Source organism: Lactuca serriola, chromosome 7 (genome assembly GCF_051521515.1).
Source record: "Lactuca serriola cultivar US96UC23 chromosome 7, Lser_US96UC23_V15, whole genome shotgun sequence".
NCBI lineage: Eukaryota > Viridiplantae > Streptophyta > Magnoliopsida > Asterales > Asteraceae > Lactuca > Lactuca serriola.
In genome coordinates, this window is record NC_136414.1 from 21,499,200 (window position 1) to 21,571,288 (window position 72,089).

Below are 72,089 nucleotides of genomic sequence, written 5' to 3' on the forward strand. Positions count from 1 at the left end.
GGTCTCATCTTGCAGACAACAACTCCATTGTCAGAAATTCATTTGAATATATTTATATTTTTTCTTTTTAACGTAATTAATTACTTTCGTTCTTCCAAAATTTTCAATGTTTGTGATTCTATTATTGTAGACAAGAGAAGAAAGTAGCATCAACACGGATGAGTGGGATAGACGACATGCATGTAGAATTGAGATCCAAGTTTTCAATGTTGGAAATTTCAACAGTTCTATCAAATCAGAAGGAGAGATCAATGTATGATGCTGGATTTTATGATCCCCGAGATGAAGAAAACGAGGTAATTCCTCTGTTCATGATTGTATTCTGTTTACATTTTTGCGTAACTTTATCTCCCAATTTCTCAAATATTTCATCAAAGTTTCGTTATGTAAATAGTCAATGTGTCAAACGAATGTTACAAGCTGATCAGGTCAACACCTCTAAATAATATATATTTTTTTCACTTATTATGTTTCTGTATGATATTTTATTTATTAGTTTACTTTTTTCGTATTTTTCATAGGTTCCACTTACAGAAAAGACATTTTTCCTAAATTTATTTTTTTGCTATTAAAGTTTTGTTATTTCTACAAACTTGTTGACAAAATATGGTCTCAATTTACTTGCAGTCCTTTCCAAAACTCATATGCTTTAGATAACAATTCGACACCCACACATCACAAATGTTCTCTGGTTCAAACCTCCAGCTACTTCAGCGATTTCATCCACCACTCCATGGAATTCCTCTGTTAGATCCACCAATTCATCGCCTTCCTCATTAGGTAAGCTTCTCTTCTCCATCTCTGAACTAATTTTATTTCTTCCCTAAATTGATTTGTTAAGTTATTTCTTCTATAAAATCGATTTTGAATCTAATTTTTAACACAAATTTTTTATTCTCTTCTCAATTCTAGATTGTCTGTTGTTAGGGTTTTGGATAAGGATGGGATTTCAGTTGCTGTACCCAAGGAAATATTCGATACTTGTGTGTAAGCAAACAGAAAATTAAAAAGTGAAAGACTTGCAATTTGCTATCTGCAGGCTATGTCCAAAATCATACCTCAGGAAATGCTTACCAAGGTAGTCTTTCTGTTTCTGTTCCATTTCATGCATCCTCTTCTTTCATAGTTACTTTCATATTTGATTTTACTTGTTTTTTTTTTTTTGTTTGTTGCTTTTATAGGGATATTATGTTTGAGTCTCAAGTTGGTGAGGATGACACATGCAATTTCATCAAGAGTGGACAAATCCATCATCTTTTTTAGTTTTATAATTAAACAAAACTTATTATTATTATTTGTTTTTATCATTTTTCTTTTTTGATATCATACTAATGTAGCTCCATTTTTTCATGATGATTAGACAAGGAGACATGATTTGGCTGGTGTTTTGTTGAATAGAGGCATCAACTTGGATCCATTAAGCAAGTGGTCAAAGGTAAGGATCATTCATCATCTTTGTTTATAAAAATATGTAATTTTTCCATAATTTCCCCTTGAACAATCACAACAGTTTTATTTGTTTATTTATTTTAAATTATAAATTTTGCTTATTCTTTACAGGTGCAAAGTGCAAGCTCTTTTCTACCTGTAATGGTTGTTGCTCCTCAAGAGGAAGAACGAATTGTTGACATGGCGTAAGTATTCATCATAATTTTACATTTTATCTCCAAATAATGATTTAAAAATTTTTAGTTTGTATAAAGTTTTTAAAGGAATTGTAATCTCTCAATTTTATATACTTTCTTTGTTTTACTACATTTAAAAAAATAAATTTTACTTGTTGTAGGGCTTCTTCTGGTGGTAAAACTTTATACATTGCAGCTCTTATGAAAAACAATGGGCATTTTTGTAGTTTGCTTTTGTTTTATTTGATTTTAGCTCCCAAAAGTATTAGGACATAACACAGCAGACTGGGTTTTGTTGGATCCCCAAAAGTATTAAATGACAAAATCAACCTCGATAAAGAGTCTGAAATTAAATCACGCCCTACTAAAAGGTAATTTACAAACAAAGTTGCATTTGTACCCTTCACCCTTTGTTTATTCTTCTTTCTTTATCCGTTTATTAAAAATTTGGAAAATGTTTTTTTTTATTTTACTTCTTTAGTTAACTCATATTTTGGTCTTTGCATATTTTGGGCTTAACTCATTAAGTCACTATGCCCAGATTAAGTGAAAAAGAAACAGCCATGTGTAGCTGTCCAGATTAAGTGCATAACCCATTAAGACCATTAAGTAAAATCGACAAAGCTTTATTAATAACCCTTTGGTCAACTTTTACCGATCTGTTAAATTGTTCTTTAGATTACTATATTTTTCCAAAAATAAAATCAACAAATATTATTCGATGTTTAATGCAGGGCTAGCAGATGAAGCAACATGATTGCAGATTGGTGTAGTTTATATATTGGATATGTTATAAATTTACAAAACTACATGATTGCAGATTGTTGTTATTTATATATTGTAAAATTAAGTATGAACTATTAGATGAATTATTTGAAATGTAGACTCAACTTTTGTCGTATTGTATGACTATGCACCTAGCAAGAAACTATATGTTGAAATGAACTATTCGACACAAAATAGTCTACCAAATGGCCGCATCTCATTGTTGGAGAGCCATCCATGCCCAGCTGGACTTTGTTTTCTCCCACGCCTTCCAACTATCGCAATTCAATCATAGGGCTATCTAATAATCTATAATTCTCCTTGGGCACATAACCATAAGTCAAACGATAGAAATGGATACTCATCACATTAAAACTATCTTCCAAAAGAAACTTTTTGTCGCCCGGCGCTTAGCGTGGGTAAACGGCTAGTATAAAATTATATATATTTTCCTTTTGGTTTAATAAAGATTGCACCTTTAGTCCAATTTTGCATTTTGTTACATCTACTTGTTGTTTTAATTTCTTGCAACAGTTTGTTTTATAATTAACTAGTAAAGGATCCCCCGCTTTGCGGGGTTGGTAAGTTTTTGATGATTTTCTTTGGATTATCAATTATCTCTGCTGTGGTTTTGAAATATATTGATAATATTTGTTAAGAGTTAACGAAAAATTAGAGGAATTTTTCATGTTTTCACTTGCCATTTCTGTAATGGGTTAGGTTAGAAGACGTGCATTCATATTTTTTTTTAATCGGGAGTATGCAGAAAGTGATGTCAAGTCTTATTTATTTAACGTGAAGACGGAGTTCATTACATTCGTTTAAACCTACTGGATAAAAACATTGATAGAAAGTAGGTCTAGTGTTAGCTTCTACTTATCCGGCGCGCTCCTTCATTACGTGTTTGTATTTTCCAATCCTTTTGTGGATTGATCCAAGCATAAAGGAGATATTGTCTTGCATGGAGAGGTCCTCAACTTTGGCTTCTTCAAGTATGTTTTTCAAAATTTCATAACTATCGTCACTGTTCTGTGGTAAATCCTTCTTCAATTCTGGTTTGGACTGCTTCCATGAAATCTCCTACCTCGCGGAGGTAGGCGATAAGCGCCTGCAGGACGTTTTCGACTTCTTTGTTTTTCATTTTCTTGGTTTTTTGGCTGGGATTGGTATTTTCTTGTGTACATGTGTTGGGGGATTGGGTATTTTCTTATAAAGTATTTTAAGTTGGGAGGTGGGTTTTGATAATTGACGTGGAGGTATGTATCAGTTTGTGAGTGTCATTAAATTGTTGTAGGATAAATTAGCTATGTTGTGTAAGTCTATTTGGATGATGGCGTGGCTCTTTCTGATGGTTGTAGCAATAGTTTGTATGGTAGGCTATGATGGTGGGTGTATTAGTTTGGGGGTAAAATATATTTATTTGACCTTTTATAATTTTACCGTAATTTTGTAAGAATCGTGTGAGTGTTTTGGGTGCAATTTTTTTTTACAACAAATACTCACACAGAAAAATGCTAGTTTCTAAAATAAAGAGGAAAAATAACCTTTTCTTTTTATTTTTAACCCACCATTTGCTATAACATATACATTCCTACAAAGCCGCAGGTTATAAAAACATAAATCGCCACATACCTGTATTGAACAGATGAAAACATTTACAATAATATTTTGTAACATTAGAATTTAAAAACAATAATCAACTTCCTTCTCCATGAAATGAAACATTATATAATGGCATGAAATGGGTACACATCTGTCATCCACAAATAAAAAATGGGAATAATATGAAAATAATAGCAGGCATGTAAGGTTGTACCGTATAGCCGATTTGATAAAAAAATGTAAAATATACAGACAAAGCAGAAGAACTGTGATAAAAGGTCAGTACAGTGTTCGTCTTCGTTTTTGTCCTCAATCTGATTCTATGCCCCATCCATTTTTCCGTCTTCGTTGATGTCGTTTTCTTTGAATGGGCAAAACTGCAACAATAGTCTTCATCACCACATCATCTATAAATCAATCAACATCAAAGTAACTAAAAAAAGAAATTGATATAACTAAAACATCATAAACCCGCATAAATCAAAGCAGCTAAAAAAAAGTAAAAAAGATAATTATTCTTTGGAGCAATATGTCGAGCAGTTGGTGTGTGCAACAACTGCAAACATAACTTGCGACAAAAATAAAAACCCAATGAAAAGTTGGGTTTGATGGTGCCGACGACCAGATATAGAAAATCGACGATGGTAGTAAGCGGTTCTAACTTTGGCTACTAGGTTTGAAGCTGTGTTACTTCCTTACCTTACCGATGAGGCCTGAGATTGGACTTGGAATAGTAGGGCACAAAGAAAACGACAGGAGTGGAAGAAAATCGATTGTCGAGAGAGAGGGGGATACGGTGGAGATGAAGTCATAAGAGGCAGAGAGTGAAAATGAAGTGGTAAAAGTCAAAAAAGGGAAAAGTTTGGTGGCCAGTCGGTGGTTATGAAAAGGTTAGAGAAGTATCAGGACTGAGTCGTTGATAAAGAAGAAATGGCGGCGGAAGAATATATGCAAGGGAAAGGAGAAAAATAGGAGCACCAAAACTTATGTGGTCAAAATCTAAAAGGCAGAAAGTTTTGTGGTCAAATTCGAAAATCCAAAAGAGTCATGTTCTCAAGTGTCCTCTCAATTTATTATATATATAATATGAAAAACTATTGTACCTATAATTTACTTTTTTAAATAAAGTTTGTTTTTATTTTACCAACTTATCCCCTCAACTTCCCTTCCTTTATTTCCTCTTTGGTAGCCACCATAGTCGTGCCCAAACCATCGACACCCACCCCACTACGTTGTCTGCTTTGACGTCGCCACCCTTCATTGGTCATTCATCCCACTACGTTGTCTGCTTTGACGTCGCCACCCTTCATTGGTCATTCATTCCCATCGCCTCCTTACCAACTTACCTTCCCTTTTATTCCATTACTCCTTCTAAAATAACCATCATTAGTTGTCTAACTTACCACTACCACTTTTACTAGTTCCTATTTGAGGCTTGCAGCTTCTTTAATCCTTGAGGAATCATGATCGCCGTTACTGGAGTTCACTATTCTTTCATTGATCTTTAAGCCAAGAAATCATGTAATTCCATGGAGTTTTTGAAGATCTTCATATGGGTCGTGTTATTAAAACAATTGAATTCTTAATATGGAGTTCATCTTTAAGAAATCGTTCATTCCATATTCCTAGTGCACCTGGTTTTTGGAGATCTTCATTTGGTTTTTCAAGTTGGCGTAATGTTCTTGAATGTTTGCATGTTTAATATTCTAATGTTGTTGGTTACAATCTCGATATAAAGAAGTTTAATTGTTCTTGAAATTGCTATAATTTGGATTTTATTATGAACTACGAAGTTAAGTTAAAGAATAAAGTAAGAAATGAGATTTTAATGAAGTTTATTCCTTTACATGTGGTAATAACAACAACCTTTTTCAATACATATTACTCAATATTTGTACTAGCAAAAGGAAAGATGAAAGGCGAGTTATGTTATGAAGGTTCTTTATAGTGACGCATACATGCCTTCACTTGATTGAGGTGGAAGAGTCGTGGGAAAGTTAGCTCCTCGACTAGCACTTAAATTTTCCCTTTTTAAATGATCCAAATACGAATATTACTTATACGTTTTAGCATTCGTTTGTATTTATAAGGTTATATTAACAATTTATGGATTCTTTAATAATCTCAAAGAATATCGAGTTCTACCAAATAGGGAATAACTATGTAAGATCTTATTGGAGGTAGGTTATGATTCATAAAAGATATACTGTTTGGAACATCCACATTAAACACCTCACCAGATCTTGCCTATACATCACTCTCGTAAGTAGATAAATTAATATAACAACTAGTATTACTGATAAACTTATTTATAGGTACGTAATAACGACGATGAACAATAGTATAAGTTACACAAACATAACTTCGACTCCGAATACTTCTTTTTATTGGGCTTTATGTTGTCGCAACACTTCGCTAAAGTCTCGAAAACTCAGAAATCTGATCTTTGAGGTGGGGGAAATAGTTGGAGAGAAAGTGGTGTGAAAATGGATAAGAGAAATGAGCTATTTGTAGGGATTCTCAATAGGCATGTCGCATTATGGTATGAGGCGTGTTGTGTCGTGGTAACGAGTCTATCTCCTGGTGGTGCCATATGTTACTCTCTCGATAGGTCATGTCATCGAGGTTGGTATGGAGGTTAGTCTCCTGCTCTGCCATGTGGCACCCTCTGGGTGGTGTCACGTCGCCCTCCTCGCAGGTATTTCTCGCAATCTTTGAAAAATCGTAACTCTCGCATACGAGCTCCATTTTCGACGTTCTTTATATCCACAGATTTATATCTATGACGAAAACTTTCATGTAGATTTTATTGACTAATTCACGATCCATTTTCACTTTATAGTCTATAAAGATTACACTATAAAAGACTTTGCAAAATTTATATCTTCATCATACGAGATGTGTTGTAGCACCTGGTTCTTGGTACGTATTTCTTTTATTTTTATCCAAGTATTTTGAATTTTTGGTCATGGACTCGGCGAGTTGAAGGACCAACTCGCCGAGTAGAAGTGGGACGGGACGCGTGATTTAAGCAATGGACTCGGCGAGTCGTGTCCCGGACTCGACGAGTAGACCCTGTCTGGACAAAAACCCTAATCTGGGGGTTTGCACCCTATTTAAGCAATGTTATGTCGACCACAACATCTCTTATGCTCCCAGAACACTTCTCATTGAAACCCTAGCCGTTATTGAAGCAATCTAAGCCTTGTTGGTGGGTTTTAGTGCTTATGGTCTTAAGAAGGAAGGAGAAAAGCTTGAGGAAGCGAGTAAAGACCAAGGGAACCCGAGTTTGTTCACCTTCTACAGTTCATTGAAGGTAAAAAGTTGTAACCTTGATCTTTCATTTGTTATATTCCTTTTTGGGGAGATTTAGGGCTTTTATAAGCCATTTTGATGACCAACCATGATTGCAAACATGGTTGGGGGTTGGGGCTTCTGAATCAAGTCATTAAGGGAGTCACAAGGCAGTTGGGGGCTGCTTTTGCACCCATGAAAGGTCCCATGCATCATAAGAGCTTATTTTATGTCTTTTTGAGCTCAAAGTCCCATGCATGAATGTAAACTTTGTAACTTTACGTGCTAGAATGATTGTAGGAGCTTGGATCTATATTTTGATCAAAGGTTGTACATAGAAATCGAGGATTTAGAGTGTGGACGTTACCGACTCGGTGAGTCCGTTCCTGGGATTTGACGAGTCCAAGGCTATGAGTCCCATGTCTGTTGAGGGTCAAAAGAACTCAGTTGGGTGTTAGAAGGGTTGTAGCAGGTCAGAAAGAGTGACCCAACGCTTTGGACTTAGTTTTAGACCTGGAGTTCATGGGACTCGACGAGTGCTAGAACAGACTCGGCGAGTCCAAGGCAATCTCCTTAAGATTGAAGATGAACTCGATGAGTTGTTCATACAACTCAGCGAGTCGAGGTCAGACTTGTTTATCAGATGAAGGTGAACTCGACGAGTTGTTCATACAACTCGGCGAGTCGGATGAAGGATCATTCGATGTTCTTATAGAAGAGGAACTCGTCGAGTCATCACCAAACTCGACGAGTCGAGTCATGGATGAGGACGTATAAAGGGTTAGGGACTCGACGAGTTGACGGCCCAACTCGGCGAGTCGGGTCAACTTGAAGTTGACTTTGACTTGGACTGGATTGGGAGTAAAATAGTCATTTTACCCTAAGAGTAGATGTCAGTTTCTGACTAAGTGTTTTGTGGGGATTGTAGCCGGAGGATTTCCGGAGCAGCAGCATACAGAGACTTCCCATACGAATTATCAACAGCTACTTGTTCGAGGTGAGTTACCTTCTAGTAGCGGTGGGTCTACGGCCACAATGCCGGCCCACCAGTAGGAGTTGTATGTTAGATGATTGTCTTTGTGATATCATCTAGGCTTGCTACTACCTGATATGTTTATATGCTGGCATGATATGTTATATGTGATAGTGGTAATAGGAGGGGAACAGTCCCCAAGTTCGGTTGTTAGGACCGAAGGGCAATTCGGTCAACCCAGATATGTCTGATAGTATGTTATGTTATGATATATGTGATAGTAGCAGTAGGGGTAGAATAGTCCCCGAGGGTCGGTTGTTAGGACCGACGGGTAGGTCAGCACCCCATAATGGCTTGCCACGGGTAGGACGACACCCCAGAATGGTCGTACGGGTAGGTCGACGCCCCAAAATGATCGTACCGGGCAGGTCGGGCACCCCAGAATTGCCCGGCAGTATATATGCTATGTGATTGTATGGTATGTGGTACGATGGGGAACTCACTAAGCTTCATGCTTACAGTTTATAGTTTTGGTTTCAGGTACCTCTTTAGCAAAGGGGAAGGAGTTGGCGCGGTAGTGGCACATCATACACACACATGTTGGTTTTTCGCACTAGAGTTTCTTGGGATTGTACTCTGACATTATTCCTGCTTTTGTAAATGGATTTCAGACACGAGTTGTGGTTTTTATGAAAAATTATGATTTGATGGTGTTTTCTTATGAATGTTTTTACAAGTCAATTAATTAGAAACGAAATTTTTAGACTTGAAATTTGGGTTGTTGCATGCGTTTTCGACATTCATAATATTTACAGATTCATATTTACGAGGACATTGACTCTCCTTTACATCACTTTGGCTAAGGAGCAACCTATATTTGTTTCTAATTTTATCGTACATACTGATGTACTAAAAAACCGTAACTTTTTCATACGAAATCAGATTTTGGTGTTCTTTATACTTATGGGATCGTAATCATGACTACTCTGAATTTTGTCAAGATTATTTATCCTAAATAATCTTTTATTTATAAATGTTTATTTAACATAAATTGTTTAGTTTATAACAGTATTTTATACAAATATTATATCAACATAATATATATCATATAACAGGAAAATAGTGTATACACACAAATAATACTAATATAAACAAGCATAACTTATGAAGAATCTTTTATTTATTTATTTATATTAATATTTACATTAATTTTACTAATGTAAATAACGATTCTTCTACAATAAGCTTTAACGAAAAACACGGGTGTTACAACCGACGACGGATTCGAGTATATACCGGTTACGAAAGCGAACATAATTGGCAACGGTTTGTGCTCCTCCTCTCTCCTTTCTCTTGTTCTTTCTCTTCTGACTAAGATAACCAATTTAATTGCAATGGTTTGTGATTTTAATGCATACCACCAACGCCACTGCCTTCTCCATATGCTGCTATTCTCAGGCAAAAACAACCACCACAACACCATCATTCTATTTTCTATGTACCACAACTTCAGTTTACTGGTAATTTTTGGCCAGATGAAATGTGTATCAGTCTAGGTGTATTTGGTATATATGTGTTATTTGGTATATGGTATATATGTGTGTATTTGGTTTATGCTCACACCGATAAGAACATTGTATTTGAAAATTCTTTATCCGATGAGAATAACATAAGTACTTAAGTATAATTTTATCATAAAAGCGTTTATCTATATTATAATGTTAATCAATTTAAAAAAATACATCATAAGTTAGTATCTGATCTCCAAGAACAAGCTTAAGGGTTAAATGAAGAAAAAGCTCTAACGTCATATGAACAAAGAGCTTATTTTGAGAAAGTATTAGGCGCTTGATACGACCATATTAAATGCATCAGACGTAAACCTTCTGCTTGTGTCGACTGAGTATGAGGGACAATCATTATAGCCACCATCACAAGTAAAACACGAATATTTAATTTCAAATTCTTTATATATATATATATATATATATATATATATATATATATATATATATATATATATATATATATATATATACTAGGCGAATGCCCGCGCGTTGCGCAGAAACACCTATATAGTTGAAGTCTTTACAAATATATGATTTTTTTTAAATATAACAATAACGTCGTTGTTAAATTTGATATAATAATTTGTATATACTAAATTGATATAATATATTGATTATTTTGAATTATATGATAATATATACATTTATTATACCTTCATAATCTCAATCGTTCGAATGACTTCTACCCGCGAGTTACACATGAATAAAATTAAATATAATATATGATTTGATGTTATTTATAGTTGTTTTTATTGTTAATTAATTTTTTAAAATTTATTTGTTTAATGTTTTAATTTCTATCATTATACTTATTTAAAACATCAAACATTGTTTTTTTTTTTATTTTAAAGCTAACAATATAATCATTTATATAGAGTTGTTTTTAACTATTGTAATTGTAAGTTATTTTAAGCTACTTATTTGGAAAATTTAAACGATTATAAAAATATATTTAAGAAATATTTTAGTTAAATTGAGATTAAAATTTAGTTTTTGCTTTTATCACTACAATTCATCACTTTTAACTATTTACAAAATACTCTTTTGTTTTTTTAAATGGAACTGAAATTTATATTTGAGTTGACATTGTAATGCGCAGAAACACCTATATAGTTGAAGTCTTTACAAATATATATTTTTTCAAATATAACGCTGACGTTGTTGTTAAATTTGATATAATAATTCGTATATTAATTTGATATAATATATTGATTATTTTAAATTATATGATAATATATAAATCTATTATAACGTCATAATCTCAATTGTTTGAATGACTTCTACTCGCGAGTTACACATCAATAAAATTAAATATTATATATGGTCTAATACTATTTATAGTTGTTATTTTTAACTAATTTTTTAAAATTTATTTGCTTAATGTTTTAATTTCTATCATTATAATTATTTAAAACATCAAACATTATTTATTTTATTTTAAAGGTAACAATATAATCATTTATTAGAGTTATTTTTAACTATTGTTATTATAAGTTATTTTAAGCTACTTATTTGAAAATTTTTAACGATTATATAAATATATTTAGGAAATATTTTAGTTAAACTGATATTACAATTTAGTTTTTGCATTTATCACTATAATTTATCACTTTTAACTATTTACAAAATATTACTTGGTTTTTTTAGTGGAACTAAAATTTATATTTAAGTTGACACTGTAATGTTATATTTAAATTAACAATTTAAGTATTTTGTCCAAACTGTTCAAAAATTATAGTTTTAAACTGATAATGGTTACATGCAACAACATTTTAAATCTAATAAATTAAGTATAATATGTTAAAATTTAAAGACATTACTTTATAAATAGAAGTAAAGATATTATTTTAAAATTGAAATTTAGTCTATTTTTTATTACACTTTAGGTTTGATATTTATTTAACCTTATTAACCAACTTATAATCATTATTAGAAAGACACTACAATTTATCACTTTTAACTATTTATAAAATAATCTTTGGGTTGTTTAAGTTAAATAAAATTTATATTTAAGTTGAGCCTATATTGTTATATTTTAATTAATAATTTAAGTATTTTATACAAATTGTTCAAAAATTATACCTTTAAAATGATAATGGTTTACATCCAACAATATATTAAAACTAATAAATTAAGTATAATATGTTAAAAGTTCAAAATCATAATTTTATAAGTATAATTAAAGATATTATTTTAATATTGTAATTTAGTTTATATATGAATACACTTTAGATTTGATATTTATTTAACCTAATTACCAATTTATAATTATTATTATAAAGAAATTTAAAAGTCATGGGAGTTTCAAATGAATATGGTGAAAGGAAAAAAGAATGGGGGTTTCAAATGCATGAGATTCAAGAAAAATTGCTAGTTTTATAAGTATGTATGATAATGACTAGGCGAATGTCCGCGCATTGCGCAGAAACACCTATATAGTTAAAGTCTTTACAAATATATGTTTTTTTTAAATATTGTAATTACGTTGTTAAATTTGATATAATAATTCATATATACTAAATTTATGTAATATATTGGTTATTTTGAATTATATGATAATATATACATCTATTATAACCACATAATCTCAATCGATTGAATGATTTTTATCCGCGAGTCACACATGAATAAAATTAAATATAATATATAGTTTAATGTTATTTATAGTTGTTGTAATTGTTAATTAATTTTTTAAAATTTGTTTGCTTAATGTTTTAATTTTTATCATGGTAATTATTTAAAATATCAAACATTGTTTTTTGATTTTAAAGGTAATAATATAATCATTTATATAGAGTCTTTTAAGTATTGTTATTGTAATTTATTTTAAGCTACTTATTTGAAAACTTTTAACGATTGTAAAAATATATTTAGGAAATATTTTACTTAAATTGAGATTACAATTTAGTTTTTGCATTTATCACTACAATTTATCATTTTTAACTATTTACAAAATATTCTTTGGTTTTTTTTAAGTGAAACTGAAATTTATATTTACGTTGACATTGTAATGTTATATTTAAATTAAAATTTTAAAGATTTTGTCCAAACATTTCAAAAGTTATAGCTTTAAATTGATAATGGTTTACATACAACATGTAACACCCAAAGTTTGAAAAGCCAAGAAAAGAAAGAAAACCCCAATTTTAAGGGGAGACTCGGCGAGTCCAAGGAGGGACTCGGCGAGTCCGAGCGGGATCCGGGTTGAGGTGTAAGCGACCAACTCGGCGAGTCGGCCAAGGTGACTCAGCGAGTCTGGTCTGAGCAAGGAAAACCCTAAATCCAGGACTTGGAGCTTATTTAAACGTCTCATTCTCTCCCCTAGGGTTCCTTTACTGCCTCTCTAGCACATATCACTAAACCCTAGCCGCCATAATCGTTTTGGAGCAAGATTTTCCCTTAGTGAAGCTTTTGAAGCTTGGAGAAGGAAGAAAGGCCTTGGAGGTGCAAGAAGGGACTGTAGATCCGGGATTGAGAAGACATTTCAGACCAATTGGAGGTAATAAGTTGTTGCCTGGACTCCTATTCTTATGTGTGAGTTTTGGTCATTTTGGTATGATATGTAACCATTTCAAGTTAGAGGTCCAGATCTGAGGTTGCTACCTCAGATCCATGTTTGTTTTGGTCTAGAATCCCCTAAAGTATCAGCCCTTGGTATGTTGAAGATGTATGTTTGCCATAAACCCTAGTTTAATGTGTTTTGAGCCTAGATCTCTTAATCTACACGTAAAGTTTGCCACTTTACGTAGGGGATAGGCCTTAGAAGTATGGATCTATAAGTTGGAAGCCCTGTTTGGCTCGAAAAGTCACTGCATGGATTAAGGACTGAACAGACTCGGCGAGTCCTTCGAGTGGACTCGGCGAGTAGCTTGAAGATGAGGAGGAACTCGACGAGTGGGATGAACAGCTCGACGAGTCGGATGAAGTTAGGCATGGACTCGGCGAGTTGGAAGAACAACTCGATGAGTTGGTTGAAGATTGTCTTGGACTCGGCGAGTCAGGTCGCGAAACCCCAAACCCTTCGAGTTGAAACTCGAATCAGTGAGTCGGGTGGAGACTCAGCGAGTTGGACAGGTTAGGACTCGGGAATAGTTGGACTCGGCGAGTCATGGACTGACTCGGCGAGTCGAGTCGCGAATAGAAAGACCCTGAGCATATGAACTCGGCGAGTCATTAGGAGGACTCGGCGAGTATGGTTGACCTGGAAGGTTGACTTTGACCAGGATTTTGACCTTGACTACAGTTGACCTAGTAGACCCTTGGAGGTCAGTTGGACTAAGTGTGATATGGTCGTTGGTAGATCGAGGAGCTAGTGGAGCAGCAGTTCGGAGTCAGAGGTCAAGTAGCAGTCAGAAGGATTAGCAACATCAGTTCAGCAGACTCAGGTGAGTTTCCTTCCAGTAGGAACGGGTCTAAGGCCACAATGCCGGCCCGTTTAGCTAGTAGTAGTTTCCGGATTTTTATATGATGCAGTAGTTAGTATGTTTGATGCCTTCGTGGCTCAGACAAGATTTATGTGTTATGTGTTCCGGGCTACGGCCCGATGTAGTATGTAGTATATGTGAGTTTATGCCAGGTGATATGTTATGATATGCTGTGTTCAGTTAGCTTCGGACTTCGGTCCGATGTAGGGGACAAGGTCCCAGTCAGTTAGCTTCGGACTTCGGTTCGATGGAGGGGACAAGGTCCCAGTCAGTTAGCTTCGGACTTCGGTCCGATGGAGGGGACAAGGTCCCAATCAGTAGCTTCGGACTTCAATCCGATGTAGGGGACAAGGTCCTAGTCAGTTAGCTTCGGACTTCGGTCCGATGGAGGGGACAAGGTCCCAGACAGTCAGCTTCGGACTTCGGTCCAATGTAGGGGACAAGGTCCTAGTCAGTCAGCTTCGGACTTCGGTCTGATGGAGGGGGCAAGGCCCCAGTATGTTCTTTATATGTTATTGCATGGTATGTGGTAGTTTGGGGGAGCTCACTAAGCTTCGTGCTTACGGTTATCAGTTTTGGTTTCAGGTACCCAGTTTTCAAAAGAGGAGCTCGGGGAGATTGGAGTGCACACACCATAGTCAGTTAGCCTGGGAATGTTTGACTCTGATAATGATATTATGTTTTGAATTAATACTCGAGAAATTATGTTATGACTTATGATACAGTTTTATAAATATGATTTTAGTAATGTTTTTAAAGAAATTTTTTGGGTCGTTACAAGTTGGTATCAGAGCCTTGGTTTGAGGGATTCGGATACACTTCCGGGTGTATCTGAACTCAAACTAAGGGGAAAATAAAAAGATTTTTTTTTTAAAAAGGGAAAATGTTTTCTAAAGAATTTTGAAAGCACTTAGAAAGAAAGAAATTTTTAAACGAGATAAGGGTGTGGTGCATGCGATCAGCCGAGCTCAAGTAAGTACTCCTAAATTACCCATACAAGTTTAGTAGTTCAGTTTCAGTTTCAGTAGAGTAGCATGCTAGTATAGGACTAAGGATCTAGGAGGATGCCTTATGTGCCTGCTATATGTGTTTTAGCTTTATGAGAATTTCATGCTAGTATTGAGTAGACAGCAGTAGGATAGCCTGTGTAGGTTATGCCTGATAGTATGAGCTTAGCATTGTATGCTAGTACAGTTTCTTGTTATGAGAATAGTTTTGCCTGAGTATGTTTCCTTTATCCGAATGCTGCTTGCTTTGTGCTTTGTGGGATTCTGAGTGATGGGAGTTAGCCATTAGGTGAATACGTCACATTACATGTGATCAGGGTTGAATAATCTCAGAGTGCTGGATTTGACCCTACTACGCAGCTCTCGTCTGAGTCTAACCGTTGTAGGGACGAGTCTTTTACTCGAAGGCTTATATGAGCCTCGTCACATATGATGGTATCCAGGTGATGGCTAGTTGGCATCGCAAGGAGACCTTCAGCAGTTGAGGACTGGTTTGAGTGAGTTAGAGATTTCCCTAGGGCAAGCCTAGGATGAGAGTAGTAGAGATCAGTAGAAGAGTAAAGGGGACTTGGTGGAGTTGAGGTAACTCTTGAGGAAAGTACGGATAGATGTGGAAGGTAGTATGGGCCCACACTACTGAAAGCAGAGGATCCGTACTCGATTCAAGAGGGGCCAAGGCAAAACCAGGGAACTAGTAGAGTGTGTGAGAGATCCCTCAGCAGAAGTGTATAGATTGATCAAGAATTGTTATATTTTCAGCATGGTGACATTGCGCGAGCTACCAGTTAGCAGTTCAGGCGCCGAGGAGGGATCTGGCTCGAGCTTTGGAGCCGGACAGCTTGATGATCAGATGAGGGGTTTCATTTCCGCAGAGATCATGTGCAACATCATTGATCAGACTCCAGTAATTTTCGGTTCGGTCAGAGAGGCCATTGTGGAGCTCATGGACAGTCATCTTGAGGCCTTTGAGGCCGGGATAGTTTCAGGACAGATTGGGACTGGTCTTGGTCCTGATTCTTATGGAGAGCAGGGATCCACCAGGCAAGGAGATCCCATTTCTAGTTTTTCCATCAGGGGACAGGAGTGAGTGGGACATCCTGTCTCCAAGAGAGACCTTTGCATGATTGGATAGTTGAGGAGGTTACGCGAGCCATTCGCGAGGATCTGCCTGACATGGTTGTGAGGATCACTGATAGATTGATAGCGAGGCTCCAGGATCAGACAGCTGTTGTTCAGTCGTCAGGCGTTGCCGATGGGGTAACGCAGGAGCAAGAGTCGGGCAAGGAGTCGGAAAGAAAGAGGAAAATGAATGAGACTCAGGTAGCCATGGGTCGGGTGACCGCTAAGTTCCAGGGACAACCAACTGCTATTCATATGGTTGATGGAGTAGTCGGGGTCACACGAGAGCAGGAGATTGGTTTGGATGGGCAACTCGGAAAAAGGAAGCGGGCACGTGTTGCAGGGAGACTGGGAAGTAGTGTGGAGACCTACTCAGCTGACTCGGACGCTGGAGGTCCGGAGGACCTAGAGGTGTGTGGTAAGTGTGGAGGGACTCATGGGTTTGCTTGTCACAAGTTTAGGTGTTTCAAGTGCGGGGAAAGGAGGCATGTGTATCGGGATTGTAAGCAGGATCAAAGATGTTTTCATTGTCACCAGCCGGGTCATTTCAAGTCTCGTTGTCCCGTCTTGGGGGTGGAGAGAATTCAGGGCCAGGCGCCCACCGTTCCGCAAAAAGTCAAAATCGAGCCGCACTAGATCGCAGGTATGTAGTTTGAATCCTTCCCTTTGTAGTAACTCTACTATTATGGTTCTGCATCGATTTTGGTATAAGTGTTGTGTTATGGTGTGGCTTGCTTGTGATTATTTTATATGCCATTTGCATACCTCGGATCATTGTTTGGTAGTTAGGGGATGTGCTCTTATGGATAAGGTTTAGGAGAATGCAGTAACTGTAGCATGCTTGGAAGGGATTTGGTATGTTTCGCTAGTTCGGAGCGGTTAATAATTGAGATGGATTGGTTAAATTCCTATCTGGCGGGCTTGGGTTCCCCAGTAGATGGGTTATGGAATGGTAGTAAAGATCAGGATCTCTTTTAAGTATGAAGCGGCAAAGGGGTAAGCAGGATCGAAGTGGGGGAGAACCCTACGAGTACACTAGGATAAGAGCCACGTAGACCCAGAATGAGTGCGCGGCCTCTGAGAAGAAATGATGGTAGCACAGTGATTGATGGATTGAGAAGTTCAGAATGGGGAGTTCGAGGAACTTCCCAGCGGTTAGTTCATGAAAATCGAGATGGTTAGAAGTTGGTTGGGAATCCAGGATTGGAGGACCACCGTAGGGCTCAAGTGAGTCGGAATGGGGATCCTGAGAGCGGTTAGCAAGAAATGCCTTCGTATTAGTAGCCAGTGGCAGAGATAGCATGCAGGATTGTGTAGATTCAGGAGTTGGGAGTTTGGAAACTTCCCAACAATAGCTTCTTGTATCCGGATTAGTAGACGGTTGGTTTGGGAACCAAGCCGAAGAGTTCCTCGACGAAACGTTAAGTATATCAAGGATATAAGATGTCGAGGATGATTCAGTATTCGAAGATTGAGGGCTGATTTTGAGAAATCAGGATGAGGAATCACTAGCGGGACTAGGGATAGTCAGGATGTTCTCGGGATGATAGTAGTAGTGGTGATGTAAGTCTGCGGGGGTAGCCGTAGCATTCAATAGCATTCAGATAGTAGTAGAGTGTTGTAAGTCTGCGAGGGTAGCCGTAGCATTCACTAGCAGTCAGATAGTAGTAGAGCGATGTAAGTCTGCGGGGGTAGCCATAGCATTCACTAGTAGTCAGATAGTAGTAGTGGTGATGTAAGTCTGCGGGGGTAGCCGTAGCATTCACTAGCAGTCAGATAGTAGTAGAGTGTTGTAAGTCTGCGGGGGTAGCCGTAGCATTCACTAGTAGTCAGATAGTAGTAGTGGTGATGTAAGTCTGTGGGGGTAGCCGTAGCATTCACTAGCAGTCAGATAGTAGTAGTAGTGTTGTAAGCCTACGGGGGTAGCCGTAGCATTCATTAGCAGCCAAATAGTATTGGAGAGTTGTAAGTCCGCGGGTGTAGCCGTGGCTTTTATCGGATTGGTAGGCAGCATGAGCGCATCGTTGGACGCGGGAAAGCAGTAGTACCCACCAGTTCGGGTGCAGTAGAGAGGATATGGGAATCCACGGGTTAGATTCTGGATTTCCCAAATGGTTCAGTTATGGTTAAGTCGGCGATTTGTCAGTAGATCGCCATCACAGTTATGAGATCAGAGTAGCAGTGGACCGTTGGGGTTCGGGTATGTTAAGGGCTACCGTTAGTCGGGGAAATCATATTGTTAGTCGTGGAATTGTTGATGTCAGGAGGTGACGTAAGGACCTGATAGGTGGATCGGGAGGTTGTTAGAGCCACAGTGACAAGATAGCTAGTGGAAACTAGTTCCAGAGAAGAATTCGTTCAGAAGTCGTGGGAGCGACTAAGTAAGGAGTCCTTTGACTCCACAGTTGAGTTGGAACTCAGTGTTTCAGGCAGCTCAGTGTTTCAGGCAGTTTAGTGTTTCAGGCAGTTCAGTGTTCCAGGCAGTTCAGTGTTTCAGTTAGTTTCAGTATCTTAGGCAGTATTAATTTTGCGTCGGACTACAAGTTCAGCCTTATTAGTTGGACCTGGGTGGTCTCAGTTCGTCCGGAAGCCAGATTTGGAATAGCAGAATTTTCAGTCAGTTGTTCGTGGGGTGCTCGACACCCAATGGTAGTAGAAAGAATGCCCAGTGGATACTGGCGATGATGACCTGTACTGGGAGTAGCAGGAGTAATAGATTTGGTGGAGACAGGGTCTTCATAGTGAAGGAAGAGGTAGGTAGTTATGGACAATCTCCTTGGGAAGACAAGGGAATCGTGCAAGGAAAGAAGGGGTGAACCCCTACGGGGTCAATGTAGTGTTGTAGAGTATCAGAAAGATTGTCGGTTGAGTGAGTTGCGTTTCCAGAATGTTCAGGGTCAGGATGGACCCGAGATTATTGTCTGTAAGGATTGGCATTGGTCTGAATGACTGAGCGGAAGGCCAGCGAAGGTAGACAGCTGGTGTTGGAATGAGCGGTGGGGTATTGGAGACAAATCGCAGTCGGTGGATCGTAGCAAACTTCGAGGACGAAGTTTAGTTTAAGTGAGGGAGAGTTGTAACACCCAAAGTTTGAAAAGCCAAGAAAAGAAAGAAAACCCCAATTTTAAGGGGAGACTCGGCGAGTCCAAGGAGGGACTCGGCGAGTCCGAGCGGGATCCGGGTTGAGGTGTAAGCGACCAACTCGGCGAGTCGGCCAAGGTGACTCGGCGAGTCTGGTCTGAGCAAGGAAAACCCTAAATCCAGGACTTGGAGCTTATTTAAACGTCTCATTCTCTCCCCTAGGGTTCCTTTACTGCCTCTCTAGCACATATCACTAAACCCTAGCCGCCATAATCGTTTTGGAGCAAGATTTTCCCTTAGTGAAGCTTTTGAAGCTTGGAGAAGGAAGAAAGGCCTTGGAGGTGCAAGAAGGGACTGTAGATCCGGGATTGAGAAGACATTTCAGACCAATTGGAGGTAATAAGTTGTTGCCTGGACTCCTATTCTTATGTGTGAGTTTTGGTCATTTTGGTATGATATGTAACCATTTCAAGTTAGAGGTCCAGATCTGAGGTTGCTACCTCAGATCCATGTTTGTTTTGGTCTAGAATCCCCTAAAGTATCAGCCCTTGGTATGTTGAAGATGTATGTTTGCCATAAACCCTAGTTTAATGTGTTTTGAGCCTAGATCTCTTAATCTACACATAAAGTTTGCCACTTTACGTAGGGGATAGGCCTTAGAAGTATGGATCTATAAGTTGGAAGCCCTGTTTGGCTCGAAAAGTCACTGCATGGATTAAGGACTGAACAGACTCGGCGAGTCCTTCGAGTGGACTCGGCGAGTAGCTTGAAGATGAGGAGGAACTCGACGAGTGGGATGAACAGCTCGACGAGTCGGATGAAGTTAGGCATGGACTCGGCGAGTTGGAAGAACAACTCGATGAGTTGGTTGAAGATTGTCTTGGACTCGGCGAGTCAGGTCGCGAAACCCCAAACCCTTCGAGTTGAAACTCGAATCAGTGAGTCGGGTGGAGACTCAGCGAGTTGGACAGGTTAGGACTCGGGAATAGTTGGACTCGGCGAGTCATTAGGAGGACTCGGCGAGTATGGTTGACCTGGAAGGTTGACTTTGACCAGGATTTTGACCTTGACTACAGTTGACCTAGTAGACCCTTGGAGGTCAGTTGGACTAAGTGTGATATGGTCGTTGGTAGATCGAGGAGCTAGTGGAGCAGCAGTTCGGAGTCAGAGGTCAAGTAGCAGTCAGAAGGATTAGCAACATCAGTTCAGCAGACTCAGGTGAGTTTCCTTCCAGTAGGAACGGGTCTAAGGCCACAATGCCGGCCCATTTAGCTAGTAGTAGTTTCCGGATTTTGATATGATGCAGTAGTTAGTATGTTTGATGCCTTCGTGGCTCAGACAAGATTTATGTGTTATGTGTTCCGGGCTACGGCCCGATGTAGTATGCAGTATATGTGAGTTTATGCCAGGTGATATGTTATGATATGCTGTGTTCAGTTAGCTTCGGACTTCGGTCCGATGTAGGGGACAAGGTCCCAATCAGTTAGCTTCGGACTTTGGTTCGATGGAGGGGACAAGGTCCCAGTCAGTTAGCTTCGGACTTCGGTCCGATGGAGGGGACAAGGTCCCAGTCAGTTAGCTTCGGACTTCAGTCCGATGGAGGGGACAAGGTCCCAGTCAGTAGCTTCGGACTTCAATCCGATGTAGGGGACAAGGTCCCAGTCAGTTAGCTTCGGACTTCGGTCCGATGGAGGGGACAAGGTCCCAGACAGTCAGCTTCGGACTTCGGTCCGATGTAGGGGACAAGGTCCCAGTCAGTCAGCTTCGGACTTCGGTCTGATGGAGGGGGCAAGGCCCCAGTATGTGTTTTATATGTTATTGCATGGTATGTGGTAGTTTGGGGGAGCTCACTAAGCTTCGTGCTTACGGTTATCAGTTTTGGTTTCAGGTACCCAGTTTTCAAAAGAGGAGCTCGAGGAGATTGCAGTGCACACACCATAGTCAGTTAGCCTGGGAATGTTTGACTCTGATAATGATATTATGTTTTGAATTAATACTCAAGAAATTATGTTATGACTTATGATACAGTTTTATAAATATGATTTTAGTAATGTTTTTAAAGAAATTTTTTGGGTCGTTACACAACAACATATTAAATCTAATAAATTAAGTATAATATCTTAAAAGTTAAAGACATAACTTTATAAGTAGAAGTAAAGATATTATTTTAAAATTGAAATTTAGTATATTTATGATTATACTTTAGGTTTGATATTTATTTTACCTTATTAACCGACTTATAATCATTATTAGAAACACACTATAATTTATCACTTTTAGCTATTTACAAAATATTCTTTGGGTTGTTTAAGTTAAACTAAAATTTATATATATAAGGTGGCCTTGTAATGTTATATTCAAATTAATAATTTAAATATTTTATACAAATTGTTCCAAAATTGGGTCTTTAAAATGGTAATGGTTTACATCCAACAATATATTAAAACTAATTAATTAAATATAATATGTTAAAAGTTCACAAAACATAACTTTATAAGTACAAGTAAAGATATTAATTTAATATTGAGATTTAGTTTATATATGATTACACTTTAGGTTTGATATTTATTTAGCCCTATTAACCAACTTATAATTATTATTAGAAAGAAGTTGAAAAATCATAAGAGTTTCAAATAAATGTGGTGAAAGGAAAAATGTTTCCTTTATATATATATATATATATATATATATATATATATATATATATATATATATATATATATATATATATATATATATATATATATATATATATATATATGGATCGATGAATGAATGTTAGTTTGGTAATTTTGGTTTATGATTATTATTTGTAAAAACTTTGGTAATTGCTTTTTTTGTACATTGGTACTTGATACTTGGTAATTTGATAGTTTGATAGTTGGGTTTATCTTGATAGTTCGGTAAATGGTAATGATTAGTTTGTTAGTTTGTTATGTTGGTTGTTAGTTTAACTTATAATGTAATTATATAGTTTGTTAGTTTGGTAATTAGTAATTTGATACTTTACTTATATTTTGGTAATCATTAGGTTGATTATACTTTGGTAATTAGTAGTTTACTTACATTTTGGTAATTATTTGTTCTATCATAGTTTGGTTCATGTTGGTAATTTCTAGTTTGCTTTTATTTTGGTAATTGTTAGTTTGTTAGTTTGGTAGTTTTGATTAATGTTGATTGTTTAACTTATAAGTTTATGTTGTTAATTATTATGTAGTTAGAGAAACTTCGAACAATGTTTAACGACCCAACATGTATTGTTGAACTTCAAGCGGTTTTTAAATCGATGCAACCACCAAGTGATACCGGAGAAAACGAGGGGAACCAAGATGAATCGTTATAACACTTTTGGTACTTAATTAACATGTCGTATTGTAACAATTTTTTCTATAATTAATGTTTTATGTTTTTGATATTTTCTTATTGGCTTTTTTGCTTCAGAAAAAAGGGTTGTTTAAAAATAATTATTAGCGGCGACACATCGTATTAGCAATGTCGTTAGTATATATGAGCTGTGTTAGATAGCATTAGCGGCGATTTTTGAGCAATAACGACGTCACAATAGCGGCGACTTATCATTGTTTTTACCTTTAGCGGTGATTTTCGCACTCTTTAGCGGCGATATTTGTCGCCGGTAATAACGGTATTTTTTTTGTAGTGATTAGCATTAGTTTTTGTCTTCACGAGTGAATTCTACGCTGGCTACCTGTACTAATATCTCATTTTTATAAAATTTACCGGGGCTTGTCCTCTTAACCAAAAAAAAATAGTATACATGTCGAATTAAGATATTGATGTTCCAAATTCCGCAATTGGTGACCATATGAAATAGTTGTGCATGTCAAATGATGTTTAAAGGTCAAAACAAACCCATAAATGACCCGAGAAAACGAGTTTTTGGATCCTTGCAAATTCAAACTTCAAAGGTTTGAAAAGTTTGACTGACTCTGTATTTCTGCATATATATAAACCACTATAATAAACTTCTATATTACAACAAACCCGGCCAACTCTTTCATTCAGTAACACCTACTTCATTGTTCGTGCACTCTTTTTAACATTCCTAAAAACCATCAAGAAGATTGCAAGTTGAAATCTAATTACACCATGGCAGCCATTAATCAATTTTTGTGTTCCTCTTATTCTTCTTCATCATCATATTCTTCTTCTTCTCGAAGAGATGTATCAAGATCTTCAATTCACATCCCGAAGATTGGAACGAATAATCTAAGTAGCCTTATCCCAAAGATCCATTCAAGCAAGGGTTTGGTTGAAGAAATAGATTTTTCATCATTCTCACACAAGAATACGAGCAAAAACCCTAGAGCGTGTCCTGATCCTGAGGTGATGGAGAAGCTCTACGTGATATTGGAGGCTGTTTCAGATCGGTTGGAGATGCATAAGAACATTGGAGAACAAAGGAATAACTGGAACAGTTTGTTGTTAACATCTATCAACACCATTACTCTTTCGGCTGCAACCATGGCTGGCATTGCTGCTGCTATTACTACTATACCTGGTGCACCTTTGGAAGCACTTAAGATTTCATCTACTTTCTTGTATTTAGCCGCTACGGGGATGTTGGTTATCATGAACAAGATTCAACCCTCCCAGCTGGCCGAAGAACAAAGAAACGCTGCAAGGTTGTTCAAGCAACTTGAAAGCCAAATCAAGACAAAAATCGCTATAGGTAATCCTACTCTCAGTGATGTGAATGAATCTATGAAGAAAGTTTTGGCTATAGATAAAGCCTATCCTCTTCCTTTACTTGGTGTCATGCTCGAAAAGTTTCCAGCTAAAACTGAACCAGCGGTTTGGTGGCCGGAAAAAAGAAGGACAACAGCTAAAGGAAGAAATGGAAACAATGGTTGGAGTGTGGAGTTAGAAGAGGAGATGAGTGAGATCATTAGGGTTTTGGAGGTAAAAGATAAAGCCGATTACTTGAGATTAGGTGATAAGGCTTTGAAACTCAACAAAGCTTTAGCCATAGCTGGTCCTCTACTAACCAGCTTTGGTGCGCTTGGTTCAGCCTTTCTTACATCATCTCCTCATAATTCATGGGCGATGGTGCTTGGAGTCATGGGTGGTGCGATGGCGAGCGTTGTGAATACTATTGAACATGGTGGACAAGTAGGGATGGTGTTTGAGATGTACCGAAGCAATGCAGGATTCTTTAAGATGATGGAGGACTCCATAGAATCAAACCTAAAGGAAAGAGACGTGGAGAGCAGAGAAAATGGAGAAGTTTTTGAGATGAAGGTGGCATTGCAGCTAGGAAGAAGCTTATCTGAACTTAGAGAGGTTGCAGCTTCATCTTCAAGAAACGGGGTAGACATTGAAGAGTTTGGAAGCAAGCTTTTCTAATTAATTAATTATTCATTATTGATCATTTAGAAAGTAAGGATAACTTGATTAACTTTTTCGTGATGTGTATAAAATAATTAAATCATGAATTCGTAAGTTAGTTTAACTTTATCAAGATTTGTTTTTTTTTTCCCTTGTTGGCAACTAGTTATTATATTATCACTAACTAATTAAATTAAAACCATTTAATTATTAATAATGTTTTTATACTTTACCATAATAACAACATAACAATGCATACTCTATAAAAATGTGCATGACCTGTACATTGTTATACTCCAATATTTAATCATCCACATGGTTGATTTTTCAAATATAAAACGGAAACTGATATTCCTATTAAAATGGTTCAGAACACAACAGAATGGCATCCATTGACTATCTAAAATCTTGTTCTTTTCTTTCTTGTTTTCTTCGCTTTTGTTTTTTTCTTCTTGTCCCTCCTTTTTCGTTTTTTTCGTTTTGGTTTTTGTTTAGATTTTTTTGAATCATACTTTTAAGTATGCATACTTTGATAGTTTGATACCACAAAGATGAAGGCCATTTGATTGTATTTGTTTTGATAGTAAAACGATACGATACATACCACATTATAAAGAAATGCCTATATAATTATTTTTAATTTGAGTTTTGTTTTGAATGTAGTTAGATAACATTTGGTCATTTTTAAATACATCATTTGCAAATTTGCAAATGACAGTAACGCTAACTTTGTTGGATGGTGTGATACAAGTCTTCCAAGATAACTCTTTATTTCTAACTATTGTTAAGTATTTTTTGGAATTAAAGTTGAGGGAAACCAATAAACTAAAAATATCGGTCATAATACTTAACTCGTGCGTACCAAAAGTTACACACACAAAATGTATCATAAACAAATGAAGCATAAAAAATTACACACAAACAAATAAGAATATTAATTCTAAACTATTAAGCATCCTCACGAGTATCCATTCAAAAACCATTCACCAAAATGAATAGCATCATACCCATCCCGTATCTATTACCCACTAAAGCAGGAATCTCAGTTCAATACCGGTCATGTCCCCGCAGGTAGTGCGGCAGTGTTTTAAAAACTAGTTTGAACCATCTGGTCAGACCGATTGGATTGGGTACCAAAGAAGTGAGTGGTTCAATTAGCATTGGTTTTATATCTATTTCTGAACCAGGATGAACCGGTTGGTTTTTACAAAAACCCGGTTGAACCGGTTAAATTAAACCGTAGGTTAAATTGAATAAGAACACATGAAAATTGATCATTTTGGATAACAAACTTTGTCGTTTTTTTTCATATCTATTTAGATTTTTTTGAATAAAAACACACGATAAAATATTAGAGGTTTTTAAATACATTTGTATTAATCTAAAACTATATTTTGTGTCTGTATTATATTTTATTTTCTTTTTTATGTACATCGATCGATGTAAAATTTATGATTATGTGATTTTTAATATATTTTGATTGATCTACAACTTGTATTTATATGCATTTTTTATTTTAAACGTGTAGACGTCTATGTGTGTAGCAAAATAGAAAAAAAAATATATGAAAATTATAAAACCGGTTGAACCGACAACGAACCGGTTGAACAGGGAACCGGTCACCTACCGGTTCAACTAAAAAACCGCTTTTTAAAATACAGTGGAATACCAATTTCCAAATCCCACTTTTTGTTAACTTCTAACAGTTCCGTTGCTAACATTGTTAAGTTGGCATATTCCCGACAGACTGAATACATCGCTATGCTGTCACACAGACGATGGATTTGACAGTCGCTAATATTCACCGTTTCAATTTAAATGTGAAATTTTATTTGCAATTGATTACTTCGTATACGTTGAAAATCGGTTAAAGTCTATGATTTCAAAATATACCTTTATGGCATGTTTTTTCAACTGAACTGGCTCAACTCTACATAATTTTCAATTAATTTTAAATTTTGGTCCAGTCAAAATGGGGCAAGTTACGAAATAGTCCATCCAAATTACCTGATGTCAACACATCCTTCATTCAAAGTTTGAATATCTTGACCATTTCCGAACTAATATCCCCCCTATATATAAGCTCGAATCTATCTACCCAATTCATACCCAAGCCACAAATAAAAAACTTCCAACAACCAACTACTCTCAGAGGTCATAACATACTTCTGGTTTTGTTTGGTGCTCGATTTCAGTTTACACCAACTTATAGGATCAAAGAATAAGCATATATGGCAGCCATTAATCAAGCTCCAACTTGCATGCGTTCAAAAGCATCATCTACTTCTCCCTTCCCTTCGTCTTCCCATAAATATATCACAAAGGCTGCTATCAATTTTCCAAAGATTAAAACCAATAACGTAAGCATCCGCCCTCTAAAGATCCCATCAAACATAGTTCTGGTTGAAGAAACGGATATATTTTCAAGATTCATACCCAAGAACCCGACCTCAAGCCCTAAAAGTGTTTCTGGTGATCCTCAAGTTATGGAGAAGCTTTACCTGATAATGGAGGCTGTTTCTGATCGGGTGGAGATGCATAAGAACATTGGAGAGCAAAGGAACAACTGGAACAGCCTGTTGTTAACTTCGATCAACACCATTACTCTTTCGGCTGCAACCATGGCTGGTATTGCTGCTGCCATAACTACTACACCTGGTGCACCATTAGAAGTGCTTAAGCTCTCATCTACGTTCATGTATATGGCTGCAACAGGGTTGTTGGTTATCATGAACAAGATCCAACCTTCCCAACTGGCTGAAGAACAAAGAAATGCTGGAAGATTGTTGAAGCAACTTGAAAGTGAAATCAAGACAAAAATTGCCATAGGTAATCCTACACTCCGTGATGTGAATGAAGCGATGAAGAAGGTTTTGGCTATAGATAGAGCATACCCTCTTCCTTTACTTGGCGCCATGCTTGAAAAGTTTCCAGCTAAAACTGAACCAGCGATTTGGTGGCCAGAAAAGAGGAGGGCTTCTGCTAAAGGGAAAAACGATAAAAATGGTTGGAGTGTGGAGTTAGAAGAGGAGATGAGAGAGATCATTAAAGTTTTAGAAGTAAAAGATAAAGAGGATTACTTGAGGTTAGGCGATAAGGCCTTGAAACTCAACAAAGCTTTAGCCATAGCTGGTCCACTATTAACAGGCTTAGGAGCCATTGGTTCGACCTTTCTTTCATCCTCTCCTCATAATTCTTGGGCTGTGGTTCTCGGAATCATGGGAGGTGCAATGGCAAGTGTTGTGAACACTGTAGAACATGGTGGGCAAGTAGGCATGGTGTTTGAAATGTATCGAAGCAATGCAGGTTTCTTCAAAATGATGGAGGAATCCATAGATTCGAACTTGAAGGAAAGAGATGAGGAAAGAAGAGAGAATGGTGAAGCGTTTGAGATAAAGGTGGCATTACAGCTTGGAAGAAGTTTATCTGAGCTTAGAGATGTTGCAGCTTCATCTTCAAAGAAAGGGAAAGACATTGAAGAGTTTGGAAGCAAGCTTTTCTAAATTATTGATTATTTTGATAGTATCATCTCTTGATTAATTTATTCATTTTATGTATATAAAATTTATATATCATGATCATGTAATTAAATAAGTAATTTGCGATCTAATATATATTATTATATATCTCATATCTCATACTTAATTTTCGTTAGTCGTAAATATATATTAAGTAATTTGCGAACTACTACAACACACACTTGTATGCTTTTATCTTTTTTAATAACATTTTACTTCTGTTTAATTAATTTGAATATTTTAATTGTATTATTGCTAGTACAATCAAGACGCGCGTAATCACTTGGTCAGTCAAACATCTCCAATTAAAATAGAGTATAGGATCCTATTTCCCACGTTAATTTTTTTATTAAAATGTGTTTAGAAAAATGATAGAAAAAAATAAGAGTAAAATTATGGGCTAAACACAAGACTAACATCCATGATCATTGCTAACCGCAACTTAAAATTTTGCATTACCTTTTGAATATATATATATATATATATATATATATATATATATATATATATATATATATATATATATATATATATATATATATATATATATATATATATACGTTCTAAAACAACATGTGCCACATGCCATGCACTTATTCATAGTGTCTGTGCATAAACTCGAGTACTATTGTTGGAATGTTGGTATTCCACTTATTCATAGTGTCTGGATTAACCTATGGAGATATATAGTTTCTTTGAATTATGGCTTTGTAAAGTGAACTCATTTTGTATAACATGAAACATGAGTGCCACACATTGATTTTTATACAAATTACCTCCTTTTTTCAAAATAGAAATTAAATATATCTTTTATCTTACAGGAGGGACTATTCATGTAATTTACTCTAACTTATAAGCATGTGGTCCCTATCAAAAATGGAATCCAAACATACAAATGAAAGACGACATACATTTGATTTTTTCTGTGCTTTAAAAAGATCAAAGTTAATATTTTTTAAACGATTTACCCAATTTAGAAATTTGAAAGAGAGGGTGCTATTTGCGTTCAATGTCATCTGATTCACACAAGCTTTGAAAAAAAAAACCCTTATAATTTGTATATTTTTCAACGTTAGATGAAGACTGCAATTATATCTGAGATCTAAGTCAGATGAAGATTGCAATTATAGCATCCCTCTTTCATTTTTTCCTACTACAACATTTTATTTTGAAAAATCTTTCTGGTAATAGCAACATCATCCAAATATATAAACTTTTTCGCTGCTATAATCAGCATATTTTTCAAAGTAAAACGTCCAAATAACAAACCAAAATTGCAATTATATGTTGGAAAGAGTTTTCGAAGTATAATTTAGTAACACAAAGAAACAAAAGTTTGATACTATAACTATAATACACAAATTTAACCCTACTTTTATTGATAAAGATCCAAATAAGGTTAATTTGGGGACAAATTTATAGCTCTTGATCAATATTGTTGTAGTCTTTAACACTTAAAACATGGAGGGGACAGAGTGGGATAGAGACTAATGTCAATGGGGCAAAAGTTCTAATTTTTTGTCACGCCTAAAAAATAGTACAAGGAGTAGACCACCTTCATATATGCAAAAGACGTGAATGCCCTCCATAATGTAAAATAGCCTTAGAAAACTTGTCTACGGGCAAATTGAGGAAATGTAAATGCAAAAGGAAAAAAGAAAAATACACAGATAGTCATCCATTCGATGCCCAGAAAAGTATCGACAACAAGAAACAAGTTAAACATAAACAAAGTAGCCATTAAAACACTTCCACTTTCAAACAAAAAAAATTACTACGGCTTGTAATATTTCGTAGCCACAAAGGGCATTTTCGTAATTGACCCTTCATATGTCTTCCCTCGGATGGCAATCTTAACTTTAGTCCCTGGTTTATGCAACCCGGACTTGACATACCCCATGGCAATATTCTTCTTCAAACACGGACTAAATCCTCCGCTCGTCACCTCACCGATACTCTCCCCGTTCTCATTCTGAATCTCACTATGACTCCGGGCCGGTGGGCCCGCAGAAAAAAGCCCAACCCGCCTAATCGACGGGCCATCCGCAATTTGCTTGAGGATGACATCAGCACCAAGAAACCCGCCTTCGGCCCGTCTTCTTTTCCCAATGGCCCAAGTGAGCCCGGCTTCCACGGGTGTTATGTGTTGCTCCATGTCATTGCCATAAAGGCATAGCCCGGCTTCAAGGCGAAGACTATCGCGGGCCCCAAGACCGGTCAACCGTACTTTTCCTTCCGATTTTTCAAGAATTGCTTTTGCAAGATCGAGCGCGTTCTCTGAGGGAACCGATATTTCAAATCCATCTTCACCCGTGTATCTGTAAACTCATTTGTGTATTAATCATTACTATATCATTGTACTTTTGTTTTTTTAATAAACAAATCGAGAGAAATGAAAGTAGGATGATATAATAAACAAATCGATGAAAGCACATTGATATTTCTTGATTTTTAACGTTTTCTTTTTTACTTAATTGATTTAACGAGGATTGGACTTGATCTGATAAGCTATATATGGGTGTTTCATTTTTACTTAATGCAGAAAGAACCACTTAATAAGAAAACATCACTTTATTGCAAAACAAAACGTACCCGGTTCTGGTTAGAAAGCATTTGGAACCATTGATGTCAATTATGCGAAACTCCCCAAAGTACATTTTGCTCAAGTCCTCTTTAGTCAAAAACTGAAGAGTAGAACCTGCAAGAGGACCCTGCAACACAACAACAAAATGGAAAAACGAAAACACCCCAAAAAATGTAGCAATTTGAGTTATATTTTATACACAATAAGTTAAATATATTTACCAATTTGATCAAGAAAGATTATATTTTTGGATTTTGATCATACCTGGAGAGCTAAAAGAGATCTCTCATCGTAAATCTGCCAGCCAACATCCCCACCTTTGGCTTTAAAAGCCTTCATATGTTCTTCAATGTGAGCCAAATCCTTATCTCTACATCCAGCGTTAACAACCAAGTAAATATGATCATCTGTCACTTTCGTGATCACTGAATCATCAATGGCTCCACCCTTTTCGTTTGTGAAAACAGTCAGCGATCCAGTTCCAGGAGCAAGTCCAGCAACATCAGCAACCACGAGTTTTTCAAGAAACGCGATTGCATCTTTGCCTTTGAGACTTAACCCACACATATGGGATACATCAAAAAGACTACCGTTTTCCCTGCAATTCAGGGTCGATTCCATGATTGAATCTTTGTACTGGATCGGCATGCTCCATCCAGCAAAAGGAACCATCTTTCCGCCATTGGCGACGTGGAAATCGTAGAGGACTGTTTTCTTGAGGTCGGCCTCTGAAGCGTAGCACCTACGAGCGATGGTCTTTTTGTCGGATTGAGCAAGCCGACGAGTGATTGATTGCCCGAGTTGCCATAGTCCTCCCCTCATTGTCGTTTATGCTTCCGAAACAAAGAAGCATGTTATCAGTATAGGTAAGAAAAACCAAGTCTCATGAATTCAAGATCACATTTTGATCTAATAAAGTTGCAACTTAACTGTTTGACAAAAAGCCTGAAAGAAATGTGACAAGAAAACCCATCCATCCATCCAATTCCCAATCAAGAAAGATCCAATTTTTATAATCTCATTAAAAAAATTTGTAAAAAGATTCAATCAAAGAAGCAGATCTTTGACACAACCCACAAAGAATTAACATGAAACACAAAAGAAGAAAGAAATGGATTGAAATTGAACTTACGAGTGGACTCAGGAGAGCTGCACCGCTTTTCTTTGTTGAGAAAAGCAAATCTAGATGGGGTTTTTGTTAGTGTTTTGCAATTACTTTGTAATTTTTGAATCTTGTATGTAAATATTTAATTGGAATAATATGTTTTGAGAATATAAAAATTGGAGATGGTTGGTGGGTAAAAAGGAGTGGGTGGAGGAGGGCTTCTGGTGACAAATCGAACCCCATCGTTGGTGAGTGGTGTTGGGAAGTGGAAAGCACTTGTCATCGATAAGGGTTAGAGGGATGTCATACATTCATAATATATTTTTAAAAATACCATTTTTATTAATATTTTATCCAAAATATGACACTTTTGATTTTGTTGGTTTGAGTTCCGTATCATATTAATTTTAAAGGAAATTATAAGTTTTATCTCTATATATCGTGTAGTTTTTGTACAAATTGATCTAATTGTATTTGTAAATGTCAATTTCCCTTGTATTTATCGTAATGATATGGGTTTTAATGATTGTCCCATATTTTTTTTATTGGATATGATAATAAGTTGGATCTAATTCGGAAAGACACTTAGAAGTATGTGACTTGATCCTGGCTCATCTCATATATCTTTTAATTGGTCAGATTTAGGATTTTAATTGGTTCATCTGATATGTCTTTTAATTGGCCAGATTTAAGATTTTATATAACTCAATCAAACTATCAAACAGTCTACAGTTTACTTGGTCTTACACATGTCATGGAACAAGCCATTAATGAAAATCGGACAAAGTGGCTTCAAAATACATACATCTAAAGGCAAATCATTTTAGGTTATTTATAAACTAAAGTTTAAAAACAGAACTAAATTAAAAATAGACAAAACTTCAAAAATGGTCCCTGTGGTTTACGAAAATATCAAGTTTAGTCCCTAAGTTCAAAAAACCTAACAGATGGTCCCTATGGTTTAAAAACTCTTAACAAGTGGTCCTTCCGTCTAACTCCGTCAGCTTTCTACCGTTAAGTGAGGGGCATTTTTGTTATTTCAATACACAAGGACCATTTATGAAGTTTTCTCTATTTAAAAAAAATGAAAAAAAAAATATAATTATTTAATTAATTTTCAGAGTTCACACTTCCCCCTTCTTCCCCATTCTTCTGCTTCACACGAAGTGTGTGAGTGAGTGCGTGTTTTTATAAACAATTAATGGTCTGTGTCGAACGAATGACAGCATCATCTTGCTTAGACTCCTCCTCCAACATCACGACAGGAGACAAACTTAAAACTGTAGTGCAATTGTATCAAAACAACACCAGAAATGATGGTGATGGTGATGATTTAAATCGCAACATAGAAGAAGAAGAAGAAGAAGAAGAAGAAGAAGAAGAAGAAGAAGAAGAAGAAGGTTGCTCAAAGATGGTGATCACAGAGTGTAGAATATGTCAAGAAGAAGACGCGGAACCCGAATTGGAATCTCCTTGTGCCTGTAATGGCACCCTCAAGGTTTATTTCTTATTCTTATTCTTCCCTTGGTTTCTCTTCTGCTTTTCAAACCACAAACACATAGACCAAACAGTTTCCTCAAAGAAATTTGGAAGAGATAGAAGGTGAGAGAGATCACGAAGGGGTAGATATGAAAAATCAAGGAGAAGAGATGGCTCACCCTATCAACAGCGGGTCTATTAATTCAACGAAGGGGTAGATATGGAAAATCAAGGAGAAGAGATGGCTCACCATCATCACCGAGAGAACCTTCCACCAAGATCTGTTGTTCGTCGGTGTTGTAGCGACGAAACCCTAATCGGAGTTAGAAGCACAAAGAGCACCACCGCCACCAAGTCCAGTTCTTTGAGAAGACAACAATTAATCTGATAATAGAGGCATACATCGGAGCATCAGGTGAACAGATTTAGCAAACATGTTTGCTCATCTGTTTCCATCTCTTTTTCATGGAACCCGAAGCTATGGGCTTTTCTCATTGAGTTTATGGATGAACCCGATTTAGGGGTTTGTTTACCCAACTGAAAACAGAGAGAACGGAGAAGGGAGATGTGGGTTTGGCTTTGTTTTTCAGAGAGAGAGAGAGAGAGAGAGGCACTTTAATTAAATAATTATATTTTTTTTTTAAATAGAGAAAACCTCATAAATGGTCCCTGTGTATTGAAATTACGAAAATGCCCCTCACTTAACGGTAGAAAGCTAACGGAGTTAGGCGGAAGGACCATTTGTTAAAAGTTTTGAAACCACAGGGACTATCTGTGAGGTTTTTTGAACTTAGGGATTAAACTTGATATTCCTGGAAACCACAGGGACCATTTTTGAAGTTTTGTCTTAGAAATATTACAAGTGCTTAATGTTCACCCTAACCATTCAATGACATCGAGTATGTTTCAGAACACCCCACTATACAAACTATTCACGGACATCAAGTAAGCTTCGAAACAAGTAAATTAATATTGTTTGTTCCTTATAGAATAAATTTTCTTCCTCCTAAATGCCAATGACTCTACCTTTTCCTTCCCGACTTTGGTTAAAGAGGTTGTTAATATATTCGGTTATATCCCTCATGTTTTATCTTGGTCATTACCAAGTGTTATACGATATACCATGGAATCCATTGGAATAAGGTAGGGGCTAGATGTCGACAGTAATACCTTCTTATGGGGTGAGTGTTTCACATAGATGCCCTAGCATATGTATAAGGGGGGGTTTAACCGGGGCATACAAGAGGATAGCAAGTCAATGCGAGAAGGAGAACATACATGGACCTAGGTTACTATATTATCCTTATATTTAGCCTTTACATGTTAGATTCATATTATTCTCCTACTTTCATCTAGGTGTTCCTCTCATCCTAGAACCATCAACCAACATCACCTCCACCTTCTAACTTGTTGTCGGTAGCCTCTTTTAGGCATGTCTATACCACCTCAATCTCCTCCCCTTAATCTTTCAATTACCCGTGACACTCCAAACCACTTTCTAATAGTCACATTCAATATATTATTCAACAAAATCCTACCGCAACTCTTCCTTACTATTACTTCCATCTTCTCATACTCTATTTTCAGGTAACATTCAGATCTATATATCATAGAATTACATTGTAAAAGAAATTCTTTTGGTTTCGGCAGAACCTTTTTGTCATACAAGACTCATATTGTCGTCCTCCACTCATACAAGACCCCCTTATGGATTAGAGACCTTAAATACTTGAAACTCCCTTATGTGTAAAGCTTACTCCCTTGTAGTTACATCTATTCCTTCATCATCGTGCTACCATTGAAATTACATGAAAGATACTCCGTTTTATCGAGTGTTATACGAGCATAATCAAAGTAGGTCAAGTTACCATCGTAACCTAACTATTACATAGCAGAATTTATCACTATCTAATAAATCCACACTATGTTCTTAACCATTAGCATACCTTTTTTCCTAAAAACAATGTAAAAATGTTCAACGTCATGCACCTTGATCAACAGTTACATGATCATCTATAAACATAAAAATATACTTATGCAACACCATTTAACAATCGAGAACTAAACAAGTGCTTTGTTCAAATCATGTTGTAAAGAAAACTCCCAAGACACCAAATGCATGCAAACCCATTTGGAACTTACCATACAATCCACAACAAAAGAGTTCAAGTATTAGACTATTAGACACAAGAACTAAAAACAAATACTAAATCCATGTAATGAACGTTCAAAATCTTAAGCGAGACCAAAAACATGATATATCATTAGTTTATGTATACACGCTACACCTACAATACCCACAAACGGATAAAGATGATGAAAACTATAATCAAAACAAAACCAACATAATTTGATTATCATGTAGATTGTTCAATAAAACAATTGTTACAATTCTCAAAGACTACAACCCTTTTAACAAAGTCAAAATTGCGAGTGGTCAACAAAATCTAAACCTCTCATCCATAATTTCTTCAACTTAATAATGTAGCATTGCCTTTAAGTGTCCTTCTTGCACGCCAATGTACTGCAGCAGCACTTTCTGATGTCCCCATCTGCACATAAACCAAGACATGACTTAATCTAGTAAGTTATATATCAGTGTCCTTTTTTACTAGAAACAAAAAAAGAATTTGATTTCATGAAAAAGTACAAAAAAAAAAAAGGAAATAAACTTTTCCCTCATTTTAACATTATCTCTTTCATATCCCTAAGTTTCGAAAATATTTTTCTTTTGAATTTTTTTTTTTACCTTGGACTCCAAAGAGTGATAATCTTGCCACAAACTCGCATCTTGATCATATGTTGAAAGTGCAGCTTCATATAATTTTCGGGACTCTACAAGATTAGCCTTTGAAGCAGCAGATGCAATGTTCATTTCCATTTCAATGCAATTTTTATAAAAAACAAGACCAGGGCGAGGTAATGCAAGAAACCTGCATATCACAAAATGTTACACAAATAATTATAAAAAATTTCATTTTTGCTCATAACGAAGGGTAATAACAAAAAAGATAAAAAGGGTATTCAACAAAAATCAATATTTATTAGTATATATGAATCTTTATTAATGACATACCTTTTGTACATGTCTCTTGCACTCTGAATTCCATTTTTTTGTAGAATAAAGTTTACAATTGTGGAAGAGAGGGAGAAACCATCATCACTACCACCATCTCTGGTCAAACAACTTACAGAAATATCCACCAGCTTATCAAAATATTGCTTTTGATTTGCAAAATATTTCAACCCCTTCACAATAAACAACAACAACATAAAAAATATTCAAACTTTATACTTATGAGTAACTAGAAACAAAATAAAGATGATTAAAAAAATATTATACCATAATCCAGAGGCTCTCAGCTTGTGAAACAGCAATTTTCCTAAGAGGGTTTTGCAGGAGATTAAACACAGATGATAAATCATCTTTCGTTGGAGTATTTATACGTTTCATTTCTATTGAGAGGCGTAAATCCCATAAACTGGCTGCTTTTGAAAGCTCTCCATTGCAAAGTTTTTCTGCTAAGTTTCTAGCATCATCTAATCTTCCAAGTTCTAACAAAAAAGATACATTTTGACATGCAAGATCTTCTGTAATGCACCCCATACTTTGAGCCTTTTCATAGACCATTAGAACATGTGAAACAAGATCGATATCAGAAACCCTAGAACCTTGATGAACAATTGTGTCCATCAAGAATTTGATGTAGAGATCAAACATTGTTGATGATGGTACAATCTTTAAAGCTTCATCATAAACCTACAGAAAAAAGAAGGTAAATCTTGAAGTTATGAAGGTTTTACATTTACCAAAACACTAAAGATTTTTATTTCAATTATTTGGGGTACCTGAATTGCATTGTGTAAATGATCTTTCTTTACATCTTGTGCACTATTATGGCCTGCTGCTTCATACTTTGCAAGCCAATCCCAGTATCCTGTTTCTTTTGAAAATTGATTTCTCATGTCAGAAAGTATCTCCTTTTTCATAGTTTCTGAATTTGCCAAATTTGTTGCCTCTAGTATCTCAAGAAATTGTGTTCTCATGGTAAAACTGGCAGGTAGTGCGTCCACTGCACATTTGTAAACAGTTTGAAGGATGTTCAAACCTTGTTCCCGAAAGACATTGATTTTCTGTTTCAGTTCCTCATTTTGTACATCTAAATCTTTATGATCTTTAGTTTCTCCATCGATTGGCATAAATAGCTCTTTGTTTTCGTCTCTCCATTGTTTATCTTCAGGCTCATGGCCATCAGTAACCAATGTTGCAACATCTTCTCCAAGAGCAGACCTACGAGCACTTAACTTATTAAGATATGTGAGTTCCATTCTGAGATATTCCACCCATAAAGCTTCAGATGTTGGGCAACATCTCAAACCACTTTGCATAAGTGCACGAGCAGCTGCAGCATTTAGGTTATGATCAAACTCCCATGAAGCAGCATATATCCAAACTCCAGGTACTTTTGGGTGAAATCTAATCACCTGAGCCAGAACCTGAAAGATGCACAAATAGTAAATGGAAAAACAATCAGATTATAACTGAAACTGATTATTGAACAATCTGAATTGAAAATTCAAGTTCTTAGGTATAAGTGCATAACTTCATCATATTTCAAGCACTAATCACAGTTATCAGCAACCAATACAAGCAGAAACAAAACGTAATGCATTGAATGATTAAACTACGAAAATGTATACTACAAGCATTGAAAATCATATACCTTCTTCATATGTCCATTTCTTCTTTGCCTACAAAACTCGAGATACTGAAACCAAAGCTCAATGTCTCCTTTAAACCTATTCGTGGCCAACCGATAAATCTCAACGATCCTTGAAATTCCAGAAAAGTCAGAAACAGACTGCTTCATCTTCGGCTTCTTTACAACGCCTTCCCCGTCTTCACTCTTCTTTTCGAGCTCACGCAACATCGCTTTCTTACGGAGGAGGCGGAGAGATTCGAGAGATTTCTCGTAATCGATATACGCTAAGTAATCTTGTTTCAGAGGACTTGGACGTTTGAGTCTATACTCAAACTTCCGGCGTTGTTTGACGATTTCGGCAATTTCACGGCGAGAGAACAAGCCACGGCGCTCAAGGTCGTCGAGCTCATTGACCATACGCTCTAGCTTGTACTGTACTACGTCCGCCATGATTACTCTGTCGGAGAGAGTGAAGAGCAGGTAGCGAAGGGTTTCCGCTCGTTAGGTTATCGACGACGACGGCGGTGTTCATATATTTCCCACCTTACTTATAATTTTTTGATTACTGCACACTTGGCCCCTAAATGTTTCAACTTTTAAAGTTTGGCCCCAAACATTGTAGTTTTACCTATTTGACCACTCTTTTTAACCTTTAATAGCAACCCGGTCCTTGTTTATATTTCCATATGTTAGGCGGTGATCTATAATGATATTATGATAATTTTTGTATTTTTCTCTGTTAATAACGTTATTGTTTGTATCAACATACGTAAAATCGTAAAAGTTACTCAGAAAAAAATGAAATGTTCAGCATATGTTATCATGTCCTACGATGAGATTCTAGTGGTTGAGGTGCGAAATTCCATAAAAATCTAAGGTCCGAACTTAAAGACATTCAAAATATCGTTAGTGTTTTGTGATTGATCTCATACGTGAAGCTTAATATAAGATTAACATGAGCCATCCAAATAGAATGATTTATGATTTTTATAGGTTTTGTGAGAATTAATGTACTACATGCTTAGGTTGTCATATCTAACAAAAAAGCATTAATGCATAACTTAGATCCAAATGTAAATTTTACAAGTGAGCTCTTCTAAGAATGATCTTAAAAAAGGAACATTTTAACTCTTGCAAAAGGCATATGGACCTCCGAGAGTCAACTTTGTATTAACACTAGGTGGTTTAGACAAAGTAGCAACAATCGCATCTTCATAGTTCTCCGTATCTTCATTTTCCTGTATTGATTAATGTAACACTTCATGGGTTAATCGGAACCATTAAGTCATACAAAAAGATAATAAAGAAAGGGAGGTGTATACGTTATAATTTGAGGTGAAACCACTAGCTAGAAAGTCTTTGTATATGAGCTTATTGCTTAGATATACATTAGTTGCTTCAGAAACTTGATTATAAACTTTGTCCTTTTTTCCTTCGTGTGTTCCATGATAACTGTTGGGGCTTCCCTAAACATTTCAACCCAAATACAAATACAAGTTAGAAGGGCGTTAAATATAATTATTGGTTTATTTGTTTCTTCATATGAAATGGAATAAGCTTGAGGAATTAGGTGTTAGACGATATGCATACGTGATGAAACTTGCTCTTAGGAGCATGAACGAATTGTTGGGAACGACTGTAAATCGAGCGTTCCATTTGGCCCAAAACAATACTTGTCAATTTCTCGGGGTTCAACGCTAGTAAAGGCTCATCGGCCATTTTCCTACATTATTTCAGTTATAGATATGTCAACTTAATTATATTCTCTATATTATCAATTACTTAACTCAATAGCTAATTAAATTGAAATTAAACAAGCAAAATATATAAATAATTACATGTTCACGGCCAATGTAGAGAAACTGTTGTGCTTATAATATTGCTCATGAGGTCCAAGCCCGATATTGACCGATACCCCATGATAGGTGTAACTTTCAAGTCCTTTTGTTTTTGGAATATCTATCATATTGAAAAAGAACAAACATAAATAATTAATATAAATGTGAATCCTAGTCATACAAATTAATAATCACTTTAAGTGTTTATGGAATGATTATAGTTCTATAGTTATCTATTTTTTAAGGTTATATTGTCCAAGTCCAATACTTATTGTTTATAAATAAATTAGCTTATTATATTTAACGTTTTGATATATAACATTACAAAAGTAGCTTATCATAGATTATAAAATAACTTACAAACTAATTTTTTAATAAACTTGTTTGAAATAACTTATTAATAAACTAATTTATATGATAAATGCTAGCTTATAAGCTAAAACCAAGTTTTTAGTATTTGAAAAACATGTGAAACAAAACTAATTATTCAAAGAAAAACAAATTAAATTTACATATTATTCAACTTTATAACCCTAAATTAATTAAAATCTTTTTTTCTTAAAAAATAAGTTAATAGATTCATATTTCTAATGGAACTAAAAATAATTGTCGAGATTTGAAAATTTTGTTAAACCTGATAAATAATAGGTGAGAAATATTATAATATTGGGCACAAATAAGTTTCACAATATAAATTTTAATAATTCAATATATAATGTCATTTTTGTGTATTTTATATATTTGTTTTTTTAAATAAACAGTTTTGCCTAATATACCAATTTAATTCCTACGTTAAGAAACATGATTTAGTAAACACACACACTGACACACACACATTTAAACAATATTGATATGTACGCATACCTTGTAGAATCACCTCGTTCTTCATGTTCCTATACATCTGCTCATTGATAAGCCATATATATGTTTGAGTGTGATGTGTGTACATAGATACATATGTATAAGTATGTACATATACATGTGTGTGTGTGAGAGAGAGAGAGAGAGAGGGAGGGAGGGAGGGAGAGAGAGAGAGAGAGAGAGAGAGAGAGAGAGAGAGATTAATATCACCTTATCCAATTCACTTACTACATACTGATTTTTCAAACAGATCATGTATTATTGCAAATTCATCTTTCACATTTGCAACTTTCATGTTTAAATATGCAAGAAATCACCAATATATGGATACACTTGCAAGTATACTGTATACATGCACAAAATTGTATTTTTATGCTCCTTTCTTCAAAACGTTAACAGCTCAAACTGAATATTATGAGATATACTCCGATTTTTTAAACTTAATGAAGAACCCATGATACATATATGCACATACATGCATGTGTGTGTGAATGTATATATGAGATACTATATATAATTGACCTGAAGATGGCTCTTGATATGAGATACAGATAATCCTTTCACATTCATCGTCTTCAAGATCATCTTTGGAGTTGCTTCTATTCCAAAAAAAAGAAAACGATTTAATGGAATGATCAATGATAGCAATATATACACACATACATATACATAGAGCAAGACATTACTATCTTCGCCTCCAAGTTTTTGAACTGCATTCACAAAGAACTGATGAAGTTCATCTGTCCATTTAAGTCTGGGAACCCTAGAGCGATTGTACGATCGAACAGCTGGCTTCCTTAATTTTGAGGTATTTTCTGGCAAGTAACCATCCATCCTGCGGCAAACAACCCTAGATGAACCTTCACAAGAGTCTCCCATGGCTTCAATGAGCAATGGCAACTCCTTTTGAGATCTTTGATCACTCTTTACCCTCTTCATTTCTTACAGAACATGATTAAACCAAATAAAAATCTCTTGATTTATGCAACAAAAAAGATTTCAAAAATCGTGATGAGTGTTGCAAACTTTGTCCATTTCTCTGCCTTCTAACGTACCATTTTCTTTGAGATACCCCAGCTCAGAGAGCGACACTTGTATCATCCGTTTATTATATGGGATTTGAACGGATGGTTTCTAGGTTACAGAAAGATTCCGACCATTTTGTGGTACTATTTTCTTTGTTGAAAGAGTAATCAAGTCAATTGAGTTTTCAATTGTTGTGAATAAAGCTTACTTGTATACAGAATTTTCAGAGGTTTCATCAGACACTTTCAAATTTGCATTCATGTTGAAGATGAAAACATCATACATGGGTCAGTGTCAAAACATTCCCCTAGAGGCCAGAGCATAAAGAGACAAAGGACATTATAGACTTTTCACAACATGGGTATCCTTGATCCTTCTATAAAGATATAGATGTGTGTAACTCATGAATATCTTAAAAACATACCAGTATATTAAATGTTGGTCTGGTGCTTGCTTGTTTTTTATTATTTAGATCCTAAAGACATATTTACATATATAGCAGTTTTGCTATTCGCTAGTTTGGTAAAATACATAACCACAAGTGACCTAAGTCATCCGAAACTACCCCGAGCCCGGTTCGGAAAATACACAGCTACAAAAAGCATTAATGGAAGCCGATATATATATATATATATATATATATATATATATATATATATATATATATATATATATATATAGAGAGAGAGAGAGAGAGAGAGAGAGTTAGGTTCAAATGTTTTCACTATCTATTGTGTGCATGTATGATTAATTCTGGATCAATCATTTTAGTTATTTTAAGAAAGTAACTAATGCATATTAAATGTTGAAGATGTAATTAATATTTATTATATCTTCAACATGTAATATGCATTAGTTACTTTCTTAAAATAACTAAAATGATTGGTCAATAATCAATCATACATGCACATAATAGATAGTGAAAACAAAATAACCTAACTTTTATATATATATATATATATATATATATATATATATATATATATATATTGTGGCCATGTCAATATGGAATGAGATCAATATACTTCTTACAAAACAAACATTTATAATGAAACGACAATAATACGGCTTATGGAAAGCATCGAGAACACAATCAAGAAAGAGGTATCCCCAAATATACCACAAATCGACACCACTTCCCATAAGGATCCACGTATAAGTAGTCACATCTGTAACACCCTCACGTTGATCCTGAACTCTTCATCTAATACGTGTTGTAAGTTGTAACACCCTATTCTTTTCACCTTTAAAATAATATGGTTTTAAACATGGTCGACCCAATAGGTGCCAACGGCCAACCTAGGTGACCAACCAGGGAAAAGTTATGAGGGGCCCCAAAATTTTCAACAAATAAAAAAGAAAATCATAAAAATATAGGCCAAACTATGAAACAACAAAGAGGAGAGGAAGATGTAATCGATATAGCAAAGAGAAGGAGGCAATCATCAAAGGAAAATCAATAAATGAATATCTTTAAAGTCATCAAGGCAAATCAAAAAATCTTACGAGTACTACCTATTAGTTCTTAAAACCATGCATTGGGCAAATTATTATTTCAGTATTGTTTTCTAAAATATCTTTAATTTTTCCAAGAAGTATCAATTTTTTTCCAAAATTTCAGGTTTTTATGATTTGTTTTCACAAAATTTCCAAAATCAAATACTAGTAGAGCTAATTGAGTATGTCGGGTCTTTTGGTGAATTAGTGCTTGCAAATTTTCTAATATATTCTAGGAAGGATTGTGATGGATAAGATTTTCACAAAATCTCATCAAGCTTGATCCCTCCTTTGATTAGGAATGTGCCAATCATCTTGAACTGTTCTACATTTGACTTTATATTACTCCAAGTTTCTTATGGTGCCTTGTTCTTCACAAATGAGATTGGACTTTTGTTATGTAAATGTGTGGTCCAGCGAGTGGCTATACCCCAATCTTTTGGTAGTTATTGGAGATATGCTCATTGATACAACAAGTTAGTTACACATTATGAGCCTATTGGGTTACACATAAGGTTCAATCTAAAAGAAATAATAAATAATCAAAAGTACTGGTTTATTTTGCATCAATGGTTGATGAATTAACTAGAAATTAAAAGAGATGGACCTTACATGTAATAAAGGTTTAAAGTTTGAGATAATACATTATTACCATAATTAAGCAAACTTGCATAGAAAGATAATTCCTAGTGTTTATGCATTATATGTGGCGTGGAAATCCCAGGTAGTTGGCGACATAAACACACACCCAAGTAAGGGTGTTTTGATCTTGCTTTTTCATCAAAAAAAAGACGACCGGTATCTTTCTTGCTTGCTTAGGATGGCAACTTTGGGGTGTGATCTGATAGAGAGACTCTATTTTGGTTATTTTGGTTCGTCATGATCTTCATTAAAGGTAAAGACGAAAGAGGTAATGAGAAGGAATTTTGTTAATGGGAGGAAAGGAAAATGTTATGGGTTAGTTGGGATAAAGTGTTAGCTACGAAGGACAAAGGTGGTTTAGGAGTTGTCTCTTATTTAGCTATGAATCAAGCCTTTTGATTTAAATGGATTTGGCAGTTTTTGTCCCATAAGGAAGTGTTTTAGGTTAGAGTGGTTATGGCTATTCATGGGAGTAAAGGTTATTTAGATCGCATTGTCCTAGCTTCCAAGAATTTTGTTTGGCTTAATATTATTAAGATGCTTTCTTGCCTTAAAGATAAGGGGTGGATTTTCTTGCTCAATGTAAGAAGAGGATAAGAAATGGTTAGAGATACGAAATTTTGGGAAGATGTTTGGCTTGGGTAAGTTACTTTGCATTCTTGTTTTCCTAGGCTTCATCTTTTAGAAGGCTTAAAAATATGTGACAGATGTAAAAAAAAAAAAAAAAAAAAAAAGAATCTGCCTTGGGTTCATTTTTTTTGTCGGATGCCTTTGGGTGGGGCAAAGAGTGCCCAAGAATGTGCTCTCACTTCTTTTTTGCAATCGGTTTCTTTGGTGTCTATGGCGGATAGATATGTGTGGTCTTTGACTAGCTCAGGAGACTTCCTAGTTGGTTTTGCGCATGCTTTTTTAGATACTTATATTTTACCTTTGGCCTTTGTTGCTACTCGGTGGGTTTCCTGTGTTGCTCTTCGACTGAACCTATCCTCAAGGAAACCACTCAACTTTTTTCCCTAGATCCTCTGAACTACGACGAATCTGTTAGAATCATGATTGAATTCATCTCGAGACACCCCATTGTGATTCCTCTCACCAAAATCCCAAACCCTAACTTCCCTCTTAGGCTATTGCACAAATCCTTTGAACTTGTTAACTTTGAAGATGGAGTCTTCGAGGTCAAGATCACAGATAATCGAATTGTACATGTTCATAAAGAAACCTTCCTTCGTGCAATTGGAGTTGTAGAAAACCCTAAAGGTTTTTAAGTGCAGGAACCCACAACAAAATAATTCTAATCTTTTCTCACTCAGATCGGGTTCAAAGGGGAATTCAAAGCAAAGGAAGTTAGCGGTTCCCGGTATATGGACCATTCTGATGCACCTCATTCTCAAATGTTTGTCTGGAAAGAACGGTCGAACGAACACAACTCTACTAGAGAAACAACCTTTTACGAAGCGCATTGTGTGTCGTAAAATGCTCGGACGACGCGTAAATGCGCGTCAAGGAAGGCCCTGTCATAACAAGAGACGACACGCTTTTGCACGTCGTCTATTTACGACGCGCATTTAGGACACACATTTACGACGCACAATTATGACACGCAATGCGTATCAAGGAAGGCCCTGTCATAAAGGAAGACGACACACATCATCACTGGCCGATCAAACGTCGTTGATCTATCGGAGGTCCTTTGGCAAGACTTCAAAAAGTTCACCAAGAAAAGGAAGACGAATGAGTTTCCGAGTCTAAGATTTTGGGATCTAAAACTACAACGACTATAACGAAGTGAGGCAATTCCGCTCAATTCATACATCCGTGAGGTATATTATTTCTTCAAAACCATTAAAACTTACATGTTGTCTAGTCAAGATGCTTTCGGAGTTGTCTGATGACTTCCTCAACACATGTTTGATACTAGGCAGTTATAGCGGTCCAAAATCAAATATCGGTCAAGGGCTGATATTTGAGATATAGGTTATCGCGGTGGGATATCGGTATTTTTATATCATGCATAATTAATATATATAAACATAAAACATATATAAAAGTAATATAAAAAGTCAAAACTCAAAACTTTCAATGTTTGAAACATAATTTTATGTAAGCCATGGAATCTTCCTCCAAGTCCACATCAACCACTGCATCTAATTATTTTATCTAGATATTCCACATCAACTTTAATATCATCATCATCATTTAAGAATTAAGTAATTAACACATAAACATGATCAAACCTATAGAAACTAGCAACTTAACACTTAAGCATTTAACAATTAACACAACAATAAGATCGGTTAATACTTAAAACATGAGTATATGACCTAAAACTAACAATTAAGTACTCAACATAATACCAGGTTCAATTGAGTTAAGACCATAAGACTTAAGGCCATGAATTAACACTAAAAAAAGCAAGTAAAAATACTTAACCAATATCCCACCTGGAAATCACTTGGGAATATTGGTAAATATCGGTTAGATATCGGTAAATATCATTGATTTTTGCGGTCTGATATTTTGGATCGATATTTGACACCATTATTTTGAGAAGTACCGATAACCGATATCCCACCTGGAAATCACCTGGAAATCGTCGATATTAACTACTTAGGTTGGATATTATTCCTTTCGATTCTCCATATTTGAAACAGCATCTAGAGACTGCGTTTATGTTTGACCCAACGCAACCTGCCCTAGTATAGGATGAATTAGCCTCGAAAGAGAATAAATCAACTGGATTTGAAGGCCGAAAGAAGAAAATTGCCAAAAAGCGAAAGGCATCCCCTTCATAACCTAAGGCCAAAAAGAGAACCAAAACCAGTCAATCCTCTCAAAAGGATACACAGATCAGATCTAGACCTAACTTTGGGTCATTGCTTATCCCACCCACCTACTTTTGCGAAGTACCCTCCAGAGTTTCACAAACACACATTGCACACACTCACTTGGAGTCTGCTCATGATCTACCCTCACACTCCAAAAAGGGTGGTGTTGGTATTGAACAAAGTCCCTTGAAGCCCCCTGGGACACACTCATGAGTCAAACTGAATCGCCCTATCTTTTCTACAAATGAAAAATATGTCTCCCTGCCATAGATTCCAATCTTTCTGAGACAATAGTAGTCTCTCCCACCTCGGAAGCCTCAACCGATTTGATACCTGACACAGGTAAAGGACGATTGGGTATTTTTAACAATGATTGGGTTGATTTTTTGACAGTGCTCGTTCAAGGCGTCTGGAGCTCTCAATAGAACAAGTTGAATACACTCTCATCTCCATGTGCCAAAGTGAAATCCGAAGTCGTATTCCTTTCACATTTCCATCCATTGAAGAAATTAATCAATTGCTATAGCCATCCGTTGATGCTTTGAAGATCAAACAGAGTGTAGATGTTCCCACTCTTGATGTTACAGTGGATGATCCTCCTTAGAATCAAGATGATGCTGCAAAAGGTGTTCATGTCTCAATGCCTATCTCGGATGATCCTAAGCCTGATGATGTAGAAGATCACTCCGAATAGATAATGTTTGAAGATGAGAACACTATTGTTGGTGCGATTCCACTTCCTTCAACTTTCAGTCTGCGGCAAAATCCATCCTCCTCCAAAGCTCACTTTGACATCGGTCTCTCGTCATCCTCAGATGAAATGGAAGGAGAAGAGAATCAAAAAGGGAAAAAATCACCTCTCCCCGTCTAGAAACAATAGTTGATGGTGATATCGGCACTCAAACTCAAGTTGATTAAAACGATAATAGCATGGGTCCATATGATTATGATGATGGTAAAGATGATGATAAGAAATCCAAAAGTTCCACTTCGAACATAGGATCCTCATATGAAAACATAGTTGATCTGTTTTCTCTCTTGTAACTCCGATAAAATGTCACCAAAGCTAATTCTAAAGTCGACAGAATCTCTACCAAAGTCGCCTCGCTTGATTCAAAATTTGATTTGGTGATTCAATCTCTTTCCAAGATCAAGGATGTTGCTCATGCGAAACTTGATTGAGCCAACCAACTAGATCAACTCATTTCTCTACGTTTGAAGCACACCTTATAAGAAGTTAAGGAACGATACAAATACAATCTTGATCGTCACATCTCCACCATTTCTACCATGTTGAAGATCCACGATGATATGATTTTTGATACTAATAAGCTCATCAAGCATACTCATGTTCGTCATGAAAAACAAATCCAATGACTGGAGAAGGAGATCAGACAAAAAGATGGCTTCAACATGATTATGCAGGAAGTTCTTATCAAAGTCATTCGCTCTGCACAATACTTTGTGGACACTTTGAACCACAAATTTGATGAAATGCTCATCATCATGGATGAAACCCTTGATACTCTCAAAGCACAAGCTCCCACAACCGATGCCTATGATAAGCTAACCAAGCAACTCAATTTGAGCTCCTATTGAGAAACTGGATGATATTAAGACTAATGTTTTTCTTACATCGGAGGTAGGGCCTTCCCATGTAAGAGGCGTGGAAAAGCTAGTTTAGCAGAGCCTATCTCAGAATTTCAACTCCGAGATAAAACAATTGATGAAGAAATCGTTGAAGCGGAAACTTTTGAAGTAGAAGATGAGTTTAATGAAAATGACGAGATAAGTAACACAAGTCTTGGACTTCAAGCCATCAAGTAACAACCTTCCATCACCAAATTCCTCTTAGGAGAAGAAAATAAGAAATGTTCCTCTATCTTTTAGCCATCAAATCTAGCAGAAGCTTTTAAACAGAGTCCAGAAATGGCTAAATTAAAGATGAATCTAACAGTTGATCCTTTTTGAGCCACCTATTCCATTCCTCCTCCAATTCATGCTCTGTGGATTGTTCCGGTTAATGAAGGTTCTCCCATCAAGAAACCTGGTAAGCTACCTGAAGAGCCCTTGATTCCTCGTCCTTCCGAGCTGATCATCAATTAAGTCAATCAAAAAAATCATATCCTCTATATCTACTCAGATTGATCCAATCAAAGACAAATGGAAAAGGATCACATTTGAATCAGATAGCCCAATGAAGTCGTTGAAAAAGTCCTAAGGTTAGTCAAAAGAACAAATGAAGCAAGATCTTGAAGAAAGCATTCGGATCCAAGGGTTGAAAGATAAACCCAATCCAATGCTAGGCATTTCTCCATTTTTCCGAGAAGAAATTCTTCATGATACCAACTTTGTGCCTTTCATGAGTTTTGATCTTCCAAAAAAAGATTCATACCAACTTGACTTACCAATCTCTCCTCACGGACGCTTCTACATCAAGTTCGCACCATTGCATCCATCCGATGATTCACAAACCATCATCTAAACTGAACGAGAGAAATTGAGAACCTTCTATTCCACAAATGTACAACCTCAAAATGAAGTGTGGTCTCGAAAAAGAATCAAACATTTCATGGCATATAAGAATAAGGTTCTAAACAAGTTTGATCTCAGTTGTCTCCTCTACAAGTACTTTGTGTATTGGAATAAAGAAGCTACCATTACTATCACTGATGCGGATTTTCCATCTCTGAATCCAAACAACATTCTCACCATAGCAACTCGCCTCAAGGATAGATAGTCAAATGAATCAAGCGTTGGAGCATTCAACACGTCACTAAGCTTTTTGAAAGATTATGTTACTGAATTTTTCAGAACCAATGTCGAGTTTTCTCATCTGTTCGGAACGGAGAATCTTCTTGCAAAAATATGCACTGAGCATCCAGAAGCACAAATCCTAGCCGAAGGCCACATTGAAGAACCTGAAGTCGGATTTGTCTATTTGAAGAAAAAGATAAATCGAAAAGAATTTTTCTGAGTTGTTGAAAAACATCTTCTTCCAACCAAGATTCTTCAAAAATTCATTTCCAGTGCTGCCAAGAGTGAATCTCTGTAACATCAAGAAGAAATTCATTGACCATCTCCAGTGGTACATCGAGTTCAGAAGTTCGCTCCAAAGTGCTTACGTGTTTGCTTTCAAAGAGGCAAAATGAAGAGTTAGAGATTGCTAAGGTCACTTAGGGGGAGATTGATAGAACATGAAAAAATGATATGTATGCAATATGAGATGGAGCATGTCTGAGACAGAAGATGTTTCCGAAGTGAAGTGAATTCCAAAGTGAAAGCTTGTCCAAGATGAAGAATTAGTCTGAGATTAAGTTATGTTTGGAAATATTTTGAGTCTATAATGCGTTTAATGAACCAAGTACTATTTTGTATTATTTTGAACGTTTTTTAGTATAGTATAGGAGAAAAGATCAATAGCAACGTTTATGTTAGCTTGTTAATCTTCAGTCCTTCCTCACTCAATGCACACTTTTCTCGATCATTGTCTTTTAGTGAATCCTTGGCTATATAAGGAGTTGTCAAACTTTTTTACAACCAGCATACCGGATTTCTAACCGGTTGTTGAGTCTAATTGCCTCACATACAATCGCACCATGTGACTCCGAACAAGGGTCTATCTGGAAAGAGTTATCCTAGCCTGCTTGCCATAATGGCTCCAACAGCCCTTCTGTAACGTCCCAAAATTCAAGACTAAAAATTTCTTTTAATAAAACATTACTTTAAGCAAATTCATCATTTCAAAACATAAACAGAGTATTAGTTTCCAAAATACATGTTCATTATCAGAGTAAACATTCCCAGACTGTCTAAACTATGGTGTGTGTCATGCGATCACCCCGAGCTCCTCCCTCCGCTACTGGAAGTACCTGAAACCAAAACTGAAAACCGTAAACACGAAGCTTAGTGAGTTCCCCACCCTACCACATACCATGCATAACCACATACTGCACATACTGGGCCACGCCCCCTATCCTGGGCCTCGCCCCCTACCTCGGGCCTCGCCCCCTACAACGGCCTCGCTGCTCCAGGCCCCGCCTGGCTTCGAGCCCCGCTCGAATACAGATCTGTTTCACTTAGGCCTCGCCTGTCACAGGGCCTCGCCCACTAACATATAATAGCACGTAAGCATATCACATCACATCACATAATCTAAACACATACTAACAGATCTTGTCCTAAGGCCTCGCCTATCTCTGGGCCCCGCCCTTGTCCTGCTACTGATGAGTTATGGAACCCCGTCCATACTCCTGCTGATAGTGAGGTACGGGCCCAACCCACCCTCACTCCTTCCCTAACTTGGGCCTCGCCCCTGCTCTGCTGCTACTGAGATGTGGAACACTATCCACACTCTGCTATTGGTGAGATACGGGACCTCGCCCACACTCACCTCCCCACCAGGCACATACAAGTATCAAACAAACAACAAGTATAAACTATCACATAAACCATTCCTTGGGCACCCGCCCTCTATCATTGGACCTCATCCCGAATATCATACTAGCATACTGTGCCTAGGGCTAACCCCCGGGTCTTCTACTCATAACTACATGGGCTGGCATTGTGGACTTAGACCCATTCACATAAAGGGAAACTCACCTGCACTGGCTGAACTGGCTGATGAACCCACTAGCTGCTGCGCGGCAACTCTCTGAACTCCTGCTCCACTCGCTCCCCGAGCTACCAATATCAATGCAACACTGAGTCTATCTGACCCCCGAAAGACAACCAAGTCCACTCTGGTCAAAGTCAAAGTCCTGGTCAAAGTCAACCTTCCAGGTCAACCCTACTCGCCGAGTCACCCTATTGACTCGCCGAGTTCATATGATCAGAGTCCTTCTATTCGCGACTCGACTCGCCGAGTTAGTCCATGACTCGCCGAGTCTACCGATTACCGAGTCCTGACCTGTCCAACTCACCGAGTCTCTAATCGACTCACTGATTCGAGTCTAAACTCGAAGGGTTTGGGGTTTCGCGACCTGACTCGACGAGTCCAAGAACAGACTCGCTGAGTACAAGGCAATCTTCATCCAACTCACCGAGTTGTTCTTCCAACTCGCCGAGTTCATGCCCAACTTCATCCGACTCAACGAGTTGTTCATCCCACTCGTCGAGTTCCTCCTCATCTTCAAGCTACTCGCCAAGTCCATTCAAATCTACATACATGCAGAGGACTTTGGAGTCATGCATGGACTCCAAACTGTAGATCTATCCTTCCCAAGCCTATTCCTCACGTAAAGTTGCAAACTTTATGTGTAGAGAAGGAGATCTAGGCACAATACCCCATAAACTAGGGTTTAAGGCAAGAAGGCTCCATAATCAGCTCAAGGGCAGATACTTTATGGGCACTAGACCAAAAAAAGCATGGATCTGAGGTAGCAACCTCAGATCTGGACTTCTAGCTCGAAATGGTTACTATCATGCCAAGAATGCCTAACACACACATAAATCTAGGTGCAAGGGAGTCCAAGGACTAGCTTATTACCTCCAAAAGCTCAGAAATATCTTCCCAAGCTCAGAAATGTCTTCCCAATCCCAGATCTACAGCCCCCTTTTTGCACTCTCAAGCTTCTTCTTCTTTCTCCAAGCTTAATGCACTCTTCAAGGCAATAATTGGCTCAATCAATGGATATGACGGCTAGGGTTTGGTATCCAGGGCTAAAGAGGCAGTAAGGAACCCTAGGAAGAAGATTAAGACGTTTATATAGGCTCCAAGTCCCGAATTTAGGGTTTTCCACGCACAGACCAGACTTGCCGAGTCACCTTGGCCGACTCGCTGAGTCGGTCACTTACTCCTCGACCCGGATCCCGCTCGGACTCGCCGAGTCCCTCCTTGGACTCGCCGAGTCGACCCCTAAACTTAGGGTTTTCTTTCCTTTCTTGGCCTTCAAAACTTTGGGTGTTACACCTTCTGATTTAACCAGGGATAATATAACCAACCATTACACCGATGCTACATAATCTACTTTGCTATAGATGAATGCCACATGTTCAGTTGTAGTCTTACATCACAATCGGCCTCATACGACTCACAACATGCCTTACTTCCACGAATGTTGTGGCCTTCCCATAGTCTCACTACCTATCCTGCCATGGTCTAATCCCACCTAGAGGAAACTACGAGCCAAATCGTAGGTTCACCGTACTCTCACATATGCTCATGGACCAGGTGAATGCTACGAGTCACCCCTGAGTCTTACAACACTTCTACCATCACCTACCAACATAATGAATGCTACGTCCACCCCACAGTCTTACAACACATCTATCACTATCTGCCAATCTAGTGAATGCTATGGTCACCCTACATACTTACAACACTTCTATCACTACCTGCTAATCTAGTGAATGTTTTGGCCACCTTACAATCTTAAAACACTTCTATCACCACCTGCCAATCTAGTGAATGCTACGACCACCCCTTAGTCTTACAACACTTCACCTAATCACTTGAATAAGCCTCAACTCAACCATCCTCGGAGCTGGATCTCCACTTACCAAGGGTACGAAACCCCTCCTTGTTTCACACCTTGGCTTATTCCCATTAATCCAACGATTCTCCCCACCTAGGGTTGTTAATCGGGTTAACCCGATCGGGTTTCGGGTTAAACGGGTCGGGTTAGTCGGGTTTTTTTTAGAAAAAATATTCACCCGAAACCCGACCCTAATAAGGTACGGGTTAGTCGGGTTCGAGTTAATCGGGTTTCGGGTTTGTAGGGTCGGGTTAATCGGGTTAGTCGGGTTGAGGTTGAAATGTAAGATGAATTTATGTTGTGCTATTTTAATACATAATCCACATGTATAGGGACTTAAATTGTAAAGTTGGTATACCATATGAAATTTTGGAGTTTATTTTACCATATTACTAATGTAAACAGTGAATAAAATTTGTAAAACTGTTACAACACAACCATACTACATTAAGAAGAGAGGAAAGTTATGTCATTTTATACATCTCTATACATAGTAATTTTACTGCTGGTTTGTTTAAATAAAAAACATGTAGTAGTTGTAAAATCTCATGGGATCTTGAATTCATGCCATTCAACGCAGTAAAAAAAATTTGGTAATAAATTCTTAATCGGGTTATTCGGGTTGACCCGAAACCCGAATTGTTTTGAAAAAATCAACCCTAAACCCGACCCTAATAATACTTCGGGTTACTCGGGTTAACCCGAATAACCCGATTAAGAGTTCTGACCCTATTAAACCCGACCCTAATTACCTTATTCGGGTTCGGGTTGGGTCGGGTTAATCGGGTTCGGGTTTTTTTGGCACCCCTATCCCCACCTGCATTCATCTGCATTCTACCAATCACATAATTGATGGATTTAAACCATCTCACAACCCTAATTGATGACAAACACAACTAAACTCCTAATCAAAACGGACGGATCACCAATTCAAGAACTCAGTTTCCTAAGGATTGATGTACTCAAAAAAATTCCAATAGATACCATTCAATTTCTATTGACAATCCCAATGTCTGAAACAACCCATGCAAACAAAACTTCCCCCTTACTTAGGAGGGATATGTTACCATTACTCATTCCCTACTAATGGTAGCAGTCGACAACCTGAGCTTTACAATAGCTAGCTTTCCTTGACCAGCCACGCCTAACGCATATACATTCCAAGACTAGATGAATATTCCCCAATACCTTAACGAATCTCAAGATCCTTAAGCACTTTCCGCTGAATCCACTACAAGTCCTCGACTAATTTATCGGATGAAAAACAAAATCTCAACTATCGGCACGGGTACCCAACCTATAACACTTGAATCCTGATATGTTTCTCTATTGCCATTGTTATTATAAAAGTTGCATTTTTGATCCATGGGCAGTACGTGGGGCGTACCACATGATACGCTTAGCGTACAAGCTGTAAAGTGGGTATGTGGGGCATATCACTTGGTACGCTTAGTACTGATTCGAGGTTAGGACGGGACTTCGGACACGTATGATAGGCATATATTTATGTACACGGAGTGTACCTGAGAGATGTTGAAACCCTAATTTAGGGTGTTGTGTGCTATATAAGGGCCTTAAATCCTCACGGTTGGTCTCTTTACGAGCCTCCATTTCTGTAAAAACCCAAAATCGTCCCTTAAGCCTCTTTGTGGTGTTCTTGAGCTATTAAGAAGACTTTAGTGCCTATTTTTACCTTTGTGGAGGAAGTAGAGAAGTTTGAAGTTGCCTTGCTTAGTAAGAAGGTTTAGGATCCAAAATCATCATCTTTTGTGCAAGCTTTCAAAGGTATCAAGTTTAAATCTTGGCTTATAAATGTTTAGATCTCTTTATGGTTGGTTTTGTTATGACTTTGGTCCCTTTTGGGTTGATTGAAGAGTTTGGAAGTTTTAAGGGTTTGTTCGTTTAGATCTGAGCTTGTTATGGACTCCTTTAGCATAAAGGTGCAAGCTTTATTGGATTTTTGGTCACATGCATGCATTAAGTCACTTATTAAGTCCTTTCTAAGCTTAAGAGCTTCATTTAGACATGCATGAACATAAAGTTAGCAACTTTACGTGATATTCCAGCTCAAGGAAGTCATATCTATGTTTCGGGGCTATGTATTAATGGATTAAGGATGGAAATCGAGTTTTGGCTGAATGGGTGAGTACGTTGGGCGTACAAGCAAGTGTGATTAGTATACAAACCCTCAAGCGAGTACGTTACACGTACGCGCTGAGTACACCCCACGTACTTAGTTTTGTGGGCTTCACATTTTTGGGCTTCAGGTTTGGGCTATCTTTTGGGCTTAGTTGCTTGGGGCATTGTTGGGCCGCCTGAATGAAAGTATTTTGGACTAGGAAAAATTGTTGGGACTTAGGGAAAGGCCTATGCAGGGATTTGAGCCCAATTTGGAAAATTGGGCCATATGTGGGCCTTAGATGGATAATTGATTTTTGGGCCTTTTAGATTGAAATTTTAGGCTTTAGTCTTGGACCAAACTAGGTAAAGGTAAAATGGTCTCTTTACCCTAAGTATGGATTGAAGGATATAGGTTTGACTCCAATTGTTAATTGGGTGTTATTTGATATTGATAGCTCGAGGATTTGTCAGACCAACAGAAAGGGATTATCCATGTGATTCAGCAGTCTGAGGTGAGTTTCCTCACCATGTGTAGCGGGTTGAAGGCACCAATGTCGACCCATGATTCTTTATGTTAGAATACTCGTTGTATTTGTGATACTAGTATGTGCATGTGCTTGTATGCTTACTGGGCAGGGCCCGATGATTATTTTGTATGGTATTACTTGCTATATAGTATGAATTATATGTGGGTGGGGACCGTTATGCAAGTTAGGGCGGGGACCGTTATACTCATCGGGCGGGGCCCATTTTGCGAGTTCGAGCGGGACCCGTTATACTCATTGGGTGGGGCCCATATAGCGAGTTTGGACGGGACCCATTATACTCTTTAGGTGGGGTCCATTATGTGTTATATGATTTGGTATGTGATATCTTGGGGAACTCACTAAGTTTTGTGCTTATGGTTTTCATTTTATGTTTCAGGTACTTCATGTTCCAAGGGGAAGGGCTCGGAATGATTGCAGAGCACACACCACCTTGTTCTGCTTTTTGTGATTCACTCTGATTGATATGTTGTTTGACACATGTATTTTATTTGGTTTGTAATGATGATGTTTTGGGAATACTGATTTTACTAAATTATAAATGAAATTTTTAGGTCTTATTTTTTGGACATTTCACAACCAATTCATCGACCTACTTGCACTAGAACAATTCTTATGTGAATCTGCAACTGTCCACACTACGAAGGTATGAACTTGGCAACTATCGATCTTACCCCCATGGTTAAACCAATTCCTCATTGCCTCAAAACCATGAAAACCCCTACATATTCTACATTCAAACCCGGCATGCCCACCTTGTAGATTCCTTAAATTCCTGTTGATACCACCAAAGATTTGACCGACTGCTGGTCTCCCAAAAGGAATACTCAATCTTCTTCTAAAAACTACTTACGGTATGCAAAATGGAATATGAAGATTCTCCAAATTAGATGTCTAGACCATCATGAGGAAAATCCTAATGTCTAGGTGGAAATTTAGATAAACTACACATAGCGTCTCACACACAAACACGTAATCAAAAGCACAATAATCAGAGCGTGAAGGAAGGAATACAGCTCATACATGCGGCGTCAACTAGTTGAACCCGGATCTCCTCGTCCTGTGACTGTAATGCTCGACTTCTCACCACGAAAACATCCACTCTGCCCTTGAAACCATCAGTAATCCTCAAAATGGATGGAGCAGGGGCCCTCACTGCTCCCCTCATCAACTCTGGACAATCGACGTTCTTGTGGCCCACTTGGTTGTAGTGAAAACATAACGGACTCGTGCCCTGGGGACAATCTTTGCTGACATGATCAATCCTGTCACACTTGTAGCAGCCCATACCTCTAGATCGACAAACCTCATCATATAGCTTCCCGCACGTGCTACACTGACCTCGGCCTCGCTGGCCGCTCACTCACTGATCATAAATCTTATGTCACTTGCCCGAACCATATGAATTATGAACATGGTCCGACTTCCTCTTCTTCTCCATCTGAAGATCAATCTTTCTGTAAGTCCCCAAATCTGGAACCAACTGGTGATCAAACACAAGAACAAGCAATAATCAATAAGAACAAGAAGGAGTAGAAGCAAGAATGATCCAATTTGTACACATTTCTATTCAATCGTAAGCGTCTGGTACAATGGAACACACATATACAACCGTCGTACATTCTTACAAGACGGACACACACACATACACACACACACACATATATATATATATATATATATATATGGAACATGAACCGTAAACAGTTCACGGCCACAAATAGCCTTGCAGTCGCAAACACCAGTTGAACTGAAAACACCTATTTTCGGTTCACCCAACCGCAAACCCTATAAACACCAAGAAAAAGACTAGTCACCATATCATCCAGTGTCTTGCAACCAAATATGCTCACGAACTGTCTGATATTGCTCCTCAAAATATCGTGATATCTTGCTTCATCGTCTCCTCATCCGTTACATACTGCGGAACCAACAAAACATGGTGATGATCTTCGCCACTATCTCGGTAGTCTGGAGAAGGTCCTGAAACTCCCTCGCTAGATGTTGGACCTCAATCACATGTGCGAACTTAGCTTAAAGCCTCGTCACAAAATCCTCCCTATTCATGAAATCAACCGCCTCGCTTCCCAAAGCATGATCAAGCTCCTCCCACCAGAAACGAGATCTATCTTTCAAAAGTCAAGATGCAAGTTTAACCTTCGACCCCTTAGGGAAACAACTAGTATGGAAGGCATTCGTGACATTTGCTAACCAATGCCTACTCATAATAGGATCCTTCTTCCTGAAGAACTCCAGAGCCCCACATGCCTGAAACTCTTGAAAATTCAAAGAGCGAGCTCCCACGATCGCCACAATCTCAGAATGAAAAGCTCTCAAGTGCTCATCCATAATCTCCATGATACCCTCCTTAATCATACATAAGAACATACGTTTCTAATCAAGAATACTACAAGTAATCTCTGACAAAATGAACTCTCGCATATAGTTATCCATCGGCTCAGTACCAACACCTGAGCCCGAACTAGAATTTGAACCTCATCCACGTGTGGTCATCAGCAATCTAAAAAACAATCATACAATAATTAGAACATTCTCGAAGAATCCTCATCTCGCAGGCTTCCTAGATTCTTTGTGACTCACCTCGGGTCGAGTATGGATCCTGTGTTTTCATTAGTACGGGCCCAATATTAACTTCCACACCTATCTATACTTTCCTCAAGAATCGTCGTGAATCCTCCAAGTCACCTTCTCAAACTAGCACTCCAAATACCCACTAAACAGCGCAACTAACCCACTAAAGCACTTCCTAGGATCTCCTAGGTTCTTGACCTCACCCTGCCATCACCTACTGAAGAACTCCCACTAATGTCAGCTAACTACTTCATGAATACAATTACATGCAACAAAGCTTAAATAATCCATCGAGTAAAAGACTCAACCCTGCAACAATTAGACTCAAACGAGAGTTTCCCAATAGAGACAAATTCGTCACTCTGATGTTATTCAACATTTGCAACATGTGACTTAACATATTCATTTAATAGTTAACTCATGTCACTAAGGGGTCCACAAAGCACAAAGCAAGCAGCATTTGTACATCGGAAAATCCAACCAACATACCAACTAATCAACCCATTCTATCCAATCATCTGAAATCCATACTAGCATGCAATTCTAAAGCTCAAACAACAGGAATACAAAAGGAATCTATCCTAACATGAAATCCTGAGCAGATCCTTAGCCTTAATCTAGCACGCAATTCTCATAACATATCACATAAAAAACATATATGGGTATTCTGGGAATCACTTACTTAAGCTCGGTTGAACTCATGCATCACACCCCTTTTTTCTTATAAAAAAATATTTTTAAAAGTTAGTTTTCTAACAAAAGATTACCAATTCCTCGGCTTGATTTCAGTCACACCCGAGACTGTGCCTGAATCCCTCAAACCAAGGCTCTTATACCAAATTGTAACGACCTAAAAACCATAAGGTAACTTTTTCATTTTTATTTCAACATATAAACTGTAACACCCGGAATCTAGACGGTAAATCGTTGAAATTAAGCCAAATTCGATCTGAACTCAACGAGTTATAGGATCCAACTCGACGTGTTGAAGATCGAAGAATCGCGGAGATTTAGTGGGCCAACTCGACGAGTCGAGGTGCCTCAACTCGACGAGTTGGGTGTTGTTTGAGAAACCATAATTTTTAGGGTTCAAGCCATATAAATATGTCATTATGTCCCATTCCCTAGCCTCCTTATCAGCCTCCTTAGCTCAGAAACCTTAAAACCTAACCCTTATCTTCCTTGTGTGTTCTTAACCTTATGAAGATCATTTTTGGTAGCTTGGAGCATTGGAAAAGAAGAAGAAGAATTTGGTGAAGAAGATTTAGTGAAGCTTGAGCTCGAAGATCCGAAACATCATCATCATTTAGCACTCATTTAAGGTATAAAGTTTAGAACTTGCCTTATATTTACTTACATCTCGTTTTGGGTTAGTATGTATGTTTTTAGCCATGTTTGGGTTGATAATGGGAGTATAGGTCATCCCAGGTGCTTATTCTTTCATATCTGAATCTCCATGGGCTCTTTTGGCATAAAGGTGCCAACTTTATGGTCTTAAGGGCTTCATGCATTCATTAAGTCCTTGTTATATCCCATTTTGGAACATTTGAGCTTTTTCTAGTCATGCATAAGTGTAAAGTTGGAAACTTTACGTGGCCATTCGGCCTTTAAGGCCAAATATATAGTTTGGGGCCTTGCCTTTGGTGATCAATTGCTTAATGATTAAGCTCTCACTCTTTTAAGCTTAGGGTTTGGGTTTTGAACCCATTTTGGTTGTTCTTAGGGGTAAAGTTGGAAACTTTACCCTTCTAGATGTTATTTTAGTTGAGATCTTAGTTGTAAAGCCCTTAGTCTCGATAATCTTGGATTAAAGGATTAAGAGGTTAAATTTATGAAAAACTCGACGAGTTTATTGATGAACTCGGTGAGTTAGTTCGGTTTCTTCCTGACTGTGCAGTCTAATGGAAAAACTCGGCGAGTTGAAGGACAACTAAACGAGTTGGGTCAGCTTGGATCGTTGACTTTGACCTTTGACTTATGTCTTTGACTAAGTTTGTCCCAAGGGGTGCTTGAGGTAATCTGATTTGTATTTAAGGAAAATATGGGCTTAGGATAAGGCCCATATGGGATTGGGTTTGATTTTGGACCTTTTGGGTTTGGTTTTAGGCCCCAGTTTTGGTTCATGCTGGGTCAGGGGTAAAATGGTCATTTTACACCAAGTATTGTTATTGGTCCTTGGAATGGAATCCAACTACTAATTGGGGGTTATTTTGATCTGATAGTTTGAAGGTGTTGTTATGGCAGCCGCTAGGGAATTCTTTCAGTGAGCTTCTGCATTCGAGGTGAGTCTTCTCACTATATCTATGGGTTGAAGGCACCAATGCCAGCCCATTAAGTGTTATGTGGTATGCTAGTTGTTTTTGTGATATGTGGTATGTTAGTTGTCTCTATGATACTTGCATGGAAGACCCCGAGGGGAGCCCGTGGCATTTGGATATCAGACCATGGGGCGAGCCCATGACATTCCAAGTAAAGACCATGGGGGAGCCCATGGCATATCAGACAAATACCATGGTGGGGAGCCCATGGAAACTATATGTATGTGCATGATATTCCATGGTTGTATATTGTGTGGTATTTTGGGGAACTCACTAAGCTTTGTGTTTACGGTTTTCGATTTATGTTTATGGTACTTCAGTTTTCTAAGGAAAGAGTTCGAGATGGTTTCAGGGCACACACCACATGTTTAATCATTTTGTGAATAACTCTGATTAATGATGTTTTTTCTAAATCTTGATTACCTGGGTTTCATGAGAAAGAAATGTATCAATGATTTGTTAACCTAAAAAAGAAAAATTTATGTCATGATTTTCGAGGCGTTACAAGTTGGTATTAGAGCCTTGATTTGAGGGATTCAGACATACTCTTGGGCGTGTCTGAACTCAAACTGAGGTTTTGGTAAAGTTTTTCCAAAAAAAGTATATTAAGAAAAGGGTGTTCTAAGATAAGAAAAGGTGTGGTGAATGCAATCAGCCGAGCTCAAGTAAGTTTTTCCAAAATACCATACGTGCTAGTTGATATGACTTGATTTCTGAATCTTTGGATCGCATGCTAGTTAGGACTAAGGATCTGCTCAATTTTTTGCATGATAGAATGCTTGGAGAGATGCCTTTTTATGTATATGGTATGAGACGGTAGACTTGCATGCTAGTGTTGATTAGTTAGTGGAAATTTGATCTTATATGTAATATCTTGTTGCATTGAGTGTATTGGAGGTTATGTTGTGATGGGGTATTTATTATAATTAGTAATTGTTAAGTGTATGCTTTAAAAATTGTATACGGTTAGGATCTTATATCCCTAGAATAATTGATTTGGCCTTATTTCATGTTCCTTGTATGGTTGTGGTTCTAGGGTAGAGTCATTTATTCGACAATCTATTTGATCATGTTCTGCGTAAAATTTGCATGCATAAGGCAACCGGCAGTAAGGGTATAATTTGCATGCATAAGGCAACTGTCACGGCGGTTGTGACCGCAACTTGAAAAGTAGCTGAGTCTATAAGCAGGAGTGGTGTTCCGTTGGTTGGTCAGTTATTTCCATGTGAAGACATGATTCTGTTACATGATAAGGAAATGAATTTGTGAGCTTTTATGGTTGGTTCTAGATGTATTCTAATCGTTTACGTGAATGTAACTTTCCATTTTGTTATATTGTTCTCGATGATTCGACCTACATCCCTACGATACAGTCCTGGTAATGTGTAGAAGGAAGTTCCTAGAATGGTCACAAGGCGGGTGTCATTTGACTATAAACTTATGAATTTTTAGAAATAATCACTCTCAATTGAGATTCGTGATCTGATTTATTGTTGTTATTTATGACAGAAAGACTATAAACTTAGAACCCAATGCGAGTAATGTAAACACTAGATCACTAGGTTGCATTAGTTATTACTTTGACGCAAATGGCACTTTAACACATCGCATAGACACTCATGGTTTTCCTTTAAGATTAGATGTTTTGTCAATATCACTAGTATTAAAGATGTAACAAGTTCCAAAAAGATGACCTAGGAGTAGGTCTTACATCAAACCCGTATGAGAAAAAAAATTGACAGCACTAAGACCTAATAGACTGGAAGTTCAAGGTCTTAACATAAGCATGAAATTGATACTAGAGTCCATACATAGACCTAATTTATATCCAAAAAAGAGAGTAGAGTAGACTCTACTCGTGAGGGGAGTGGTTCTGGTTGGTACTTGATTCAGCCTTGGCTTCAGCCATCTGTTGTTCTGTTTCCCAAACTCGAATCTGTAGTGCCACCTAGTTCTGATGAAGATCCCTAACTTCATATTGACAGGCATTCAACTCTACCTGTAGGGCGTCAGTACGAGACCTTTCAAATTCCTGATCATCGGTTAGATGACGAAGACATATTGTGTTGACTCCGGAGTTAGCCCGGATCCATGACTTTGTCAAAGTTCGCTCTTCCCTGCTCAGCATTACGATCAACTCGACGAACCACAATAGGAAGGACTGTGTCTGCTGAGCCTCCCTCATTTAGTTTGTAGAAGCTTCGGTCTCCTTTGTAGGGAGATGCTTGTGCCTGCTCGTAGCTCCACCTGCCTAAGTTCACCACCCATAGAGGCGTCGGGCCTTGAAAATCCGGATGAGGGTTAGGATTTTGAGCTACTTGGAGTGGATCATAGACCTTTGGCTCGGAGTCAGAATTCCCCGGGAAGTTTTCTGCAAAATCATCATCCAATGGAATTGCATGATTCTCTTTTGGCTCTGCATCGAGCCATCCATCATTTTCTTGGTTGGGAAAGTATGGGTCGCCAAGGAGATTGAATCCAACCATGTTATCTATGCGAGAATAGGGGTATAAGAAATAATTAATAGACATACTACTTAAGATAATTATAGGATTATCCTTACCAATTACTTCAATACTTGTGTAGTGCATACCAGTCATACGTAATCAAAATAGGATAGACCTTCGAATAAGTGACCCTAACTCCAAATCCACAACCAAACAAAGAACATGAAATAAAGCAAAGATCACAGAATCTAATTCTATGACACCTTAGTCACATATAACCTTAGCATATCTACCTGGAAACTATTGACCTACTAGTAAAGACCTTTTTAGTTCTCAAATAAGTAATTATAGTAACACAAAATGCTCCTATAGTATTTTAAGTTTATGTTATGCTCTAAAGTTTTCATTGTAGTAGTGTTAGTAAGTCTTTAGACTTGCTGCAACACCACAACCATTCCTAGGCACATGCTAATCACGTGTCGGAAAGATATAGTTGATCAGGCTATATCACTCCCATATCTGATCATAGGTACCCAAGCCTACTTGTGTTGTCCAACAATCACAATACTTTTGTTTTGTCCTAGTATGACACTGATTTTAGTATGAATGCATGTATGTATACTTTAGTTAAATATTTTATTATTTAAAAAGTATAAACTCTTGGTCAGAGTATTTTAATCCCGATGTGTTTATAGTTGTATATCTTTTATGGGTTGATATACTCAATTCACTATAAACAAAGCTCTGATACCAATCTGTCACACCCCCAAACCAGAACGGCGGAAATGTTTGGGGGCGGAGGACGTCATGTACAGTATCACAACAATTGTAAAATAGTAAAAACAAGAAACAACATCCATTTCATTAATATTAAAGTGTTTACATTGTGTTCATATTTACACATGGTAGACTCCAAAAGTAAATAACAAAACAAGGACTAAACGCTACTATGTTCCGTCTTCACAAAATCTGCGCATGTACATGTCTACTGGATTCCTGAGAATACAAGTTTTTTTGAAAGAGATAAGGTCAGCATTTAAGTTGGTGAGTTCATAAGCATTGCTGTGTTCAAAAGGGTACATTCTTTATTCTGTGAAAGTGTTGCGGTGTTTCTCCAGAAAATCCTATATTTTCTTATTAGTTGAATGGAATGTAGTCTTACAACCTTAAGACAAAAATTGTATAAGTTCTTTTACTTAAAGAATGACGTCTTGAAATAAATAATCTTATTTGTTTCCAGAAAGTAATGTTGTAAATCGTTTACTAGTAAAATGATGATGTTTATCCCGGAAAATCCTATATTTTCCTCAATGTGAGAAGTAGTCTTAAATGAACCAAGACCAAAAAAAATGTAAGTAAATATGTCATACTTAAACTGAAAGTGTATAGTTTTATTAGTAAATAAAACTATAGGAAGCTTGAAATTGTACGTAAAAATAACTGTAATATTACTTTTCCCGTAAAACTGAATACCATAATAGTTGTCTATCCTGTGAGTTTTCATAACCATACTAAGATAAATTTGCTTGCCGCAACGTTCATGAGGTGTCAGAATGTTATGATAATTGTCACCCCGCGGACTGTAGCTAACAGTCAGGGTGCGGGATCATCAGTCCCGTATAGATCTATACACGCTTATTACGTTCTCCGGGTGGAGATTCTGGTTATAAATCAGGGCTTTCTTGTATACCTTGATAGGTACGGGGAAGACGAAACGCCTCACATATTCTCAACTAAGTCACGTATTCTAAAAATGTATATGAATGATTTTTGAAAAGATTACCCTTTCTGCAGTGTTGATAAAGGCATAATAATGATATGTATTTTCTTTGTATAAATGTAATGTTATAGTTGAAATGGATACCCTTGGTATGATGTAGAATGAAAACATATAAATAAACATATTTCTATTTATAAAACATATTGTATCCCATGAGGGTAAAGTTGGATGTGTGATGTTTGCATGTTAACAACTTCATATGATAGTTAATACGATGGTGTGACAGTATAGCAAAAGATTGATGTTTTCACACGAGTCTAACCGTGTGTTTACTTGTATTCCCACCATTAAAAGTGTTTAAAAGCATTTAAAAGTGTGGTGATAGGGGTATGAACTCACTTTGTAGAAGTGACGATTTGATGAAAACGATACTTTGCTCGGGCAACACTTCTACCGGAAAGAAGTCGATTTCTCAAAAATCTCGGGCTTCGAAGTGCATTTTTGGAGCTCACGTCGTGAGCATGGAGTGGCTCACGTCGTGAGGTCAATCCTATCCACCTTCTGACTCGACTCCTGACAGCCCCACGTTGGAATCCTATCCATCCCTGGCTCACATCGTGAGCATGGAGTGTCTCACGTCGTGAGTCCTTTGACAGGGTGGGAATTCGTGTCCTGAATTTCGGAAATTCATATCTCTCGCATACGAGTTCTGATTTTTACGTTCTTTATATCCACCGTATGTGATATTATGCTCTATAACTTTCGTTTAGACTCCGTCAGCTAATTTTGAATTTATTTTTAATATTATATTTTTAATAGGCCGAGACTGAAAAAGTCCGTTAAAAATCCATAACTTCTTCCTCTAACGTCCGTTTTCGTCTGTCTTTTTACCGTTGTACTACTATTGTCGAGATATCCGTTTCTCGTTTAGGTTGCATTGGCTAATAGTCACTCGATCTCTATTTCGAGTTTTTAGCTGTCTACTGTTATATCTGAAACTTAGGAAAATCATAACTTCCTCATACAAAGTCAGATTTGGACGGTTTTTTTATGTATGTTTACGGTTTAATGATATCTATGACTTTCACTTTGATACTTAAGGATATAAATCATTTTATTGAAATTTCGCGTTTTACGCTTAACAGAGTTTTACCGGTATTGTCGCGGATCTTCGATCAGTCATAACTTCTTCTTAATAACTCGGATTTCAGTGTTGTTTATATTTTTGGAAACCTAGTTATGATCTCTACCACTTTATCTAACTCAATTGAGATTTTTGAGAAATTTATTTTTGATCTAAATTTGACTGGTGTTACAGCCGTGCTCCGAATCGCTTTCCTAATTCGGCACTATAGCTTGAAGATAGGTTATCATAACGATTAGGGCCTTTGGAAAAGATAGGTCTAGACCTATTTAGGTACGGATACTTTAATTGAGGTGATCCGGGAGTTTAGGTTGTGTCTTGGAGCCAACGGGTATATCGGTCTGGTGGCAGTTCGAGCTCTTAATAAATTTTGGATTTTTGTTCAGAATGTTTTGAGGTGAGGATAATTTGATAGATGTGTAGATGTTCTCACCAACTTTTTGTGGATATAAAGAACGTCAAAAATGGAGTTGAAACAAAGAAGTTATGGTCGTTTAAAGTTGGAGTGGTTCGGGTGAGTGGCAGTTGACTTGTTGACCAAGCTCATTTAAGGCCCACGACGTGAGCATGAAGTGCTTACGATGTGAGGAGCGATTGATGCACCAAAACCCTAATTTTCAGGTATTTAAAGGTATGAGATGATTAAGGTTGCTTCTCATCGGCCTCTTTCACTCCCAAGACCTCTGGAAACCCTAATCTCAGCCCCCATTTAAGTTCTTGGTCATTCTTGGTGTTATTCAAGAGATTTTGAAGCTTTGAAGCCCTTTGAGGAATAAGAAGATCGTTGGTGGTGCGTTTGTTAGCGTCTTGGCTTCATCATCAACTAGTTGAGGAGCTTTTGGACCTTTGTAAGTCCTCAAGTTCATGCCTTTCCTTTCCTTACTTACTAGATCTAAGTTTCCATGCATTTCGTGGCTTGTAATATTGGTTAACATGCATGGGATCCATAAAGTTGGCAACTTTATGAATCATGGTGGTATCTTAAATCCTCTGTGTTCTAGATCTAGATTTTGTTCATGGTTTTGGACTCCAAGTTTGAGTCTTGGCCCTTTTTCCTTCATTTTGATCTAAGTTGGTGTTTAAGTCATGTATTGGACATATGTGACTGGAAAGCTTCGATTTTTATGGTCCTTGGGGTCAAGGAAGACTCTCTAGACTGTCCCATGTTAAGGCTTAATGTATTAGGAGGTTAATGCTCATTTTTTTCAAATCCAGACTCACGACGTGAGGAATGATGCCTCACGACGTGAGAGCATGTACGAGGAAGTTTCTGGGCTAAAGTCATGACCTCACGACGTGATCATAAGGTGCTCACAAAGTAAGCATCACCTGTGCAAGTTTTGAGCTCTTTGATTGTGGACTAGCTTGGTATTGTACTTGTCCTTTGGTTTAGGCTCATAATGGACTAAGGATTTTAGAGTAATGGACTTCTAGTTGGGCTTTCCTTACTGGGCTTGCCCAAATAGGCCTTGGATGATGAATTGGGCCTTAGTTGGCCCAATGTAGTTAGGCCTTGATTGGCCCCAATGGGCTTGGACCTTTGGGCCATCGAAAAATCATTGGTTTAGAAAAGTAAATGGGCTTTAGGGAAAGGCCCATGTAAGGGTTTAGGCCCAATTTGGAAATTTGGGCCATTAATGGGTTTTTATGGATTTTATAGTTTTGGGCCTTGGTTGTGAATCTTGTTGCGCCAGGGGTGAAACGGTCATTTCACCCCAAGTAAGGGTTATGGAACATGGGTTGGAACCTAATTGCTAATTGGGTGACATTTTGGTATTGATAGCTTGGGGAGTTGGCAGAGCTGCAACCAAGGATTTCTTACAGTGAGCTTCAACATTTGAGGTGAGTTTCCTCCTATAAGAACAGGTCGAAGGCACCAATGTTGGCCCGTATTTATGTTTATATATTTCCGAATTACGATCCGATGTCGGGTGGTGCCCGAGGAATGTTGGTATGCTTGATGTCTTTTTGATTCTTGCATGTGTCTGTATTTATATGTTTTCGGATTACGGTCCGATGTTGGGCAATGCCCGAGGAATGTCTATATGATTTCCGGATTACGATCCGATGTCGGGCGGGGCCCAAGGAATGTTTATATGCTTGATTCCGGACTACGGTTCGATGTCGGGTGGTACCTGATGAATATGTGCATGTTTATTTATACTTGTTGTCTTTGTGATACTTGTATATGCCTGGTAGGGAGGTGAGTGCGGGCGGGGTCCCGTATCTCATCACTAGATGAGTGTGGATGAGGTTCCATATCTCATCATTAGCAGAGTATGGGAGTGGCCCATGATAGGCGAGGCCTTAGGACTGGAACATATAGTACTGTGTATGATTCTTTATGTGCTAGCATGATTATATGATATTGTTTGTATGTGTATAGCGAAAGAGGCATAGTGACAGGCGGGGCCTGGGAGAAACAAATCTGTATACCGAGCGGGGCTCGATGCCAGGTGGGGCCCGATGAAGGGAGGGGGCCCAGTATATGTGATTATGTGTATGGTATGTGGTAGTTTAGGGAGACTCACTAAGCTTTGTGCTTACGATTTTCAATTTTGGTTTCAGGTACTTCCAGTTGCAAAGAGAAGAGCTCGGGATGATTGCATTGCACACACCATGATGTTTAGCCTGGGATGTTTACTCTGATGTTTTGATTTGGAAACTCTAATAATAATGTATTGAAATACTTTGACTCATGTTTTGATGGAATGGTTTGATAACTACAATTTTATTTAATAATTAATGAAATTTTTGGTTATGTTTTCTGGGATGTTTCAGTAAGACTACAGTTGGTCCATAACATTCAACCAAGTATCAGGTTGATAACGAGATGGTTTGGGTAGTTATTTCCTATGTGGTTTTCTTTGGGAAGTCGCGAGGGGAGATTGTGTCAGAGTCTTTTGGCTCAGCAACCGGGCAGGAACCCAGTATTTCGGATAATTGGCAGATGAGTTGGGACCAGGGAGGTCTCAGTGGATTTTGGAAAACAGTATTAGTATTTCGGGTAGTATTAGTGTTTCGGGCAGTATCAGTGTTTTGGGCAGTATTAGTGTTTTGGGTTTCATGTATGTATGAAGTAAATGGTTGATTGGGGGAATGTTAAGTCACTCACAATGGGATTAAATAATCTCAGAGTAACTGATTGAACCTGTTGCGCAGCTCTCGTCTAAGTATAATCATTGTAGGGATGAATCTCCTACTCAAAGGACTATCTAAACTTTATGTCGAGTATAAGTGTCATGTAGCTATATATGTTCCCCTTTGATGCAACAATGTGATCGGGGAGTGGGAGCATTTTGGTTTGGTACGAAACTATATGAGATTGTTATGGTGTCGGTTCGGTCTAGGAGGTCTGACAGGGAGTCAGACCATTGAGACTTTAGGTTTCGGATTTCAGGTGAGGTAGGATTGGCTTTTATTCAAGAGATTGAGGATTTATTATTCATTAGGCTTGAAGAACTATTCTAAGGATTGTTTCAGTAGACCTGGATAGGCCTTTGTATGATTAGAGTTGGAAGTGTTATGTTTGGTTTGTTATTCACTGAGAGTTTGGCAAGGAGTTGTTTTAGTGTGGGCGGTATGTCGGGGAGTCAGACCATTATAGATTTCAGGTCTCAGAAAGGTAGAAGTGGTTTGTAGGGGCTGAAAGTTCGATTGTTGTCTTCGGGATGGAAGTTTCAGTTTGGCTTTCGATTGTCTTGGGAAGATTATTTTATGCATAGAATTTTCGATTATGTCCCGTAGGTGGATTGTTTTGATATGAATGGCACTAAGGAGCAATTTCGAGGACGAAATCTAATTTAAGTGGGGTGAGTTGTAACACCTGGAATCTAGAAGGTAAATCATTGAAAATAAGCCAAATTTGAGTTGAACTCGGCGAGTTGGAGGAGCCAACTCGACGTGTTGAAGATGGAAGAATCGCGTGGAATTAATGGGCCAACTCGACAGGTCGAGGTACCTCAACTCGGCGAGTTGGGTGCTTTTTGAGAAACCCTAATTTTTAGGGTTCAAGCCATATAAATATGTCATTATGTCCCATACTCCAGCCTCCTTATCATCCTCCTTAGCTCTGAAACCCTAAAACCTAACCCTTATCATCCTTGTCTGTTCTTAACCTAGTGAATATCATTTTTGGTAGCTTGGAGCCTTGGAAAGAAAAAGAGGAAGTTGGTGAAGAAGAGTTAGTGAAGCTTGAGCTCGAAGATCCGAAACATCATCATTATTTAGCACTCATTTGAGGTATAAAGTTTAGAACTTGCCTTATATTTGCTTAGATCTCTTTTTGGGTTAGTATGTATGTTTTTAGCCATGTTTGGGTGGATAATGGGAGTATAGGTCGTCCCATGTGCTTATTCTTTCAGATCTGAATCTCCATGAGCTCTTTTGGCATAAAGGTGCCAACTTTATGGTCTTAAGGGCTTCATGCATTCATTAAGTCCTTGTTATAGCCCTTTTTTTTGGAACATTTGAACTTCTTCTAGTCATGCATCAGTGTAAATTTGAAAACTTTACGTGGCCATTCAACCTTTAAGGCCAGATCTGTAGTTTGGGGTCATGCCTTTGGTGATCAATTGCTTAATGATTAAGTTCTCACTCTTTTTAAGCTTAGGGTTTGGGTTTTGAATCCATTTTGGTGGTTAATGGATTAAGAGGTTAGATTTTTGGAAAACTCGGCAAGTTTATTGATGAACTCGGCGAGTTGGATCAGTTTCTTCCTGACTGTGTAGTCTAATGAAGAAACTCGACGAGTTAAAGGACAAATCGGTGAGTTGGGTCAACTTGGATCGTTGACTTCGAAATTTGACTTATGTCTTCGACCAAGTTTGTCCCAAGGGGTGCTTGAGGTAATCTGATTTGTATTTAAGGAAAATACGGGCTTAGGATAAGGCCCATATGAGATTGGGCCCAATTTGGAAAATTAGGCTATTAGTAGGCCTTTGTGGATCTGTGGTTTTGGACCTTTTAGGTTTGGTTTTGGGCCCCAATTTTGGTTCTTGTTGGGGTTAGGGGTAAAATGGTCATTTTACCTCAAGTATGGTTGGTGGGCCTTGGAATGGAATCCAATTGCTAATTGGGTGTTATTTTGATATGATAGTTCGAAGGTGTCGTCAAGGCAGCCGCTAGGGAATTCTTTCAGTGAGCTTCTTCATTCGAGGTGAGTCTTCTCACTATATCTATAGGTCGAAGACACCAATGTCATCCCGTTAAGTGTTATGTGGTATGCTAGTTGTTTCTATGATATGTGGTATTCTAGTTGTCTCTGTGATACTTGCATGGAAGACCCCGAGGGGAGCCCGTGGCATTTGGATATTAGACCATGGGGCGAGCCCATGGCATTCCAGGTAAAGACCATGGGGGAGCCCATGACATATTAGATAAAGACCTTGGTGGTGAGCCTATGTCAACTATATGTATGTGCATGATATTCCGTGGTTGTATTTTGTGTGGTATTTTGGGAACTCGCTAAGCTTTGTGCTTATGGTTTTCGGTTTATGTTTCAGGTACTTCAGTTTTCTAAGGAAAGAGCTTGAGATAGTTGCATGGCACACACCACATGTTTCCGCATTTTGTTAATAACTCTGATTAATGATGTTTTTGCTAACTCTTGATTACCCGGGTTTCATGATAAAGAAATGTATTAATGATTTGTTAACCTAAAAACAAAAAATTTTATGTCATGATTTTCATGGCGTTATATAAACACCATTTGTTCTTATCTACCATTCCAAAATCACGACAAAGTGAAAATAGTTATCAAAGTACAATCCCAAAATCATAAAATGCGGAAACATGGGTGGATGCGTTGCGATAAAGTCGGAACCTTCCCTTTCAAACTGGAAG

The 72,089-nt window shown here is 37.4% G+C and overlaps 4 protein-coding genes, 1 long non-coding RNA gene and 1 pseudogene across 5 annotated transcripts; 3 read left to right on the top strand and 3 right to left on the bottom strand.

The window, feature by feature from the left end:
• The first annotated feature begins 979 nt into the window (after window positions 1-979).
• LOC145064761 (uncharacterized) lies at window positions 980-1,909 on the top strand. The gene is made up of 3 exons (XR_013688067.1): window positions 980-1,078; window positions 1,182-1,435; window positions 1,879-1,909. It is a non-coding gene; the product is annotated as an uncharacterized LOC145064761 (long non-coding RNA).
• Window positions 1,910-23,466: 21,557 nt separating this feature from the next.
• LOC145064780 (putative F-box protein At4g22030) lies at window positions 23,467-25,021 on the top strand. Its single transcript, XM_079012154.1, has one exon. The coding sequence runs from the start codon at window positions 23,566-23,568 to the stop codon at window positions 24,820-24,822; it is 1,257 nt and encodes a 418-aa protein (XP_078868280.1). The 5' UTR covers window positions 23,467-23,565; the 3' UTR covers window positions 24,823-25,021.
• A 1,899-nt stretch (window positions 25,022-26,920) lies between these two features.
• On the top strand, window positions 26,921-28,443 carry LOC145064883 (putative F-box protein At4g22030 pseudogene; annotated as a pseudogene).
• A 1,533-nt stretch (window positions 28,444-29,976) lies between these two features.
• LOC145061010 (Glycine cleavage T-protein family) lies at window positions 29,977-32,178 on the bottom strand. The gene is made up of 4 exons (XM_079008370.1): window positions 32,039-32,178; window positions 31,171-31,739; window positions 30,915-31,033; window positions 29,977-30,640 (listed from the first exon to the last, which is right to left on the bottom strand). The coding sequence occupies exons 2-4, from the start codon at window positions 31,726-31,728 to the stop codon at window positions 30,097-30,099; spliced, it is 1,221 nt and encodes a 406-aa protein (XP_078864496.1). The 5' UTR covers window positions 31,729-31,739; window positions 32,039-32,178; the 3' UTR covers window positions 29,977-30,096.
• A 3,638-nt stretch (window positions 32,179-35,816) lies between these two features.
• Window positions 35,817-38,704, bottom strand: LOC145062322 (U3 small nucleolar RNA-associated-like protein). Its single transcript, XM_079009939.1, has 6 exons — window positions 38,215-38,704; window positions 37,340-37,987; window positions 36,834-37,250; window positions 36,567-36,739; window positions 36,240-36,423; window positions 35,817-36,042 (listed from the first exon to the last, which is right to left on the bottom strand). The coding sequence occupies exons 1-6, from the start codon at window positions 38,641-38,643 to the stop codon at window positions 35,962-35,964; spliced, it is 1,932 nt and encodes a 643-aa protein (XP_078866065.1). The 5' UTR covers window positions 38,644-38,704; the 3' UTR covers window positions 35,817-35,961.
• A 456-nt stretch (window positions 38,705-39,160) lies between these two features.
• Window positions 39,161-42,141, bottom strand: LOC145062942 (uncharacterized). Its single transcript, XM_079010532.1, has 7 exons — window positions 41,579-42,141; window positions 41,415-41,491; window positions 40,896-40,932; window positions 40,032-40,152; window positions 39,784-39,916; window positions 39,516-39,659; window positions 39,161-39,431 (listed from the first exon to the last, which is right to left on the bottom strand). Exons 1-7 carry the CDS (start codon window positions 41,829-41,831, stop codon window positions 39,318-39,320), a joined length of 879 nt encoding a protein of 292 aa, XP_078866658.1. The 5' UTR covers window positions 41,832-42,141; the 3' UTR covers window positions 39,161-39,317.
• Window positions 42,142-72,089: the final 29,948 nt, after the last annotated feature.

What these genes read in the sequence shown, in the direction of transcription:
- LOC145062942 (XM_079010532.1), bottom strand. Translation starts at nt 41,831, where the DNA reads ATGAAGAGGGTAAAGAGTGATCAAAGATCTCAAAAGGAGTTGCCATTG. An exon ending in AAAACTTGGAGGCGAAGATA is followed by an intron (nt 41,492 to 41,578) that starts GTAATGTCTTGC and finishes TTTTTGGAATAG; the next exon opens with AAGCAACTCCAAAGATGATC. An exon ending in GAACGAGGTGATTCTACAAG is followed by an intron (nt 40,153 to 40,895) that starts GTATGCGTACAT and finishes TCAATATGATAG; the next exon opens with ATATTCCAAAAACAAAAGGA.
- LOC145061010 (XM_079008370.1), bottom strand. Translation starts at nt 31,728, where the DNA reads ATGAGGGGAGGACTATGGCAACTCGGGCAATCAATCACTCGTCGGCTT. An exon ending in GATCTCTTTTAGCTCTCCAG is followed by an intron (nt 31,034 to 31,170) that starts GTATGATCAAAA and finishes GTTGTGTTGCAG; the next exon opens with GGTCCTCTTGCAGGTTCTAC. An exon ending in TGCTTTCTAACCAGAACCGG is followed by an intron (nt 30,641 to 30,914) that starts GTACGTTTTGTT and finishes ATGAGTTTACAG; the next exon opens with ATACACGGGTGAAGATGGAT.
- LOC145062322 (XM_079009939.1), bottom strand. Translation starts at nt 38,643, where the DNA reads ATGGCGGACGTAGTACAGTACAAGCTAGAGCGTATGGTCAATGAGCTC. An exon ending in GAAATGGACATATGAAGAAG is followed by an intron (nt 37,988 to 38,214) that starts GTATATGATTTT and finishes TGCATCTTTCAG; the next exon opens with GTTCTGGCTCAGGTGATTAG. An exon ending in ATCACTCTTTGGAGTCCAAG is followed by an intron (nt 36,043 to 36,239) that starts GTAAAAAAAAAA and finishes GTTTATGTGCAG; the next exon opens with ATGGGGACATCAGAAAGTGC.
- LOC145064780 (XM_079012154.1), top strand. Translation starts at nt 23,566, where the DNA reads ATGGCAGCCATTAATCAATTTTTGTGTTCCTCTTATTCTTCTTCATCA.